Below are 72,089 nucleotides of genomic sequence, written 5' to 3' on the forward strand. Positions count from 1 at the left end.
AGCATACTATTTGCTCCTTCTCGTTATTTTTCTTCCCTATTTTTTTCTCTTGCCCTTCTTGAAACATGTTGTTATCCACGTTAGGAACTGTACGGCCTGGTGGGCAATTTTCCCTGATGAATTGCAGTGATTGACCACAGCAGCTCCTCCAGTACAGAAGAGAAACTGAAACAGAAAATAATCCCATTTTCCTTGTATGGCACGGTCACGTTCTGTGTGATCTGTGTAACGCAAGCATGGATGATCTCCATTTCACTGCTTCTGTAGGTCAAGCCTATGAGTCACTGATACTCTTCCACCCTTCCCCTCAAAGAAACAAACCAATAGTAATTTCACTTTGTGAAAGGTCAGGCAGATAAAGAAGTGTTTCCAAAGCGGGGAACACAAATTATTCACAACCTGCGGTTGAAATTGGTGGATAATTTCCCTTCAAAATGTAGAAAGAAGTTGCAGAAATATGCAAACCATTTTATTCAGGTTCTGAAAAGTTTAGTTTTGGATATACCAAACAGTCCCACCACACCATTCAGTAACCTTACTTTAAAATTACTTATGAATTTGTGCTTTTTGTGTAAAAAAAAAAAAGTAAAAATGTTAAAAACATTGTATTGATTTATTTCAAGCTATCTATAAATTTAGGCTGACACTGATGTAGGGGTTCTCATACTTAAGTTTTTCCTAACTTTGAATACATGTATTTTTTACATTAGACATAATTCTTAAGATTCCTGAGCATGAGACAGCATTCTCCATAAGAGAAATGCTAAACAATTATCCATTTGCAAAATGCGGGTCTGGACTGCAGGCCTCTGCTCCAGTGGGTATCTCTTCCTTGTTGACTGGATTCTGCCCTCACCCTGGAGCCTTTTTTGGGGGCTTGATCCAAAATGCTGGCACTAGTAGAAATCTGTTCAAAAAGTTTTGAACTTGACCTTTTCCTTTGTGAGCGGTCATTTTCTCTGTTAGCATTTTCCCTCATTGTGTTTAGTGTTCCAGGAAGTACAGGCCACTCAAAATCCACAGGTTGTCACATCCTCTAATAAATCTGGTAGCTTTATGCCTTGTTAGCCGGACTAACGTTTGGAGTGGGGAAGCGGGGACTTTTTGCTTTTTAAAAATAATTATTATTTAAACATTGTACTCTGATGTACCTTTAATTTGTAGGAGCGTGAACAGTTTTCAAGAGTGTGAACATGACTGCATCAGTGTTGCTTTTGATTTAAATGAGACCAGGAATAGGTCTGTCTAGGCTAGACAAAGTGTGGACCTCATGTTTCCTAAAAGCAGTACAGTATTTATTTTAATTACTAGGTAGGATTTATTTCACAAAAGGGTGAGCATCTCCATTCTAATGATGAATCATTTTCTGTAATGATTGTGAATGACTCATACTTTCCATGGTATATAATTTCTGTGTTGACACACTGGATGTACAGCAAAAAACCTCACTCACCCAGTCAGCCTAGGATACTCGCATCAGAGTACCCTTTAAAGCACAAGTCTGCAGCACATATAAAACAACAGAAGAAAACAAAATCTTAATATCCCTACTTTGAGGTTCTGGTTCCTTTAGCTTCATATTACATGAGTGATATTTTCTTTCCTTCATAGAAAGACTGTTCTGTCATTAAATTCTGTTCTGTCATTAAACAAAATGCTTGAAATCTCCCAATTTAAAATTCTATGCTTTTGTATTATATCCAGCATCTTATTGGGTAGATTTGTTTTTAAAAGGAGATCTAACAGACACTGTGAATTGTCATGTCCTTACAAGATGTAAGTGGTACTTATCCAAACCTTCATGGAAAATGACAACGTATTTACCCTACTTACCAAAAGCTAATCCTGAGCTGGCAAGTAAAAGCTGTTGCTTTACTTAAGAGTAACCAACCATTTTGGAAGACGTCAGTGCACGTTCATATACTCATAATTCCAGCAGAAATGGAGGCACTGCTGGTGTCATCACTAGGAATCCTTCATTGAATGAAAGGTGTAACACCTTGTTTGTAGCTAAGTGTTGGGGAAGATACCCTTATGAGCAGTTAGCCATTTGATCTAGTGTTTTCAACAAGGGCAGAATGAACTTTGTTTAAACTCTCATCTCATACAAACAGTACATAATCGTATAAAAATGTATTTGAACTTTATTTATTATGGACATCAGAGAAAAATAACAAACTGTAATACGATCCCTTTCAAAATTTGTTTGGACTGCAAAATCTGGACTACATAGCTTTTGCATTTGTGTAAATATTTGGTTACGGGGTCGCTTTAATACAGACAGAGCTGCGGACATAACAAAGGAGATGGTACCAATACAGCTTACCCCTTTACAAGAATAAACCCTAGCAACAGCAACACATTTGTGTCCGTTAATGGTTTTGCTATCGCAGTGTATAGTAGTAATAAATGCACAGCAATAAATTCATCGAACACACTCAATTACGGAGAATAAACCTCATCAAGCCTGCTTCATCTTCTGATAAACGCAACTGCTGGTTTTGCTGTACGTGGTGTACAAACCGTGTTCTTCTGGAATCGGCTGGGGCTGCCATTTTGGGCGTCACGCAGCTGCGTCACGCTACAGAAGAAAGTCTCATTGTACCGTTGGTGTACAAACGGCCTTATCTGCCTTTTGTGGTGTTCGCCCGCTTCCTGCCATTCCAGAGCTTTCAGTCCACAGCCGTATGCTCCGCACAAGGGAAGCACAAGGCATGGCAGCGGCGTTGCCATGGGGACTGATGAAGACGGGTCCCGTTGGCGCTCACAGCAATGGCAAGGGACGGACCTACCGACGGGTCCGGTGCCCGGCGCTCATGGCGGCGACGGCAGCCCGCCCCACCGCGCCCTGCCCTGCCCTTCCCGCCCCGGGCCTCGCTTCGGCTGCCACCGACACCGCTCACCCGCTGGCGCGGCGGGGCAGGCCCGGGCGCCGGTGAGCCCTGCCTGCGGCCGCCGCCGCCGCGTGAGGCGCGGAGAGCCCCTCGCCGAGGGGCGCGGGCACGTGCTGCCGCGCCGGGGGCGGCCACCGGCCCCAAAGGGCTCCGCGCCGGCCCCGCGACCCGGGAGCAGCGGGACAGAGGGCGGGCGGGGGGAGGCGGCAGGTGCCGCTGCCAGGGGCGGGCGGCGCGGAGCTGCCGCTTGGGGGGGGGTGGGGGGGGCGCTGGGGTGGTGCCGGCCGGAAGTGACGGGGCGGGGCCGGACTGATTCACCTGCTGGGCGGCGCGCGCGGGGCGGGGGAGGCGCCCGCCGGGAGTCGCGGGGACGGAGCCGCCGGTGCCGGGTGCCCGCCGCTCCCGCCGCGCCATGGAGCCGCCGGCGCCGCCGCTGCTGCCGCTGCTGGCTGTGTCCCTCGTGCTGCTGTGCTCCGCAGGTGGGCGCCGGGCGCAGGTGGAGGGCGGGGGGGGGCGGCGGCGGCTCTGTCGGGGTGCGAAAAAGGGCGGTGGGGACGGGGGTGGGGTGGGGGGGCCGCCCCCCCCCTCGGTGACCGGGGGGCACCTGCCCCGCCACACCTCCGCCCGTGCGGCCGCCCCTGTGTCTGTGAGGCGGGGAGGCGGCCGGGCGGGGGTCTCCGTCTCCGCCAGCCCCTCTCTCGGGCAGGCGTCGCCGCCCGGTCCCTGCCCGGCTGCGGCCGGGTAGCGGCGCCCGAGGCGCGGTGCGCGGGCGGGCGCTGGCGGCGGGGCCGACCGGGGCTTTGTTCGCCGCCCGCCGGCGGGGCGGGCAGCACCGCTGCTGCAGCTTGTCTCTTCTCTCCTCCTCCCCCCCCCCCACCCCCCCGCCCGCTTCCCTCCCTCCCGGGCAGCCCTCGGCGTGGCTGGGAGCGGCCCGCCCCGCGGCGGGCTCCGCGTGTCCCGTCTGGCGTGCCCTTGTCCTTGGGCGCCGGGGCCCGTGCACTGTCCCGCCTCTGGCAGCGCCCGCTCCCCGGGACGGTGGCCGGGGAGGCTGCCGCTGCGGGCGTGCGGCTGGGCGAGGGCCACGCGTGGAAACCGAAGTGGAAAGAGCAAACCGAAAATCGGATTTAAACCCCAACTCTGCGCGTGTAATAACTCCTTGACATCTGGATCCGGCGTCAGGGTTGGCCCTTGTTCGGAGAGGGGGGAAGGGCCCGGGTGGCTTCCAGGGAGCCCTCGCAACCCGGTGGTCCCCGAGTCGATGGCCGTGACTGAGCTCTGAGGAGAAGATGGGAAAGAATGTGAGGGCGGGGGGAAAGGAGGTGAATTAAATGGATCTAAACTCGTTTGGTTTTCTTGCTGAGAGAAGACAAAGAAGTAGATAATCTCAAACAACAACAACAAAAAAAACCCCACAAAAACAAACCAAATGTGCCTGGTCTACTAAAAAATAGGCAAATGTTTTTTGTCTCAAACGTTAGGTGTTAGTAGGTTCCTGTAATGAACTCAGTTGGAGTGCTGCCATGTTAACGTTCCCTAAATGTATCTTTAAAAAAAAAAGTAAGTTTCCACTAAAGTTGACCCAAACTTTTGTGAAACTACAAAAGATGACAAAACACCTGTGGAGGTTCAGGTTCACAGTAACATGTGTAGCAGTGGTGTCAGGAGGCCAGTTTTTGTTTCCTGTTGAAATGTTAATGCCTTTGTTGATGTCACTGCTGTTTTGGGAAATTACTCATGGGATCAAAATTCTGTGCCTGCAATGGAAAGATGATGAACTCTGATCTCCTGCATGAAAGGATATCGGTAGTTCTGCATTAACTCTACTTCTCTAAGCAAAGTTAGGAACAGGGTAGATGCTGTGTAAGAACTATGAGTTACTAGTATTTAATTGACAGGGTTAGCGATTGATATTGAAACACTTCATGTAGCTAAAGCTGCAAAAAAAGCTTGTTGTGAGTAGAATGAAATGTCCTGTGAATGAGCTGGATCATTACTAAGATATCAAAGGCTATGATCCTATAAAGCTGGGAGTATTTAATATACAAGGAAATGTAAAGCCAGAACAAAATTTTACACTTTAGCTCTACTGAAGTATACAGGTGTCCTCAGACTTCACTGTGAAATTGGATGACTTTGTAAATAAGGTAACATATTTGTGTTTTGGTTAGAAATGTCTTTGCAGGGTTATTTGGATGACCATACCCTGAAAGTCACATACGTTTCACAGTCCTCTGGAGGAAATAATTTAATAATCTATATAACCTAGGAGTTGATACATCCTCTGAGCTTGCTTGTGTTTTTTCCTGGATCAGATTGAGTTAACGTTTCTGGGTCCGCATTCCAGATAGACATTACTTCCTTCACTGAGGGAACAGCTATCAGTAAGTTGCTGTTCTCCATATGGACCAAACTTACAGGAAGCTAATTTTTGTGCTGTTGGAAGTGGAGGATTGTCTAGGTGCTGAAGCCTTTACTTGGATTTGTGATACTGGAATAATTTGTCATGTTATTTTAAGGCTTGCACTATGTGCAATTTTCACAGCTTTTTTTTTTTTTCCCCCCTGTAAGTCTCATTTTCCTGTTTCACTATTACTAAAAGTAGAGGATTCAAAATAACTGATTTTGTATAAACAGGGAGACTTATCTTGACTTACAAAATACACCTTCAGCAGGCAATGGGTCTATACCATTATGTGTTGAAATAGGAGAGTGCTTGGATTGAAGCTGTTTCTGAACCCTGCTCAGGGGTTTAATCCCTCTGTTAAGGTCAATTTCACAGTCATAAGTAACTGAATTGGGAACTTCCCTTTCCCTTGCAGGAAGGGAAGGGTTCATCCTTGAGCATTTCAGGGTGTTAGGGGAGAACAATTCTTTTCTGCTCTATCTTTGTAATTAGTAACTAATTCTAGAGACTGACTCGGTATTACATGGCTGTGCAACAGATAAATAACTTGTGGCAGTCTCTCCTTGAATTGGTGCTTCTGGGAGATGACCACAAAACAGGCTGGTGTAGTGAAATTCAGGCTTCTGCTGTCTTGAAGACTTCTGGTATGAATTTATGTTTGGATGGCTATTTCTGCACTCATAACAGATCTTCTAATTGTACTAATTCTTCTCTATCTAAAAATGCACTTCAAGTCTGTGGTGAGGAAGAACTTGATGGCCATTTGAAGGGTCTGTTGGTATGTATTGTAGTTGCCTATGATCAGTCATTTTAAGTAGTTGGGGATTCCCAGAATGCTCAAATTCTGTTTAACTTAAACGAACGTTGTGTAGCTGTTGTCAACAAGTCCTGGACTAGGGTAATGGAAACGATATACCTCTTCAGATCTTGAAACATTTTATTGAGATAACTGATATTAAACTGTTTTCCAAAGGGCGATACAGAATTCTGGTTTGAAGAGGAAAGCTCAGTCATGATGTTAAGTGCTGGCAGATCATTTTATTAAGTCTTATGGATGTGTAAAGTGGTGTGTGGGTTTTTTTGATTAATTCTAAGCTTTCCAGAATGTGTGGCCATCTGAAGAGCTAATAGAAAGAAAGTCTATTGTTTCTCATTGTCAGTGGCACTGAGCACATGTTTGCCTATGCTGTGACTTCAGGAGGACTGTGTACATATTGGTAACCATTTCCTGGATATACAGTGTTGGGGAAATCATCTCATCCCGTTTGGAGCAAATTCGAGTTCGAGTAGGGTTTCAGAAGACTGAGAATAAATACAGGTGCCTAACTTGTGATCCGGATTTAACAAATAAGATGGTGACCTACAGCTGTTAAACTCTTAAAAATGTGTAATGGCAGAACTTAAATTTTCAATAACTATGAGATGTTAGACAGATTAGTATCTATCTTTGTATAGGTATAACAAGTGATTACATATGTGGTGATCCATTTAGCCATCAGAAGATAAGTTACACAAAGTAATAATGGTGTGCACATAAATACTCAAATTAAGCATTAGAGTTTGAGTAGAGTTTTAAGGTAAATAACTAGGCAGGAATTTCTTTAGTCCGTAGGGATATCTTTTATTGCTGCTTTTGTCGTGGTGTTTCTTTATTTTTTACAATAGTAGTGGGTAATTTTGTACTACATTGAAATTCTGCAATGTGTGATGCTTTATTAATAGAATATTAAGTTTTTAAATAAAAAATAAAGTTCAGGTAAGCTTTGAGAAAAGCCCTATCATTAAACTTGCAAAAGTATTTCCAGTAACACGCATGCAGGAGCAGAACCTAGTGCAGACATGGTAAGTCAGCATTTGGAGGCTAGTACACTTCGTCCAGTAATAAGGAACTTAAACCTGTTCATGTTTTTATGCATGCAACAGGATCTTACAGAAGCTAAAGTTAGAAATTTGACTACCACAGGAGTTAAATGATCATTCCTGTCCCAGTCTCTTAATTGCTAAACCTGGTAAGTTTCATCTGTTGGGGAGTAATTGTAACAAGTTGCAGAGTTCAAGTTCTTTGTAAGTGTCCACTGACATGAAAAGTTACCTGAAGTTCAGGGCTCCTTTCCTAGGTTACCTGGATCTTAGTGTTTCAAGAAGTATGAAAAACTTTAACCAGAGATGACTCAATCAACTAGTTACTGCTGTGACACTGTGAGATTTGAATTAGTAATTTTGCTTTAGCTAGTCTGTGTTTATCAGAAGGTATTTTATGCATTCAGAATGCTACTGCAGAGATTATTATAGCTTGTAATTTTGGTCTTCTCTGACTTCCACCCCCCCACCCCCCCCCCCCCTTGCTTTCCCTGTGTTGCATCAAATTTCAGCAGCCTGCCTGTTTTCACATCCAATGCTTGTCATAGCCTCTTTGAAAACCAAGTCTGCTTAATATAGAGATGAAACTACCCATCCTAAATGTATGGTTTAGCTTCTGTTGCTGCTTTACAAAACATACATTTTCATATGGGCACTTGTATGCTTTGCTACTGATTCCATTAGTATTTCAAGAAATTCCTTGTAAATATCTTCGAATCTGCCTCAGTACCAGGGCATTTTAAATCTAATTTGCTACAGTGCCTACAGAGATTTGTACAGACTAGGGAACTTGGTTTTGGAGCCAGTATTGTTTCATTGTACTTCCTAACTAATTTAATTGTTTGTGGCTTGCATATATTCGTAAGCTTTTAATGGCAGGGATTGCAACCTCTGGTTCATTTAATGGAGCTTTTAGATGCTGTGTGAAACATAAAGAGAAATTTCAACAGTTGTGTGGCTCACCAGCTTGTAAGAATGCCCCCCCGCCCCTTGTATCAATTTAGTTGCTCTTTTTTCTTTTTTTTTTTTTTTCCCACCCCCTCCCCTTTCTTTCATTTTAGGGAATTCCTCTTTTTACAAGTTTGCATCTTTCAGGGTCTGGTTATAAGAAAAGCCACTTCAGCCTGTTACCATGGGAGTAAGTGGCAGTGAAGCTATAGTCCCGTGGTAACCTTTTTCAGTAGGAGTTTGAACATAAGCAGCCCCTGCAATCCTGGCTGGTCATTTCCTTTACTGCACTGATTGTGTGAGTGTGCGGTGAATGGGTCTGCGTTGAAGCTTCTTAAAACTTTCATTAATTTTTTTAACTGGTTAGATTGCATTATTTGAAACAAGAATGACTTTTTCCAACAACCTGTCCTGGTACAGGGCAGGAATGAGCGACAGGAAGGATGGCAGAAGAGCATCAGGAGGAAAACCCATTCTGCTTGATCCGTGTTCTCCCATAGGACAGAAATGTCTGTATAACCTTGGCCTGGGGGGAGCTTAGCTGGGGAATCTGACTACACACACCACTAAGTCAAACCATCGGTTGAATGGCTGGATGTTACCTCAAAGATTATTTTTGCATCCCATTTCATGCTGTACCTGGCATTCATTTGGCTCCATGGTGAGCCAGTTCAGGGAGTTACAAAGTCAGACAAATATTAAATTTTTGTAAGGTTAGTTTTCCACCTGTTCCTTTTCCTGATCCAACTCAATGAGATCGAGTCTGAGTTGTAAATCCAACTCAGTGAGATCGAGTCTGAGTTGTAAATCCAACTCAGTGAGATCGAGTCTGAGTTGTAAATCCAACTCAGTGAGATCGAGTCTGAGTTGTAAATCCAACTCAGTGAGATCGAGTCTGAGTTGTAAATCCAACTCAGTGAGATCGAGTCTGAGTTGTAAATCCAACTCAGTGAGATCGAGTCTGAGTTGTAAATCCAACTCAGTGAGATCGAGTCTGAGTTGTAAATCCAACTCAGTGAGATCGAGTCTGAGTTGTAAATCCAACTCAGTGAGATCGAGTCTGAGTTGTAAATCCAACTCAGTGAGATCGAGTCTGAGTTGTAAATCCAACTCAGTGAGATCGAGTCTGAGTTGTAAATCCAACTCAGTGAGATCGAGTCTGAGTTGTAAATCCAACTCAGTGAGATCGAGTCTGAGTTGTAAATCCAACTCAGTGAGATCGAGTCTGAGTTGTAAATCCAACTCAGTGAGATCGAGTCTGAGTTGTAAATCCAACTCAGTGAGATCGAGTCTGAGTTGTAAATCCAACTCAGTGAGATCGAGTCTGAGTTGTAAATCCAACTCAGTGAGATCGAGTCTGAGTTGTAAATCCAACTCAGTGAGATCGAGTCTGAGTTGTAAATCCAACTCAGTGAGATCGAGTCTGAGTTGTAAATCCAACTCAGTGAGATCGAGTCTGAGTTGTAAATCCAACTCAGTGAGATCGAGTCTGAGTTGTAAATCCAACTCAGTGAGATCGAGTCTGAGTTGTAAATCCAACTCAGTGAGATCGAGTCTGAGTTGTAAATCCAACTCAGTGAGATCGAGTCTGAGTTGTAAATCCAACTCAGTGAGATCGAGTCTGAGTTGTAAATCCAACTCAGTGAGATCGAGTCTGAGTTGTAAATCCAACTCAGTGAGATCGAGTCTGAGTTGTAACAAAAGAGAGTCAACTGGAACCTTGGACCCACAGGGCTGGAGTATATTACTCTACTATATATATATTTTTTAAATGTCACCCACTTACTGGATCATATATTCAAAACTTGTGATGTGACAGAGAGGCAAGATTTGGAGCTTTACTGGCTGTGGTCTGGAGCCATCCACCAGTACTGTGATGTCCTTCAGCTACTGTTAAGAAGCATCTGAGGTATTTGATGGTCACAATTTTGGAGTTCCACTTGCTGCTACATTTTTTTCAATAGATATGTTTTTCATGCCCTATAGTGAAAACCTGCACTTAGTATGCTGAAAGATGAGTAATCAACAAGAAATATTTGGTATGCATAGAAGGAAGGATGAGAATTTCATAAATTCACAACTCTAACTTGTGTGGAGTAAGTTTGTATAAGGAATTGAAATTTCATATGTTCACTGGTTCTGTGTTTTCAGTTCCTTTTAGATGTATTAACAGCATAAGCTACAAGGAATGCTTAATCTCAGTTGTTTTAAGGCATGTAAAAATAATGTGTGTGTGTATATATATTTTAAAGCCTCCCTAAATTTTTAAATGACTAGTTAACTTTGTGGCTATTTAGGGTGACTATTCTAATTCTTTGAGCTTATTCCTTTCTGGCTGTTTCTTACATGGGGAAGGGGCATGGAGGGAAGCAAGAGCAGGCACACAGCTACTGCTTTCTGTCATTGTGATGCTTCACTTTTTTATTTAAAAAAAATGACAACAAAACAACCCCAAAACAAAAAACCCAACCCTGAATGAAATAATTTTCAATCTTAATGCAAAACTTGCATGTGGTAAGAAAAAGCATTGCTTGTTCAGTAGCTTGGAAGAGCCACAACCCCTTTACTCAAGTGAAAATAATATGGCTGCTCAGTTAAGTGTTTGATTGTACTTAACTCCCTGATGGATTGACTGACAGATGTGCCTAATACATTCACACTGCAAAAGGGCTGCTTAATTCAGTTTCCTTTTAAATGCCATCAAATTGGTAGGAAAAAACCCAATCATGTGACTTGATTGCTTAGTGACTGTATAAACCTTCAATGTCAGTTTGTAATGGGAAAATAACAGGGCTAAAAGCAAAAACAACCTGTGCAGTTGATGTAGACTTGGTAGAGGAGAAACAGGCTTTTGTGTAAGTCATGTCAGGATTTGGGTTCTGATTTTTTTTTTTCTTTTACTGGAAAAAGTCTTTGTAAGGATTGGCCCTCATTTCATATTACATTTCTTAATACTATTTCTAGATGGTTCCTTAATGGCTCTTAAGTGCAGACTCCAAAGGTACAGTTTCACGTTACTCCTAGCGGTGTTACAGATGTGATGCAGTTACATCTGGTGTAACTTCATGTGTGTGTTGAGGTTGTTGCTACTTCCAGCGATGGTGTTGGGTTTCTTCTTCCCTCCCTTGTCAGAGTAGCATCATGCAGCTGCTGTGAGAGTCCATTCATTCTGATACTCCAAAAAAAGTTTTCTTCTGTACGTTGTTTTCCTACTGGGTGATTTCACCAATTCAAACCACATTGTGGCTGCGCAGTGCCGCTTGCTCTGAGAGCCGGCAGCAGTGTGGCAGGTGTAGGTGTAATGTGGAATTGCTCTCTGTGGGTAGGGCTCCTTGACAGTGCAAGCAAACTCTTGTCCAGGCAAGGTCAGCCTCACAGCTTTTCTGTCTCTGGCTTTGTGCTCCTGCCACATACCTTGTGTGGGGGGAACATGCGTCTGGAGAACCCCACCAGGAGAGAAAAAGCAAAACTTCCCATGCAGAGTCAGTTTTTAGGGAAGTCAGCTCTTCATTCTGGCTTTCTGCCTTTTTGTATAAAGTGTTGTACTGGCGTAAAGGGAGGTGACGGGATCAAACCTGAGGACAAGAAGGCAGGACCTCAGCGAGTCCAAAGTATTCTAGTTGTCATTCCCTTAATACTGCAGGTTGAATTAGGTCATGCCGGATCATTTAAATGTGACCAAGCATTAAAACTCAGAACTTGGTGATGTTCTGTAGATGTTGGGCTAAACAGTACTGCTGTGTTTAAAATTAATCTTAATCCCAATTTGTGTTACAATATCCTCTCCCCCTTTCTGTTGACCTCCTCCAAAAGCATATCCTTTTCTTCAGTAATGAGATACAAATGCTCCCTCTCTCAACTTGATAAGCACTAAGGTCATCAACTGCTGCAGTTGCTAGGATACTCGGCTGGTGACTTTGGGTTTAGCAACAAAAAAGCTTCAAGAATGTGCTGAACAAGTAAGGAGCACAAGGACAGTTGTAAAAGGAAGGTATGTTGGGTAGAATCTGAAGGCAAAGGAGATGTCAGGGAAAAAGCGAAAGTAGAGGGGGGAAAAGTAAAAGATCAATAAAGCTTTAGCCCATGATTTTTAGGTTTTCTTAGTTGCCTAACTCTTCTGGTTGATCTCAGTGAATTGCAGTTGGGAATGAAATTAACCTCATGCTCTGTATTTGCAGTGGTATTTGCAGTGTTGGGGTCATTTATGGTTCTGTTTATATGAGTCTTAAAGTTCAGAAATTTTTTATTAGATTGAGAGGATGAGTAACTTCTAACTCAATTGTACAGTATGTTTTAAACTGGGGCATGGGTATGCAACACTACATGAATTAAAGCTAGGTATTTGACGCTGTCTGAGAACATCCAGACTGAAAGAGCATTTTTTTTTTTTCCCCTCTTTGAAGAAGTATGCTTAACCTGTTTCCTATTTAGGTTTTTTTCTTCTTGTGTGATTTGACAGAGGATATGTGGATTCAGGTAAACTCTGGTAGATACTCAATAACTTAATGGTTATTGTTGAATTGATGTTATTTTGTCATATTTTTCAGACTAGACCAATGCAGGATTGCTTCAGCATTGGCTTCTGATCAAAGCAGATCACCTTAAGATTGTGTTTGTGGTATTCTGAAGGGTAATAGGTCTTTTTGAGCTGTTCTGCAGAAACTGTGAGCTTAGAGTGGCAAAACTTCCATTTTTGGAACTGATCAGACTTCAAAATGATGTTTCTTCTGTGAGTCTGGGGATAAGACAATAAAAAGGAATATAAAACTTTGTTAAAGAGGACTCCACTACAGTGGAAGCAGATGAAAAATGAAGAGTCAGAAATAGGCAAGGAGAAAGTAGATCCATGATCTGAAGAAGTAATGTCACACTGGTTACTTTAAGGGTAAATTTAACTGGGCAAAGTCTCCCAGTTGTATGTGCTTCAGAAAACTGGTGCTTCCCCCTCCATTTGCTCAGAGGAAGTGAAACCACTGTTTTGAGACCCAGCAGCAGCAACAGAGTTGACTATCCAGGTGGTAGAACTTTTCCAGACTTATTCTGACATGCATTTTTTTCCCTGTATTTTTCTTTAAGTGGTCCTGCTGTTTCATCAGCCTTCTCTTTGTAGCTTATGGTAGAACCTTTCTCCAAGCACATAAGTCTTTCAGCTGTACCACCTGTGGAAAAAGTGTCCTGAAAACCAGACCAGAGCTCTGGGAGTTTGGTCACTCAGCTTCATTGTGCTATTGGTAAGGCAGCAGAAATGAAATGTGAAAGAGAGGAAATTAAATCTTGTCTTGTTGTGGTTTAAGCCCAAAGGGCAACTGAGCACCATGCAGCCACTTGCTCACTCCTCCTCCCCAGTAGAATGGAGAAGAGAAAATACAACAAAAGGCTTGGGGATCAAGACAGCGACAGGGAGGGATGACTCACCAATTATGGTCATGGGCAAAAGACAGGCTTGTTTCGGGAAGAAAACGAATATAAATTTAGTTTGAACACCATTACCAGTTAATTTACCAATCAAATCAGAGTAGAACAGTGAGAAATACAACCACATCTTAAAAACACCTTCCCCCCACCCCTCCCTTCTTCCTGGGCTCAGCTTTGCTCCTGATTCCTCTACCTACTCCCTCCCAGTGGTGCAGGGGATGGGGGTTGCTGTCAGTTCATCACCTGTTATTTCTACTGCTCCTTCCTCCTCAGGGGAGGACTCCTCACACTCTTCCTCTGCTCCAGCGTAGGGTCCCTCCCACAGGAGACAGTCCTCCACGAACTTCTCCAGTGTGAGTCCTTCCCACAGGCTGCAGCTCTTCATGAATTACCCAGCGTGGGTCCCTGCTGCAGGCTACAGTCCTTCAAGAACAGACGGCTCCAGCACGGGCTTCCCTCAGAGTCCCGGCCTTCTTTGGGTGCAGCCACCTGCTCTGGCGTGAAGTCCTCCACGGGCTGCAGGTGGGCATCTGCTCCACTGGAGACCTCTGTGGGCTGCAGGGGCACAGCCTGCCCTCTCACCACGGGCTGCAGGGGGACCTGTGTTCCGGTGCACCTCTCCCTCCTCCTCCTCCTTTCTTCCAGTGACCTCAGTGTTTGCATAGGTATTTCCCTCACAGCTCCTCCTCTTCTCAGGTTCCCCTTAAATATGTTATCACAGAGGCTTGGTCTTGGCCAGAGGTGGGTCTGACTTGGAGACAGGGGGGAAGGTTGGGGCAGCTTCTATCAGCTTCTCACAGGAGCCACCTGTGTAGCCCCTCCCCTGCTACCAAAACCCTGCCATACAAACTCAACACATGCCTCTACTAACACTAGGTGCCCGTATAAAACTCAAGTTCTTTTCTCCAGGAATTGCGTTGTGGATTTAGTTTCCTGAATTATGTTTAGTCTGGGACTAAATGAACTAGGAAGGAGGAGACTGAAGAAAGGACTGGGAGCCAATCTCTTGTTTACTTTCTTTGGGTCCATAAGCTGTCTTTTCTGCATAGTAGAAGGGCTTCAGTAAGATCTGTGACTCTCACTAGCTTAGAGAGCACTATGCTGGGAGGTATGAAATGCAGGTGTGAACATCTTTCGTATGAATGTTAAATCTCTGTCTTCAGGGATTAATCAGTGTTCTGCCTAGAGGATTTAGACTAGTATAGAGGTGCAAGTTTTTATTTTCTCTCTAACCTTTTTAGATTGGGCTTTTTTGAGGTTTAAGTAGAGGGATATGTAGTATGTTAATGTCAGTAGTTTTGGAAATGTTAGATTTAGAAGTGCTTGATGCTTTTGCTAAGATGGGTTGTTTTTTTTTTACTACTTACTGTGAACTGTGCTTTTCTGTGAAATTTGTATTGCAGCATTGTATGATAACCACAGTTAGTATCAAGCATAGGAAAAATGTGTCTGTGGAGCATATAAAACATTAACTGTTTAACCCTTTTGATACTAGCAGGACAGTACTTTGTTAGGAAAAGCTTTGCAATTTGCCTTTATCAGCAGTGGATTATCCTAAACATCTGAATTCTCTGTAGAGTTCTACAGACTAAATACCAAACCTGCTCTTTGGATACATATCCACTATAGATTCAAGTGCAGTAATGCTGTGCTATTTTTTCTTTTCTTGTTTTGTTCACTGCTGCATGGTTATCTAGCTTTTGGTAGTTCATTGTCACTTGCTTGCTTATTCCTTTCCCTCATCTCTCTTTATTACCTGAGGTGAGGTTGCTGTGATGCCTGACTAAATTAATAGGACGTGTATTGAGCTAATATGTATTTTGGATTATGTCCTGAAACATTTAATGAGAATATCTGTGTACTTTGGCTGTAAAAGAGAATTTTTGAGTTTTATTCTCATGTCAAAAGTTCCCAGATCTGTTGAATCTACTTTCTAAAGGGGAGACAACTAATTTTTTTATCCTTCTATTAAACTTCTCCTTTTCTTCTTTATTGCCATTGTTCCTTTAATGTTTTCTAAGTTAAAGAAGGCTCTTTAGTAACCTTTCTTTGTGTTGCTCCATGTCATGTGTTCCATGGAAAACCAGTGAAGTTGAGAAAATAAGTATGACTAGAGCTGATTGAAAAACTGGAATTGACTTTTTTTCCCTTCACTTTCTGTCCCCCTAAGCTGCTTAGCCTGAACTTCTGAAGCCTGATATAACTTCTGCAGAAACTGAAGTGGGGTTAACTGTGCCTTAATCTGCGTTAGACCTCATCAGGACCAGGGATATGATGTTTCCAGGATCTTTTGTGGCATGGTGATACTTGCCAGAAGTTTATGGGTTTATGCGATGTGGAAAGTTGGATGCACCGAAGTTTCATAGCATTTCATAGCGGTTTTGGCCCAAGTTCTTGAAAGCTGTGACTGTAATGGGGCCTTGCTTTTGCTGTTGGAGGTAAGATGCTGGTAACTGTGAGAACCCATATCTGAAGCTAGGCTTTTTTGGCCTTTGGGGGTCTCACTGGTAAAGCTAGGATTCGGTTTGTGGTGCAGTTATGATAAACTGTGGCAAAACAGCATAAGGACACTGCAGCTTGGGCTGTCTTGACTGTGCTGATGTGACTCAGCTCCTGGGTGCTGCAAAAATCACTAAAATGAGTAATGCCAAATATTCTTTCTCCTCTATTTTTGCAAAGGCAGCTTTTAATTCAGTTACTTCGTTAGCAGCACCCTACCTTGCAGAGGCTTGTTTTGGCATTACTTGAGGATACTGAAGTTTTGTGTAGTGAGGAAGCAGAAGATTGTGAGATGCTGGCTTTTTGTGGAGATTTCAGCCATGAAGGAAACTTATGTTTGTCTTTTGATTGTGCCAGTAAACACTGGGAAGTCTCCCTCTGTTCTCCAGGGCCTTATTTTAGAAATGTGGTTTTGAAATAAGGCATTTTAGAACTTCTCTCTGAGTGGAGATGGGAAAGGGGAGAGTTGGGGAACTTTGATTTATAATATGGTTAGAGCTAGCTGAAAAAAAATTAGGACATTAACTGTGGATGAGAGGCGTACGCAGAAGCAAAATGGGGATGGTGGGGAGTCAGTTCTTGAGACTGAAGTTTGTCACTGAAAAGATTTGATGACAGGTACATCTAAAATCTGTATTTGAAAGAAGAGTTTAAGCTGAAACTAATTTTTTTTTTAAGCTGAAGTTAATTTTATAGCTCGTATCTCTCAAAGCACTAACATGCATTTCTGGTTGTCATTGTTATTTACTTCTTAAGGTGTCATTCTGTGAGGAATAGCATTTATGTGTTTACAGCCATTCCTTGTTTACAAGCAGGTATTGGCAGACAAGAGGGTTTCTGGAGAGCCTGCTAATAAAGTTGAAGTACTGTGCAAATGCAGGTTGCAGAGGGATCGCGTACGGCTTGAAGTACAGCACCGTCTCTGAATTCAACTCCTACCCCATGTAGAAGCAGTCTGTGCTGCTTTCCAGTTGTGCTCCTTAGTGGCTGCCATTTCAGACATGGGTTTGAACCTGGTGGGAGTCCTGCCTTCGTGGAGTGTCTCCCCTACTCCTGCCCCTCGGTGTATGTCAGCTGCCATACTTTCTGCTGTTCCAGCTGAGTGTGTTCCTGCCCTGTGTATTACCCAGTTAGGGATACATCACACTTCTGTAATATAGCCCTATCTGATGCCAGAAATATTCACGCCAAGTTTAAATTTACACTTAAATTTGTGTAAGCCAGCAATCTAGAATTTCAGTGTATCCTGAATTTGTAACTTTTTAAATTTAAATAAAAAGATACTAAATGCGTAGTTAATCTAATGAAAATTTGCTTTCTGTCATTTATTAGTATAGATCACAGCTCTGCTAGGATTTGTGTTCAGATGAAGAAAGCTGTATTTTAATTTTTTTGTCTGCTTTCTGTGTTGAAGATTCTTATAATTCTTATGATTCTTAAAACAGTTTCCATCAAATTCTATCAAACATTTAATTTTCCCTAGATTATTCTTAAAAAAATATTAATCATGTAGTTCGCTCGAGTGTGTTCCACTTCAGTGGTATTTGAAGGTATGTCCAGATATTCATAAGGAAATACAGTTTCTCTAAAGATGGTATACTGGTTTTCACCCCTTCAGAAATCATGCAAAAAGCTTGTTCGGTCATGCAGATATAGTTTGCAATGCTCTTTAAAGTTTCCCAGAGAAAGAGTATTTTATTCCACATTAAGAAACTTAAATCTGAATACTCAGAATCCAAAATGTGTATTGACCTCTTACCTTCTTCTGATATAAACTTTTATAAGAGATAATACTTACTATTCTGCATTGAGGAATGGTACTTGTCTCTTCTCACCCAGTCACAAAGGTTCGTTCTTCTATTTGCCACAAAGTATATGGCATGTATTCTCCTTGCAGAATATCTGGAGAACAATATATATCCATTTGGACCAATTGCACTTATATGTTGATTGTTTTCAGTTGTTTTTTGAGAATCTGTTGCATGGTTCTGAGTCTAATCTTTGAAGTGACCTGTTTGCTGCAATTAAAAATTAGATATTTTAATACTAAGCATCTTTGAATAAGCGGCATAACTGACTTGAGGAATGCCTCATCTTTCTGGTGTGTTAAAACAAGTCTGAAAAAGGTCTGAAATTTTGTCCATGAAACCCTGCTAATCAAAACAAATACAGATCTTCGCTCAGCTTGATAAAATGTCTGCCTGTCATGTACTAGCAGTTAGATGCCACAGTTGATCCACTCATGTTTTGAGGAGCATTCTAGGGGAGCGAAAAGAAATTGAATCTTCCAGATATGAGTGGAAACTGAAGGAGGTGAGGCTTGGGAAAGCTTGAAGAAGATGTCATCTTGTCACTATGCATCGGCTTCATGCAGATCTTTAATGCAGTTACAGAATTGTGTGTGTTGGACATGACCTCAGTCATCCAACTTTCTGCTCCAAGCAGAGTCAACACTGGTTTGGTCTTACCTGTCAGCTGCCACTAAATCACATGTCCTGTTTTCCTTTTTGATTCTTTACTGCTCATGTACTAATAGAAGCTTTTCATGTTGCACTGAAGTCCCTTGTGGCTTTCAGTTTTGGTTGTGTACCTTGACTTTAGCAAGGCCTTTGACACCGTTTCCCACAGCATTCTCCTGGCGAAACTGGCTGCTCGCGGCTTGGATGGGCACATGCTTTGCTGGGTAAAAAACTGGCTGGATGGCCGGGCCCAGAGAGTTGTGGTGAACGGAGATAAATCCGGTTGGCGGCCGGTCACGAATGGTGTCCCCCAGGGCTCAGTTTTGGGGCCACTCCTGTTTAATGTCCTTATTGATGACCTAGATGAGGGGATCGAGTGCACCCTCAGTAAGTTTGCAGATGACACCAAGTTGGGTGGGAGTGTTGATCTGCTCGAGGGTAGGGAGGCTCTGCAGAGAGATCTGGACAGGCTGGAGCGATGGGCTAAGGCCAACTGTAGGAGTTTCAATAAGGCCAAATGCCAGGTTCTGCACTTTGGCCGCAACAACCCCCAACAGCGCTACAGGCTTGGGGAGGAGTGGCTGGAGAGCTGCCAGTCAGAGAGGGACCTGGGGGTGTTGATTGATAGTCAGCTGAGCATGAGCCAGCGGTGTGCCCAGGTAGCCAAGAAGGCCAGTGGTATCCTGGCCTGTATCAGAAATAGCGTGGCCAGCAGGGACAGGGAAGTGATCTTACCCCTGTACTCAGCACTGGTGAGGCTGCATCTCAATTACTAGATTCAGTTTTGGGCCCCTCACTACAAAAAGGACATTGAATTACTCGAGCGTATCCAGAGAAGGGCAACGAAGCTGGTGCAGGGTCTGGAGCACATGTCGTACGAGGAGCGGCTGAGGGAACTGGGGTTGTTTAGTCTGGAGAAGAGGAGGCTGAGGGGAGACCTCATCGCCCTCTACAACTACCTGAAAGGAGGTTGCAGAGAGCTGGGGATGAGTCTCTTTAACCAAGTAATAAGCAATAGGACAAGAAGTAATGGCCTCCAGTTGCACCAGGGAAGGTTTAGACTGGATATTAGGAAGTGTTTCTTTACAGAAGGGGTTGTTAGGCGTTGGAATGGGCTGCCCAGGGAGGTGGTGGAGTCCCCATCCCTGGAGGTGTTTAAGAGTCGGGTTGACATAGCGCTTAGGGATATGGTGTAGTTGGGAACTGTTAATGTTGGGTTGATGGTTGGACTGGATGATCTTCAAGGTCTTTTCCGACCTAGACGATTCTGTGTTTTGACTTCCCTAGCAGGTACACTGCAGGCCTGGGCAATATTTCTGTATTCTTCCCTTTGTAGAGTGTTCCTGCTTTCTCCTCCTTAGGTCGACCTGCTGATTGATCTGCTTATTTTCCCAGGTGTTGGGATGTACTTTTCATGTGGTTAGAAGCAGTTATCCTTAAATACCCGTCAGCTTTCTTGAGCTCTTTTGCCTGTCAGAACTGGGTCCCACAGAATTCTACCTACTGAATAGGTCAGCCTGCCCTTCCAGTGGTGTGAGCTGTCCCACATGTGTCTCAGTTACTCTGGTGTCATATTTCTGTTTACAGGCACTTGAGGTCATTCCCCTTTCAACATGTTTTATCCTTGCCAAGGTATCTTCCTTCCATCAACCTGACCCATGTCCTTAACATGTCTAAATCTCTGTTTCCCTCCCTTAACTGCAAAATTCTATTGCCATTCCCTGATAGACATCTCATTTAAAGTGATTGTCACCAGATTTGATGAGGATGTTCCTAACCCACTTTGTCAAGTGGATCCCACCTCTAATTTGGCAGTCCTCATTTCTCAGGAGTACTTGTGGCCTTAAAAATTAAAACACTGCCTGCAGTGCCAGTCCTGCAGCAAGTTGCTAACTTGGCAGAATGTGTCGGAGGACCCTTGGCAATCTCTCTAATGTGTTGAATCTGGCCAAACCACCTTCACCAGCATATCTGGCAGCAGATGTGTGTGTCTCCTCTGCAGAAGGGAATCTCCAACAAGTATCACCTGCCACTCCCTCGTATTGATAATGCTTAGTTCAAACCCAGCTAGCTCTGCATCCTACCTTAATTGAGATGCTTGCTGCTTCTGCCTGTCATTCTAATGTTGACAAAAAAAAGTGGAAAATAGTTTCATATGCTTGTATTCTTAGTGTAAGAGACTGTGGAACGCTAGTATAATAAAAATGAGGTGTTGGGAGATGTGCAGGAAGAAAGGAATTGAGATTTATGAAAAATCTCTGAGATTTAGAAGGCTCAGACCAATGTTTGGGTACCTCTCATATCAGCTAACGTGTGCTGCAAACTTCATATGCAGGAATGATTGTTGAGGGCTATCCTGAGGTTCACATGTTTCCATCTTCCTTTGACATGTTTGTGCAGTCAGTGTGCATGAACATACTACTCGTACTTTAAATTTTTGTAACAATCTTCTATGTGGGATAAATTTCTGGTAAGTCACTTTAGGCTCTTGGGTTCTGCTTTTATTTGACTTATGGTTACTGTGTTGTTTCATATGTTTTGGATTAGAGAAATGAGTGCTGTAGTAGAAGCTGAGACTGAACTGTTTGCAATTTGTGGCTTTTAAAGCACTTTAAGCAAGCTGCCATGTGATAGGCAGGAGTGTTGGAGCCTAGTTTCCTAGGAGCGTGTCTCTGAAATGTGGTACTTCCAGCTTTTAGCGTGATTTTTCTTCCTTATTCCCAGTGAGAACCCTCTCTGTGTTCTGCCATCTGAATGAGAAACAGTTTGTGTAATGTCCACTTGGAAATTATACTTGCGTGGAGTTGCCTGGCAATGAAGAGGCAAGAGATAGTGGAAGAATCTAATGCTTCTTAGCTATGTCAGAACAAATTAATAACTTCAGGGACTTCTGGTTGCACTGGACTGTTACTTCTGCTTTTGTATTTGTATAAAATTGTCAGAGATGAGCAAGTAATGGTGCAAGAGGGAGAGAAATAAAACATTGATTGTATAAGTCCTGTTTGTTTAGAAAATTATAGTCTAAAAATTATATGAGTACTCATCTGTCCAGTTTTTCTGCCATGTTGTGTGTTTCAGCAGGTATCAACTAAAAATCAGAGGTTTTATACTTTTCAGTAGTACAGATGTGTCGTAGCATCTCCAAAGTTACCCACTACCCCATGTGAAGAGGCAGATGTCATTGTGTTTCTCTTACCTGAATTACTGAGCATTTTGTGAAATCCTCAGCAGGTCCTCTTGCGGGGAGGGGAAAGCAAATGTGTGTTCTGTGGTCATCTGTTGTGGAACTTCAAACGGCAAAGTCACTGTTATTGGAGATGCTGTCAGGAAGCAGAAGTACTGCTTCAGTGATTAACTCTTACTTCAGAATGAAAGCTTTTAATTTCCCAGGTTATAGATTTGAGGCTTTTAAGGAAGTAATGTCGTAATGTATTTCATCATCACTCACTAAACTGTACTTGACATCCCATTTCACTTATTTAATATAGCAAATGAAAATACAGAAATGCAATTTGGAGATGAACTTGAGAATATTGTATTACAGTTCCCTAATGAGACAGTTGGGGAGGGGGGAACAAGAGTATGGAAGTCACTGAAAAACGGGTTAGGAATTTGCGTTCTTTGCTGCTATGCTTTATGGAAATACAAATGTACTCTGAATGTACCCATTTCTAGAGATGATGGCTGGTAGTAATATTGTCTTTGTTTATGCAAAGCTGACCAAACTGAAGGATTGCACTAATATATTTCATTAGTCAAATGACCTTTTTAAGAGGTTTAGAATGGGTAGTTTTACTCTTGAAAGTCTGAAAGGATCCTTTAGAAAGGGGTAGCATCTGTGGCAAGTCAACTGGTATTCATGGAGATCAGTATCATTTTGGAAATAGTATTAATTCAACCTAGTAGCAGAGAATGAGTTGCTCAGATATGTTTACTGGGTTCATAAAAGGTGATACAAACCTGTTAGAATTATCTTTGAAAATATGTACATGGGTTGGTAAGAAACATTGCACCTAAATCTCTGTCATAACTCAAATTGATGTTTCCTGGGTGTGGGTGGTGCTGTTTTGTTTTTTTTGTTTTCCTGGAATGAAGGTAATGCCATGCCAAGTAATACCATGAATGGTAGGAAACAAAATAGTCCTACCTAATTTGTAACTGTATGTTTGTAATTAACAATTGTGAAGGTTTTTTCTTGGAGGCTTTTGTCTGGAATTTAGTATATCGGGTGCTTTCTCTTTCTAATTTTTTTTAAAAAAATGTTAAAGATCCTTGTGTTTTGACATCAGGAGGAGAATCCAAAGATTTGATGCAGAGCAAAATTTTAGTGATAGAAGGATAGCTGTTGCAGTCTGATGTACTGCAGAAATGCACACAGCTTCTCTACTACATGGAGAAGTGCAAGTTAGATAATAATTTGAGCTAGCACAGAAGTGCAAGTTAAAGCATAAATGCATTATTTATAGTAATTTTAAATTTTATTTCATCTGAGGCTGTGATTCTATAGATGAACCAAAAGATCTATTTTCTTCACACTGGCCACTCTTGAATTTGTTGTGACAGTGGTAACACCTGTGTGACTGTCTGGCTATGATGGGCAACAACCTGCACACATAAAATGACTGTGAAAATCTGAGCTTGCTACCCAGCAATGTGGACAAAACAGTGGATGTATAAATGTCAAACCTGGTTCCATAATGAGCAAAGGGAGCTTTCCACTTCCTGACTTCGATGTATGGGTCTATACGTTTGATGAGGGAAACCTATGTTTGTTTTAAAATAGGGGGAATCTTGCTTCAGGCCTTTTGAGTAAGTCTGTTTGTGTCACTATATAGATTCTCTTTCAGGGCTGAACTGAGGAAAACTTGTTTGGAAACATGTTTTGCTTAGAGGCACACAGATAAGGATTACACAGCCTTTTCTGAGGAGTAAGACAAGCAGAAAGGGTGACAAATCTAAAAAACTAATTGAGATTTTTGGAAAGGATTCATTTGTCCACTCCCTGTAGATAGAGCCCTTATACCTCAAGGCAGAGTAACTTAACGTGATCTAACCCAGGACTTCACAACAGTTCCGTCCATCCTGGCAGACTTCATCTGTTCCCTGCTTTCATTTTACAGTGAGGGAGTAGTGGTAAGGTAAGGTCATTATCTAATAACTTGAAAAACCTGCTGCTGAAAATTTCTGGTTTAGCTTCATATGGGACTTGAATTGTACAAAAAAATTATATGGTTTGAAAGATGTAACTGCCTGTTAGATATGATTCCACATGAACAGTACATGACTTTGCATTGTGTTCAGTGACATACTGCACAGGATCTCTTAAGTGGTGACAAGTCTGACTAATGGCATGATTTCTATATGGGAAAAATATATGATGGATTTGGATATATGCTAATATAGAACACATACAAGGAAAACTGCATGTGAAGTGATTATAAAACGCAAAAATATATTTTTATAGGTCTAACAAGAAGCCTGAGTATAACTTCAGCTGAAAAATCATTTGAAACAGCACAAGGAGAGAAAGTTACATTGCCATGTACTTTTGTACTCTCAGAAGAAGATGAAGGCCCACTAGATATTGAGTGGGTATTGATACCAGCAGATAATCAAAAGAAGGAACAAATAGTAAGTAGAGATTTTTTTTCTTTTTTTGACAGTATTAATTCAGTTGTTTGAGTAGGTCAACGTAAGAACTTTGTTACTGGCTTTTTAAACTTCCACCTTTTCAGGTTGGGATGCTTGTGATCTTAAATTATTTTGAAGCACCAGTCGTATGAAATATAGTGGAAGTTTTTGAATAGCAGATTAAATATGAAATATCAAGAAATTTTTCACCATAAAACTTGTCTTCTAAAGAAGAACTCTCAAATACACTTCATTTCCAGCAAACAAACTATGCCTTTGTACCTGCAGTATTCTCCTGATTGAAAACTGATTTATGAGGATTTAACTTTAAATATGTTAACTCTTTTAGTTATTAACTCTTCCCTTTTTTTGGAAGCCTTAGCAATAAGATGACTGCTTTTAGTAGACAGGTTTTACATAATGAAATTAGAGCAATTTGGAACAGTTTTCTTTCAGTTAGAAGTCAGTGTTGACATATTGCTACTTGGGCAGGTGTTTGATTGGAGTATTCATTAGAGTACTGTATGTGGTGATATTTGGAAGATGAGCTATTTGTCTCATACTTCTGGGACTATTTGAAACAGTAGAAAGAAACTGTCAAGAATCTGAAGATACTAAATTATTTTGAATGTTTACATGCCAAATGGATTTCTGAATCATATTTCTTTTTTATAGATAATTATGTATGCTGTAGACAGGATTTATAATCATTATTATGCTGCTATGACTGGGCGGATGCAGTTTACTAATCCTGATCCCAGATCTGGTGATGGTTCATTGGATATCCTGAATTTAAAGTCAGCAGACACTGGCACATACCAGTGCAAAGTGAAGAAGGCTCCTGGAGTTCAAAGCCAAAAAATACAGTTGACTGTACATGGTAAGATAATGATTTTCTTGAGTTTTCAGTGACATTTTTATGTGTTTATTCGATCCTATCTTTGATGTCTAAAACGAAAACTTCCGTTGGGCAAAGTCATACTGAATCTATGGTGATGCATCCATTATTGAAGCTTTGGGAGGGGCGGACATAATTACATTCTGGGGGATGAAAGGAATAATATTCAGAACAATGAGCATTTTTAAAAATTCTACACCTGGCTTGTATTTCATAGAAAATCTTTCCACGCATAGAAGAAATGGTTTGTTGCACAAGCTTTGTCTTTAACAAACTGGACTGACCTACTAGAACACAAGTAGTAAGCATTTTGATTGTGACTGTTATTAATTCAATGATACTTTGTTTATTAGTAAAGCCAGCAAGAACTAAATGTTCCATTGAAGGATCACAGGAGATTGGAAAAGATGTCACCTTGAAATGTGCATCACAAGAAGGATCCCCACTTTTGTCTTATGACTGGAGGAGAGTATCTGGCACACAGGAACTTCCTGCCACTTCCGTGCTGAGTACTGTCAAACTTTACTTATTACTCTGAAATATTTAAGAAAGACTGCATTCGTATTTTTGGCTTATCTTCACTTTTGAGCATCTCATGCTTAGTATAGAGTAGTCAGGACAAATGTTACTTCTGCCCTCTCACTGGGTAATAAAACTGACTTTGAAACAAGTTGGTTTTTATTTTTTTTAATTCATACTGGGAAATGTTTCAAGCTTTGAGTTGGGATTCTTACTATTATTCAGCAGAATCATGCTCATCTGTGCCTGAGTGTTGTGAGTTCTCTTGCTTGCTGATGTTGGCTGCTTTTGTGCTCAAGTGGACAGTAGGGAAGACTCGGAACAGAATCTAGGCTAGTGATTAGAGCTGCCTTCAGGGAAATGGAGAAAAAAGCTTGAATTTTATTAGAGATTGAACTGAGGTATTCAATTCCTGATCAAGTGACAGAACTTCTTGCTTAAAAAGGGGTACATGTCTTTAGAAGAAAAGTTGTCGAGAGTAACGGAGAAGAGAAGACTTACCCTCTTACAAGAGCAGACATACAGAAGAGAGTTTTATGTATTCTGAATTTTGATGGATTCCAAATAATTATAGTGGTCGTATTGCATTTTTATTGTGAGAATTTCATTGTGGAAGGTTAATTTGTGAGTTTTGTCTTTGTGAAAGTTATTCTGGAATATTTTTTGGAATCATCTTTGTAGTTATGAAAACCTTAAACCTTGAGATGGTGAGTTTTTCTTGCAGATGAAGCAGTTTAAGACTGCTTACAAATAGAGATATTTTAACTCAGGCTGTGTAGGACACAGAGGACAAAGTAGTAGCATGTGTCTAAGAGTAGCCAAAGTGGATGTCTAGGGGAGAGAAAATAAGTTGTGTGATTCTTCCTAATAGGCGTCTCCTATCCTCCCTTAATTTATATCTCAGGAAACTCAATTGTGGCTTCAGTTTAACTGATTTAAAACAAACAAAAACTGACTTCTGTGAACTTCTTCAGTTCCCTTTAAGCTCTGTAGTCTATTAGAATCTGTAATATCTTAGAACACGGTTCTCTAAACATCAGCTACATATGAAGAACCTCATACTGTTCGTCATTTCGAACTTGCCTCCTGGTAGTGCTGTTTGAAGTCTCTTATTTCTTGTTTTGACAGTGAACAGTTGATCACTTCATGGCCTTCTCTCGACCGCTCAAGAACTTAAGCTTCTGTTATTATCCCCCTTCTTACTCCACATCCCAAATTTGTCTTATGGTAACAAAAATATCAGTTGGCAATATCAGTGCTGGGCAAGAATGAGTGAGAAATTATGCAAAAGTGGCATGTAACTCGATAAAACAATGTTTGTTTTGGGCTTGTGAATGTAGGTTTGGGGACACTGAACATGTTCTCAAGAATCTAGACACTACCAAACTTCTTCAGCAGGAATAGCTAAGTATTTGTGTGGTGCTTTGTTCCTGTGATGTAGTCTCTTGCTGTGCTGATGGCAAATCGATGGGCAATTAAAGCATGTGAGCCAATTGGAGTTCATATAGTAGAATCAAAGGTAGCTGTTCATGGCTTTGAAAGCCCTGGGGAAATACTCTGATTTTTTCACTGATTGTGTCCTACTCTGTCAGCATAGCTAGACTTAAGTGGTCCCCCATTGGAGTGCAGTGTTCAGGTTAGATCCACCTCATGTCGAGACGTGGGTTCTGCAGACATCTGAGCTGGTTGTGTAGAATCGGTTTAGACAGAAAGAAGAGAAGGAAGTACTTCCGGAATGCAGTTAATCTTTTGTATCTTAGAATTCTATGTTAGGATGAGAGAACTGGTAATTTTAAGCATCTGTTCCTATCCGTTGACAAAGCAATTAGTCTGTTGGCTTAATATTAAAGTTAAAAGCTGTGGAATAAATTTCTAACAAGGTAAAAGACTTTTACAAGTAATAGTGTGTTGCAGCATGGTAGAATTTTGGTTTTATTTGGGTATTTTTAATACAGCATTTTTTTAGTTAAGATTTCATCTATGTGCTGGATTAATCATTCTGTAGTATTGAATATGGAATTAAACTTTGGAGAATGATAAACCATTACCTTTTGTTGTTTGTAGATAAAAATACAGGCGAACTTCTCTTGAAAAATGCCTCTCAAGACTATTCTGGTACATACAATTGTGTTGCCTCGAACAGAGTTGGCACAGATGAATGTTCTGTTGAGCTGAATGTCACCCCTCGTAAGTGTTTGCTGTGTAACGGTCTCATAGTGGTTTGTGTATTAAAACTGAATAATCTTGTTTTTCTAAATTCCTAGAAGGTTTAAAAAACCCAACCCTGTTGTGTAACTGATGGTTGCCCCTTCAAGTCTTTACTTCCCAAAATGTTGCTTTTTATGCAGAAAGCTGTAGCTCTTATTACTGTTTTAAATGCTTGTGATTGAAGCATACCCTCTATGATTCAGTGATATACTATTAACCGGGATCACGTGGAAACATATTGTTTTTAATATTAAGAGAAAAGAAGTTGGTTATATAAATTTGACACTTAACAAACAGTATTATTATTTATCTATTCTAGCTATAAATACAGCTGGTATAATTGCTGGAGCTATTGTAGGAACTCTCCTGGGTCTTTGTATACTGGCTTTTCTTGTCTTCTGTTGCTGTAAGAAGCATAGAGAGAAGAAGTATGAGAAAGAAGTACATCATGATATCAGGTAACAACATATCTCTAGTTTCTGAGCAGTATTATTTGAAGATTAACTTTTAAATGTGTATTTCTGCAAGTAAGATACTTAACAGTTAAGATTTCTGTCTTAATCTGGAAATCTTATTAACATACTAACAGCTTGTCAGAACTTTGTGTTGAATATGGCGTAGGTAGTTATGTCTAATTTTGGTAAAGATTTTAAAGGCAATGAATACTTGAAATTTTTTAAACTTAATGTAATATGTGAGCCTCTTTTGTCTACTATGTCAGAATAAAGAAACAAAATGAAAATTTGTTTTGAAACTCCCACATAGTAATAGTGACTGGACTCTTGTTCTGCAACTGGGGTTTTTTTTTGTTTATTTCAGAGAAGATGTTCCACCTCCAAAAAGTCGCAGTTCAACAGCACGCAGCTACATAGGCAGCAATCGTTCTTCTCTGGGTTCAATGTCTCCCTCAAATATGGAAGGATATACCAAAACTCCGTATAGCCAAGTCCCAAGTGAAGACTTTGAACGTACTCCTGGTCAAAACCCACCCTTTGCACCTTCAAAGGTAGCTGCACCTAATTTAAGTAGAATGGGAGCTGTTCCTGTGATGATTCCAGCACAAAGCAAAGATGGCTCCATAGTATAAAATATTATTAATTTAAATGCTGTTTTTTAAGTGTTCATTGTAAGTATTAGAGAAAACTACTGTGTTCCATCCCTCATTTAAGCAATGGCATGCAATTTCCTTGAAGAAAATGAACAATTTAGTTTGAAAAGCCACCAATTCTCACTTTTAATTTTAAACTTGACAGTTGAACTATTTGCTAAAAGCATTGAAGTTCCTAACTAAATATTGGACACTGAAGGTATTTGGACCTCTGGTAGGTTGCTGAAGAGAGACTGTCAGCTAATGTGCAGTTCTGAATATGTTACAGTGAGACACAAGTGAGAAGTAACAAAAGCATTTCACGTGTAGACCATGAAGTTTCTCAGAGTTCCTGAAACTTTATCCTCAATTTTGGAATAACAGAAATATTTGAACTTGGCCACTGTCTGATATAGTTGCAGGGGGCTGAAATACTGAGGATGACTTTGAATTCTGTACAAACTGAGTATTTATGCAGTTCTTTGACCTGGTAATGTTTGTTTTGGAGCACTATTGAGCTCTTGTTTCAGGGACTACCACTTATTTGGTTCAATTAATTTAATTAATCTATTCTGAATTTAAAATTTCAGTGAGTGGAAACATGACAGGAGACTTTGCAAGCTCTTTGAAACATGAATTTTTCTGTAATAACAAGATCTAGTAGTGTCAGATAACTTCATACTTATCTTATGCAAGAGGTCCTATCAGGTTGTTGGTAGTGGTGTCTATGCTTTAAAATCTATAGATCAACTGTTACTGTCACAGTAAGAATGAACATGTATATCTTTATACAGGTTTTAAGTTAATTGTACCTTGCATTTTCCAAAGCCTGTTTAGATTCTAAGGAAGCGCTCTTACTTTTTCCAAACCGATTACCTAGAAGCTCCATGGGGTTTTAATGAAAGCTGTTAAGTAATTGGTATTTGATATCTGTCCTCTTGCGCTAATGTCATTGTGGAAACATCTTTTCCATATACGTGTAAGCAGTAGTTAGCCTTTACTTAAGATGCTAATATCTTTGTGTGAATTTGCAAGGAGTGTAAAGCTCATTTCTTCTTGCCACTTCCAATAGCCCAAAATATCATGAACAGACTTTAGACTTTTAAGAGTAAGAGTTTCATGCAGTCAGAATCTGAGAGGAAAGAATTGTTGATACAAATCTCCTGTTTCAAGATTCAAAAAACCCTTTTTCCCAGTTTTGTAAACTTAAGGCATTAGAGAAAGGACAGAACAATTCCTTATCTTACTTTCACACATACTTAAGGACTTTTGATATCGTCTGATGACTGATACCTGTGGAAGCTGGATTTAAAGCTTAGTGCAGTTTGAATCTTTGTGTAATTTTTTTTTCTTCCTTCCTATTTTCTACTTCTTCATCCTGTGCTTGGGGGGATGGGAGGAGGGGAGTCCCATCAGTTTATTCTAGCTATAGATGTTAAACTGCAAGGTATTTTGGAAAACTCTAAAGGCGTATAGTACGTGGCACTGCTGTTGATGAAGGAAATATCTGAATAGCCTGTTGAAAAATGTTAGGATTATTTGTATGTAGCAACAGTGTGAGAGACAACATTTCCCCAAAGTTCTAGGTTTAGTGTCTGCTTTTTTGTAGCTGCTTATAGATCTGTGATAAATTCTTTGGCTTACTACTAAATGCTTGTCCTATATGTAGTTAGGTGCACAATTTTTGGCTGGCACTATTAATGTAAAGAACATACCCTTCATACTGAATTTAGAAACTTGAATGGCTATTAAGTGTTCTAGACTTACAGTTTTACATATTTTGGGACTTTTTTAGATTGTAAACTGATACTGTTAGAGATCAGATTTTTTTATCTTTCATGTGTGCCTTGTCAATAAACTCTGCCTGATTGTAACTTCTGTTTTTATGAAATTTCTGGTGCCTAAACTTACTGTTCAAACAGGTGCTTAGATGATGGTACAGTTCTGAAAACATGACACTGTGATCTGATTTCTTGATTCTTATGTACTATTTATACCTCTTCATGCCTATTTTTGGATGTGACTTCGGTGTCTCTCTCTGTATTGTTCTGTATTTCAAAATGTCAGCTACTCCTTCAATTGCTAATTATGATCTAAGTGTTGATATTACTGAAAACTGTTCAGTTGTACCAATGAGATGGATGATTGACTTGTGTGGTAAATAATAGGTTTAGTTAACTGTGCCAAACATATGCTTATGAAGAGCAATAGATGAGAAGACATCTTCTTGCATCCAATTATTGTGATAGAAGAGACTTCCTAGATTTTAATCATACACTGATTGTTTACCTTGAAACTAAGGCCTTCCTTAATTAAAAGGGTATAGTTATTATAAATACAAGTTGAATTCAAAACTAAACTGAATCACAGACTGAGATAGCTATAAACCTAAGCAACCAGGCAACAAACCTACTGAATTTGGTTCTTAGTCACCTGTGGACATATGTGAGATTAGATGTGGTTTGTGGGTTTTGTTCGTGTTTTTTGGGTTTTTTTTGTTTGTTTGTTTGGCCTGAGACCCTGTACTTAGTCAGGTAAGCCCTAGGACACTCAAGAACAGAAACCTATTCACTAAAGCATACAGAGCAGAGTTTACACATGCTTAATGCTCTCTCAGCTAATACAAAATAATAAATGGACAGAAGGATGGCATGACATGCCCTCAGACCCTAGCTGTTGGGCTTAGCAGCCTTGACAGTGTCTGTCTATTTATGTAATTGCATGGAAAATAAAAGAAATAGAATCTGACATAGTCCTTATCTGAAATAAAGAACCTCTGACTTGGGGTGAACTTTGCCTCAAGTTGCTATCATCATGCCTTTTTAAATGGATACAACACTACTATGAAAACATAATACTGCTATTATAAATTATTTCTTTTTTCAATAGATTGTTCACTTACACCGGGTTTATGATTCTCAAAAGCAGCTACTATAGTTTAGCAATGATTTCTAGCTGTGTAGGAGATGAACTGGTTAAACACGTGAGGTGTCCCATCTTACAGATAACTCTAACAGAACTCTTTTAGGAAGTAATGGCAGCTGATATACCAGTTAGAAGGTGGCATTTTTAATGTCTCATTTTATTAAAAAAAAAAAGGGGGGGGGGGGGGGTGGTACCATTATGTAAATACTCTTAAGTGAACTCAAAAAACCTCTAGTTCATGTCCTGACTGTAAACTTGCCTGTTGAGGACTACTATATATATATAGAAGAAAACCCTCAATTTTAGCATGGTGTGAATAAAGTGTTAGACTTGTAATACTGTAGAGGTTACGTAACACTTGTCCATACATTACAGGTGTTTTCATAAACTTTCTGAAATAGATATTTAAAGGTATTTGTGTGAAACTTCCTTACCTAAAAATGAATACTTCTTCCAAAACTGTGTAGTGCACAGAAATGCCTTGTTGGAGGGGTAAAACATGACTTTTGAAAGAAATGTACAATGCATACATCTTTATCAACTCTGATAGTCGCATTCATATTAGGTGTATGCTTCCTGCTTAATAGTACAAGTAAGACTTCTTAATTGCAAGTTTTTTCTGTAATGCTGAATATTGTATATTACTGGTTTCCATGATAAGTTTTTGGTTTTGTTCTTAGTAGTGTATATTCTGGATCACTTTAGATTTTTGTTCCAGTTGACATAATACTATTTGTGACACTTAAACCTTGTTTTATACACTTGATAGGTGCTTTATGGGACACTTTGGTTATCAGTCCTCTAGCATTGAGGCACAGCTCAATTGAAATTGGAGCAATAATATTTCCTGGAATCCAAAATGTTATGTTACACTTCTCATGCACAAAGCATGGACTTGAATATTGATACAAATTTCAGTTTGAGGTTTTATATTCACGCTTTTGGGGGAATGGTATTTTAAAACACAAGTATTGTGAGTGAATTTGTAAAAACAAAGTCCAAAATTTTAAAATGCTGTAGTTCCATGACAGACTTGTGTACTTTTTGAAATAAAACTGTTGGAGAAAACAGTAGTCTGTCTTTATTTTAAAGCAGCACTTGTATATGGCTTCAGCTTTCTCTTTATGTAATTGGAAGTGAACTAATAAATATGGCTGTGTATACCACGCTGGCATTAATAATTGTATTTCTTGCTTTTCCCCCCCGTTAATTTCTAAGAGAAGTAAAACTTTAGGTATTTTAAAACATGCACTTATTTGTGGTTTCAAATTGTAGATACACAGATGTAGCGATCAATTTCAAAAACATGCCGGAGTGATCTCAACAGTTATTCTGAAACATGAGGCTGGAAAGGAACTTTAGATTAAATTTCATCCCTCAATATTTTAGGTAGAACCAAAAATTCCTGAAGCTGATAAATTCTTGTCTTTTAAAATTCAAACAAGGAGGTTTACAGCACTCAAAGCATGTTGATAAAATGCTTGGGTTTATATTGTCAGTTAAAGTGCATATTTTTGATTCAAATGGAGGTGACTTGGGATACGCCCCACCCCTTGGCCTTGCAAACCAACTGATTACTGTCCTTGTAATTTTACCTAAGATTAATGCAATTTCTTCAGTGTCATCCTGGGCATGTACTTGGTTTTAGGAAACAAAGTCTGGCATGGGCTCTGCATTAATGGCTTGCGTTGTGCTTATATCAGTGGAAGCCTGATTAGCTTACATTTGTTCATGTTTTATGCCTATATTTGTATTTTATAATGTATGCCAATCTTCATATGTTAATGTGTACTTGTGCCATGCTAGATGTTGCAGTCATTTCTTTGTGTATATATTAAAAGACTGTTTGATACATGTGTGCACAAGCATATGAAGTTAAATGGAGTACTGGTGGAACACCCTTTAGGAATTTTTTTCTATTTCAAATTAAATACAGAAGGAAAGCTAATAAAAATGAAGGTTCTGATTTGTCTCTTATTTCTAGAGCTCTAAGAAACCTTTCTACACCCTTTTAATCTTAATGTCATGACTTAAGTTCAAGACTTTCATCCTTTCCTGAGGTGGTAGTTTTGTCACAAATGTCACTTGCATGCCTCAGCTGCCCCAGGTCTTTTATTTGGAGATGAGATGATTGTGAATCAAAGAAGCTGGGTACCTCCAGCTTGTCTCTGGGAATTCCAGCAAAGCAGCTAGAGCTTTCCTGAGAGTGTCCTGAAAGAATAGAGGGCACTCATCATGTGATAGTTCTACAAAATCTTTGCGGTTCTAATGAACGTGTTAGACAATACCTTGGATAAAGTTTCTCAAAAGGTCTGTCTTCCTGCTTTTTTTCTCTGAACTATGTACTTTGAGCTTATTATTTCAAATTCAATTCTTAGTTGGAGAAGCTTGGGTTTGTTCAAGCTCTATGATAATGCTGATAGGCAATTAATTATTAGACTGTTTTAGAAAACAGTTAATGACAGCGACTCAGCCTTGCTTTCTTGTGTGTAAAATCCATAAAACAAAATTAAAAGAGCTTGTGAAGAAAATAGCTGATCAAGGAACAAAAGCAAGAGTAGAGTGAAAGAAGCTATGAATGTTGTCTACCTGTCCAGGTCTCAGCTTATTCTAAAATTACCTTTTACTTGTGGGATGACTGTAGGTGATCACTCAGAACATGAAGACTTGCATCTTAATCTAAAAATAATGTGTGTACTTGAGTTACAATGATTCTGTTGCTTTTTTAACTTGCTTTAGGCTTTTTGCAGGATGGTACAGGCTCAGCTCTCAGGAGAAGAATATGAACCTTTAATTTTATAAAATAACCACTCTGGCAGAAAGCTGGCCTGGAAGATTGCGTTGTCCCTGATTCTGACTTCCATTCAAAGTCAAGTTTCTGAAAATAGGGATCCTTTAAGGATCCTTTGATTTTCACATTGTAATCAGTGTTAGTGTCACCCTCATAAGTTAGAGTTTTGAAGACTTCAGCATTCAGTTGTTGAGTACTGGTCAGGTTGCTTTGAATATGCAAAGTCAATAGTATTTAGTGGCAGTAGCTTGCTAGCTGCATCTTGTTTTTTAGTGGATTAGCACAGTCACTGAAACTTCCTTTGGTCAGTGCTATCTAAAAAAAACAGATGAAGGAAAATTCTACCATATTATTCAGGAAGCATTAAGAAAGTTGTGCAACTCATACAGGAATCTTGTATGATGCCAGGGTTGCTAGATGACGGGAAGGGGGAGTAGCTTTATAAAGAAGTTGAGTGTGTTGGTTACACAACTTGATTATGTAACAACTTTAAAACATGGCACTATTAGAATAGACGTTAACATGTGAAAGCACATCATTTTACCTTCAGTAATCTAATTTTTTCTTGAGGGGGAAAAAACCTCTGGAGGCAGTATGTCCGCTGGGAAGCACAGAAAGCTGTGTGATGCTATGACAGTCGTCCCACTTCTCAGGGCTGGATGCTGTGGTTCTGTGAGCTGCAGGCAGGCAGGATGAAAGTTGAGTGCTGTACCTGAAGGGCATTGGACTCTCTTTCTGGAGTATTTTTCCTAGTTGCAAAATGGGGAGAGGAAAGCAGCAAGTCTGATCAGTTTGTAGGGAGTTTTGTAGGGGGGATCTGAATTCTGGAAGCACAAATGAACTGTCGAACTTCTTGAAGCCTTTCCCTGCTCTGGTTTCCAGCAGCATCTGATTTAGGGGTTTTCAGACAGTCTGTAGAACCTTTTTGCATTTAGAGCAATAGCCAGTGCCCATAGCCAGTGTATCTTCATTACTTAAACTGCAGAGTCTTGTACTCTTCCTACCATGCATAATTTCTGCATGTGATGTTTTTTGGCTATATTATTACTAACAATACTGTATGAAGAAACACTCAGAAGGGGAACTGTAGACTAGAGTCTCTGGCACACCCCAGACAGGGCAAACGGTCACAGCACAGCTTCTTGGTGCTCTGGTAGCAACTCATTCAGAGTGTGGTATCAAGGAATAGTAAATCAGATGACAAAGAGCTGTAAAAGTAATTTAGTACCATTAGTATAATAGCCTCCAATTATGTCAATTTTTCAATTTATGTTCTGTGTGAATAGGAAAGAAACTTGAGATTTTGTTTCTTCTGGCCAGTTACTTCTGTACAAGTGAAGTAACACACTTTCATAGCTTATGATTTGGCCTGCTCTGTGATTTGTAAGTTAAACTATTATCCCATACAGGAATCGGAATCTCCCTATTTTGTATCACTTGGTAATATTTTACTTGTGAAACAGCAGTTAAGATTAGTCAAATTTCATGGAAGTTAGCATGCAGCAGAGCATCTGTCTCGGTGTTCAAGGTCTCTGATTGCAAGCATCATCATCAGCAACTCACAGATGACTCACTAGTCATCTGAAAGGATAGTGTTTCTAAGAAACATTTGCCAAAGTCAAAACGCTTGCTCTGTGCCTTACTTAACTGTAGGAGATCAACTTAAGATTTCCATTTACCAGTAGAATAGCTCAGATGGGAGGGAAGCTTGATACCCTTAGACCAGAAATAAAGGCAACTGGTGGTAATACGTAAAAGTATTGAATTGCTTGTGACTGCTGATGAAGATGCCAACTCTGGGGCACAGCTGGTGGTTTGTGGAACATGTCAAAAGGCTTATGTTTTGGCTGCTAGCACTGAACTTCTTATCTGGATAAATAAAATGCCCTTCCATGTCACTTCCAATCCTGTAACTGTCAAGACCAGCAACAGTTCATCTCTGCTGTAAGGGCTGTAAAATACAAAATAAAGCTTGCAATTATTCTGTTTTAATATATTCCCTGTTTCTTGTTGGTATACAAGAAAAATTACAACTTACTAAAAGGACACAGTTTCAAATGAACTGTTTGGTCTTGCCCTGATTTCATCATTGTATTCTCTAATTCAATATGAAATTGCTTAGGAATTGCAGTATCTTTCTCTCACTTCAGACTTCAGTTGTGGTTTGAGTGACCTCTTTACGTAACCTGTTTAATTACCTTGTATCCCTATTCAAGATGGGAAAACTCACTGTGTTTAAAACACAGAACTTCAAAAAAAAAAAAAAAAAATGCTGTGGTCTCCCATACGGTCTCCAGCCCACTTGGAAAAAAACATTTTATGGCTAAATATGAGTGCTTTGTATTGAAACAAAGTAATAAATCTTGTGTTTGGGAATACTGAACTCTCTCTTGTGGCTGACACTCAGGCACCCTGCATCCCATCCTCTCTGCAGCTAAACGTGACCCTACGGCTCTGTGATGGTTTGCAGTGACTTGCTAAGAAATGTTATGTTTTCCAACGGAAAGCAAAATAACCTTCTTAGGTGCCAGGAAGTTATTTTATTATTCTTTACTCAGGAAAATAATTTAGGTAAGAAAAGGGTTATTGTAATCTACATCAGTAAAGATGTTTTTCTGTATAAGCTCTGACAAAAAGCTGTAAACTGTGCAGAGATCATTAAAGGAAATGTACAGCTGAGATATGACTGTAATTTTTGATAGGTTTTAACGGTTGTGGTGAGAAACACTATATTACCTTTACACACGCTATTGCTAGGCTAGAAATATATACTTCTGCATCCCTTTTATTTACCAAAAAAAAAGTGTAACTGAAGGATGGTTGACTAGTATGAACCAGAGTTTAGAGTTAGTCTGTTTTCCTCAGACTGAAGTTAAGGTCACCAACAATGTTTCTTCATTCGCATCTTATTCAAGAAAAAAATTCCTCAGACACATTGTAATTTTATCTGTTGGTTTTCTTTTAGGAGTAAGACAATGAAAATTGTGATTCTTGTGCAGATAACATACAGTTCTGATCATGCTAGACTTGCATACTTGAAAGGCATCAAAGTTCTAAACAGCAATTACATGTTTTTAAAATCAAGGTTATGTTTCTACTTGAAGTATTTTAGGTGTATTATTTAAATATATGTATATCAATGTGATTTTTTTTTTTTTTTTTTTTTAATAGTGCATGAACTGGGTGGGCAGGCAGGAATCTCAGACAAACCGCTAAAATCCTTTATTCCTAGATGAAAGAGCTGGAAGAAGTGTTAAAGCCTGTATGCTCAACAGTCCTTTTTGTTGCCTAAATTAGCATAATTTCCCTGCCCCTGGTGTTACCTGGGTAAGCTAGGATTTTAATCAGCACTCTGAGTGGGGTATCCAACTGACAGTGAAAATTGGGTCATTATATTACACGTGAGAATTTTATTCTGACAACATCCCATGTCTGTGCCAACTGAATTAACTAGTTAACTTGCTGCTGGCTTTACGGTTCGTACATGGAGGGGAAATTACTGAATGCGCAAGGAAGCTTAGGACATCCTTAATGCTCAGCGTGGCTAACAGAAGCTCACTCTCCTGCAGTAATAACAATAATAAAAGAATCCCAAGGCAAGGGCATCTGATTAACAAAGTGAAGGATTAGGGTTGATGTCCTGGCTCTGTCATGACTTAGCTATGTGACTTTTTTTTTATGTTGATATCTTCTTATTCCTTGGCTTCTACATCTGTTAGAATGGAGGTAGTTCTGTTGACTTTAGAGACTTTTGGAACTAGAATTTCCCATCGCACTGTTTATTTTTCAAACGCTATCCTTGATGAGTCTTCTCAGTCTTCATCAGAGCTGCCCCTCTAGTGCTTATTTTCACTTCTTTCATAGTCACAGATGATTTTAAAATATGTTTAAAGATAGTTATCTTGGTCAGAACATCTGTGGTTGTCTCTGTCCTCTGCTGTTTGCTGTTGCTTAATTCTGTCCTGACAATAGTCACTCTTCCAGTACTTCTAGTGCTACCTGGGTATTCCAAGTTGTAGTAAAAATAATAGTAGGGCAGATCTCATTAGACAGCTTCTTGAGGGTGAAAGATCCCCCAAGGCCCATTGCTGATGCAAGGGGAAACGTGTTTCCTCTGGAGGCTTTGTCAGAGATCCCAGCTTGGATGCCTGCTTGACATCACCTTGGAAGGAGGTGGCTTCTCTCTTTCCACTCCACAGCACATAGGAGAGAGTATTTGCCTGAGCTGGTGCCCCTTTTCACGCAAGCTGGATCACTTGACACTCCCTCACCACCCTTTTCCCTGCTGCTCACTTACTAGTGTATTGGAAAGTATTCTCAGGATAAGGTAGATCATCCTATTTATTTTGCAAATACAGAATCAAGATGTGTTGAGTACTTCATCAACACTGATGTTGGAGGTATCTAGCGAGGGATACTTACACTGCCAGGCTGAGGTACATAGGGAGATGTAAAGATCCTTCTTGTCATCATTGCATTGGCCCTGTCAGCAACAAATTGCTCTTTGTGTTTGGCTTTTTATACAACTTTCTTCTGCCTCCAGCTTCCCACTTATATTGGTGGCTGACCTTCTTTCTATTATATACCACCTTTTTATTTCCGATTGCTGGATTTATTTCACCACTGAAGCAGGATGGATTTTTAGACAGTTTTTTCTGAGTATAGTGTGTTGCTATTGAACATGGTTTTGTGGGGGGTCATTCCTTTTACTGATGTTTTCTGTCATAGTTTTTGTTCCTAACCAATTTCACTCCTTTGTCTCTGGTTTAGGAATTAGGCAATTTAAACTAAATACACCATATATCGTATTTTAGACTGGCCCTTGTTTTTCCAGTTTAAATGTAGTAAGGTTATGAGTGCAAGTACCTGGGCAGACAGCAGTTTCTCATTAATTGATACTTTTCCTTACAAAATCCAAAAGAGTTACCACACCTTGTTCATAAGTTACAACACTGGTGGGTGGATTTTTTTATTTTATTTTTATTTTTTATCTAGCTGCATGCTAGGGTTCACTTGCCAGACTGCATTTTTCTTTACTTCCTTTTTTTGGTAGGGATTTGCTTAGATGAGAAGCAAAGAAGAAGAAAATCAAGACTGAAAGTATCAGGACAGTGCAGGCAAAGGAGAACAGATTATGTTGAATTTGTTCCCTTTTTCCCTTCTAGCTCATTTAAGCATCTGATTTTTAAAAACTTTTGCTTTTCCAAACAACTCGGGGATCAAAAGCTCTCACCCCATCCCAGCTAGTCTCTGTGTGCCATATAGCAGACTTCTTTCTTCATAAGCAGGGTATGTTAATTGTCTCTTGACTCATTCATGAAAGGGAGTGAACAGGACATGCGTGATGGAGAGCCCTTGTTACGTGAGCCCCTACTCGCACGCCTGCCTTATCCTTGGGAGTAGCTGGTTTTATAAGTGTTTTGGTGTGCAAGAGCTCTCTTTCTTTGAGCTTTTCCAATAGAGTGAGATAGGATGAATTGTGTGGGGAGCAGCTTAATCTTTATTTAGAAGGCATACACTTAATAATTATTACCTAGTTACCTGTTCAAGAGCTACTAGTGCAAGAGGTGAGAAATAGGAGTGTTGTGTTAGCTGTGGTGCAAAGACAGGAATACAGACAGAAAGGACACCTTGCCTCAGTGTTCAGTGCCAATTAATATGCTCTTAATACTCCTTATAAGTATGCAAACAATAGCCAGAGTGAAGCTGTAAAACAGATTCTCTTGCTAGATAATAGCTTTTAATAGAAAGAGGCAAATGTCGTGATTTAATGCCAAGCAGTTGAGTTATGCTTCCAAGCAAGGTTTAGTGAAGGTACTCAGTTATGTTTACTGTCATGTGCAACAGGAAGTTTATTTGATGTGTAATTCTAATTGCAATGTGACAGTTTGCGAGGAAGAAAGATGTTACAGAGGTAGCCTGAGCCAGTTTTTTTTAATTACTGGTCTTACAGAGAAACTATTGTGGCATTGAGGCATGTTTTAAAAATTGGTGAGGATGGGTATAATAATATAAAACCCTGTAATAAGCTGAAATGGTGGAGTAAGAAAATGAGATGCTTCCAATAAGTGCAATGTAGCCATACACATTTGTGGATTATTAATTAGAAAGAGTTGTTTTCTGTTAGAATATCATGTTTGGAAAATTAATGTTGGTGACTACCAGCAGAGTTTGAGTACAGGCAGCATACAGAAAAGGCAGTTTTGCAGCATGGAGTGGTAGCAAAAATGCTTAGTTACCATTTTTCTTGAAATATCAGTCTTGGAATATTAAGGCAAAGAATACAAAGCTGATAAAAAACTGTAACAAAGAATTATTTTTTACTATCCTTGTGCAAAAGAGTATCCCCAGAAAAAGTCAACAACAGTAGTCAAGGAACTAGAACTGACTTCTAAGGAAACAGTGAAACAACCAAGTATGCAGATTGGGATGAGCCACTGGATTCTTTGAGAAAACTGAGTGTTTATAGCAGTACACCACAAAAATATGTGGTTCTTTGATAATTCAAGTTACTGGTATGAAACTGAGGTGAGAGACATCTAAGCAGACTTTGACAGATACTTTAAGAATTGATGGCAGTAGGTATGTGCTGGGAAATCCACGAAGATTTTCAAATAACCTAAGTGAAGATACTGAAAATTTGCTACTAAGTTAAGCTTACAGTCATCTGAAGTCCACTGATAAATGGAGTCAATTTGCTACACCACTGCACTGTTTTTCTGCAAGACACTGGTATAAACTCTAATCTTAATGACCATAACTTGGGTGATGATTAGAATCGTGCATTTAATTACTGTATGTTACAGTATCTAGCCTCTTGTTAATATAGATTAATGATATTCTTTCTTTTTATAGTATGACATCGCACACAAGATTGGTGACATAACAGTGGTATAAACATGAAGAAACAGGCATCATTTTTTGCATGACTTTCAAGTATGGTGACACTGAAGTACATTATGAAATGAAGTGCTGGGTTTTTACTTGATCTCACTTTAGATTCAAGATTGTTAAGTAGGCTGTATTCGGTTTTGTAAGTACCAAATTTTTTTCTTTTACGTATTTTTAATGCAAAGTTTACAAAGTGACTACCAACATTTTTCTTGCTAGTTCTATACTTTGAAAAACATGCACAATCACTCCTCTCTGCCCCCCCACCATGGAGATTCAAAAAATTGTGACGTTAACAAAATCAACTCAGGTGGTAGAAATATAGCCTTAAGCAGTGGGGCATTGAAAGAGATTGTAATCTGATACAGAGTAGTTTTGTTTTTTCCTACTTTTCTGGTCCACTGATTTGATAGGAAGTGTATCATCTATTTAATGCTGTAGTGATACCGATGAGGTCTTACAACCGTGTGTGTGAAATGCGCTGTATTATAAAATTGTGTATATTTTATAACACTTAATAAAATGTACTTGAACGTTAGAGTTAACACATGCTTCAGCATAATCTGTTAATGCAGGCGTTGTGGTAATTCATGTCTGTACAGTGCCTCATTCCTTCTGCTCCCCAGTTTACCCTGCAGGAGACCAGAGGGAAGAAGAGCACACTCTTTAAACCAGGCTAGTTACCGGGTCCTTGTTGCCTCCTGCAGCATGGAGACTTTGGGTATTGATTTCATAATGAAAATATTAATCTACCTAACCATGTAAGGATGAAACCACTGTAGACTGATGCCAGGGATGGGAGCTTAGTAATTAATTCTCGGAGTCTGGTACCCTGTGGGTACTTGGGCATTTTTGATAACTTGTTATCTGTCACAGTTCACATAAATCAGAGCACGCTGAAGGACACCTTAGCATTTAAGAAGTAACAGGGAGCATATGCAAACTTAAACCTGTCTTTGATCAACTACATCCTTGTGTGCTCTTGAGAAATACTGGGTGTATGTGCATGTGCTGGTTTTTTACTATTGTAAATATGTAGATCGTAATTTAAACCTTAACCCAATGATATCTGTTATGCTGTGGTCTGAAGGCAACCGTATAATCTATTGGTGAAACTGGTGGTTATAATGCTGAAAAAATAAGTTACTTATTAAATTATTTTTGCTTCTGTTTTTCAGAGGAGCGCAGCTAATTCTAGAATAAACTCAAATTCAGATGCTTTTGTCCAAAAGATCCATATAATTGGTTTTGTCACTGCCCATGAAAAAACGAGTAAAACTGTCTAAGAAAATAGTAGTATCTTCATGAGAAAAATGAAAGAGGGGAGGGTTTCTAAATGTCACAGGTTTAAGTAGCCAATTAAAAAAAATCGTTCCAGATCTAATTTAAGTTCAATATTACAATTACAGAAAAGATACTTTGCCTTTAAGAATCACTTGTTTTTATGCCAAAACATTACATTCCTCATTCTCTCCTTTGACTCCATGTTGCCTAAACTTGTCTGTGAGTGAATCTGGCAAGTAATTAATCGGGGTAAAATTCCATTGGGATCAGTATGAAAGTTGCCTGATCAAGAAGCAGCAACTGCCTGTTTAGTGTATGTTATGGATATAACTAAACTTTTTTGCACCAGTGTGCTCCATATAAGACGAATAAGTGTCTTCCCCCCTCCCCCTCCCAATGATCACCATCATCTAAGTGCCTAATTGATGGTGTTTTAGGAAGGGAGGAGAAAGGCAGGAATTACTTTACAAGCTTATAGTTTTGTTTAAAAACTGACTTTTGAAAAAGAATTCTTTTTTGCAGAAAAATCTGGAAAACTTGATGCACCAAAGTATGTTCTTGAAGGAATAAGTGAAAAACTAGTTTTTGTACTCAAATTCCTACCTAAATTAATTTCTAATATGTATATATTTTAAGTAAAGAAGTAGTATGTAACAAATGCTGTTATTGAAGTTAAATGTGTGTCTGTTTTGCAAAGAAATTTGCATTTAATTGTTCTTCAAGAAACTAGTAACTGCATGGCTACTTTGTCATCTAATAAGTTGCTTGGCTAATCCACATGTTCTTACCAGATGTCCAGATACCAATACCGAGTCTTTTGAAAGGTACTGTGTTGGGTATTTAGTCCAGAATTCTACCCCAGTGAGGTCACCAATAGGAGTTAACTTTATGTTGTTGTGGCCTAAGCAGGGTACAAGTTTGAAAGCTTGTCTGAGGCCACACAGAAAGTCTGAAGATTGAGTCTGTCTCTTGCTCTGCTTTTTGCCATCTTTCTCAGGCTTGGAAGATACAATAATGAAGCCTGGAGGTCATGCCTGTATAGTTCATTGTGAACGGGTGGCTGTTTAGGACTGATTGTTCATGTCAGGAGACATTTTTATTTGATTGTAGATGAATTTTTCAACCGTTTATCCTTTGTATCTAAGACACAGAATAGCTTGGTCATGCATGGTCAGTGGGTGGAAAACACCCTCTCTCTTGTGCCAATACTATTACATGAGAAGTAGTGCATTTCACATACCTCAACTTCTTGCCAAGGCTTGATTTTCACAGGAAAGTTCAAGCAGGTGCTTGTTTGGTAACTGTGCTCTTGCCCACACCCAACAATATCTCATCTGATGTTTTATATGCAAGCTAACTCGCCTGGACCTGGCGAGTCAGACAAAGCCTGAACGTTGCCTATACTCAGTAGCCTGCATCTTTGCTGCAAAACAGATAAACTATCTTGCAGTGCTTTCCCACCATCCATGCATAATATCTTGTTCTATCAAGCTGGATTTGTTAGATTGAGCTGATACTTTACTCCATTTAGTTCAGACCACTTCAGTTTCATTTCTCCAAAAGCCATTATAATTGCAGTTGTCTGAAGAGCAGCACTGTGTTCATTCTCATGCTTACCAGCATGATCTTCATGGTTACCAAGCCTTACAGTCATGTAGACCTTTAGGTTTGATGTAGGCTTTGGAAATTGTATGTTGCAAGCTGTTACTGAGCTTGGTTTTGTGGGTTCAGACTGCCTTGGTGGTGTCTCGCACGCTGTCTAGGGTTTAGGGCGAGCCAGGTGGTTCACCAGATGAACTTTCCCATGGTCTAGGGGCTCATTTGGATTCAAACTTTGCCCTACAGGCCATATGGCTGCAACAGTTTCAGAAACAACAAAATCTATGCCAGTGCAAGGCAATTTCACATTGCTACAGCTGTATCCGTGCCTGAATTTATATCATTGTAGGTATTTGCATAAAATTAAGAAACCTCAAACCATGACTCTGGCACACGCGTTTTGAATGACAGAGTTCAGCACGCTACAGAAAGAATTGGCCCATCCTGTCTGGCTCTTGGCTTTTCTTTCCTGACCTTGGGCTACCTCCTATCTTGTCAGCATAAGCATTGGTGCAGCTGCCATGAGCCACATCAGAGACATGATATAGTTTAAAATTACTTACATATGGTATAGTTTAGTTTTAACTCAGGTGTGTTCATCATTTCAGTTCAGTAGGTGGCTGCACCAGTATTTGTGCTGACAACAGGGGAAGGAGGCAGCGTGAAAGTGGAAACAAAATCAAAGTACAAGAAAAAGGCAGAAAACTGCTTTCAGCAGCAGTGCTAAAAGGGCTCAAGGCACTTGAGTGCCCTGCTCTGAGCAGGGGGTTGGACCGGGGAAACTCTAGAGGTGCTTTCCAACTTCAGCTCTTCTGTGATCCTGTGAAAAAGATGCACTTACCCAAATTCTCTCTGCATCAAAAAATGGTGATCCTCAGCTGCCACGTGAAGTTGAAGGTACTGGAAGGCTTACAGACACACCTCAGCTTTTGACAGAGATGTTTCCAGGCACCTTTAGCCTCCTATCCTGCTCAGAAACCCTTTAGTCTGAATAGGATGCACAGCTTGCATTGTGTTGCGTGTGCATCCCGTTGATGACCACATGCATGAACCTTCCATACGTATCCAGAGCATCCTGCTCCAGTCAGTGTTGGGACAAAGCACACTGGCAGCAGCTGCCACTTTTAATACTTAAAGGAGATGGTAGTTGATAACGCTGATGTTGTCTTCATGAGCTTGCAAAAATGTATCCAATTATTTTATATGACTCAGAAGTAATTCTGAGTCTCTCCCTAAGGTGTCTTGTGAAACATTCACTGGGCAAATCACCTTTGGCTTCAGTGGCCGTGCAGATGGGTCACTGGCACTGCAATTCTTTTTGCAAGCTCCAGGACTCCTGTGTTACAAAATAGAGATGGATCAAATCCAAATGAAGAGGAATAGCTTACTTCAATCTCAACTCCAGTAACACATGGAAGGGAAAGAGGGAAACCATTACTTAAAAGCAAACCCCAGCATCTTTCACTACAATTGGATGCCATGTTCAAAGATTGCTTGCTGAAATCTGCCTACCCAAGGCCCAGCTCACTGAATTTTAACATGACTGTTAGCATAATGTAGCTATGACTTTAGTGTGGTTCATTCCAGTTCATTTGTATTCCTCATATGACTTGCATTGTTTACAGGAAAATGGGATATGTTAAAAATCTCAAGTAATTTATTTTGAATTGCTTGCTTATATAATATAGTGCAGTCTGCATTAATGTTCAGGAAGCAGCTAGACATGAGCAGGAGCCTGAGCTGATACTGAATATGAAAAATATTTACAATGCACTGTATGTACTGTGTTCTTTATAAGTAATTCCCCAGTTACAAAGTAAATGGCATTAATTACAAGTATAGCAACATAAGCCATGAAAGTTTTGTCTGACAAAAAAATAATAATGGCATTACTGCCTTCTGCATTAACACTGGGTCATGCTGCATTTTACCATCTCTGAGTGTCTACTTTGCCAATGTCTGTTCTCTGTCCTCCATGATTGAGGCATCATTAATGCAACAAGAATTTGCTGTCCTTACAGAAAAGTCATGTTCCCTTCACATATGTTTTTCTCAGCTTTGAACCTTTTTCCATTCAGTCCTCTTATCAGAAAACAAACTTTTCCAAAGGCCCTGATAGTCCTACTCCTGAGGTTAACAGAAAAGAAGGTGGTAATTTTAATAAATCTCACATTGTGCACTAACATGGAAATGAAGAGCATGCAAGCCTTGCAGGACTCCTCAAAGGAAGCTATATAGGAGTTGCTGAAACTGGGAAAGAGTACTAACACACCAAAGTCTGTCCTGTGACAGACAGAAAAGTTTCATACTTTCAGATCCAAATTTTGATATATTTTTTTGTCATTTAAATTGGGAACTAGACACTTCTGTGATTGGAGTGCGTAGAATAAGCTAGGCTAGTTTCAAACCTTAGAGCAAAATTTTACTAGACTGAGTGTCTTCAACCATTGCCAGTCATCATCACCATGTATGCAAAGCCTTGGTCCATAGCAATCGTACCCTGGATTAGCTGCGAGTCCACCATCCCAAACCACAGACCCGATGCCCTGTAGCTAGCAGTGCTGCTACTATCCCAGGCGGTTTTGGTCCCAGAGGTGAGGGTGCAACGGCTTGAGAGCTCTTGGGCAGGGAAACTGGGGCTGAAGTGGGGGACTTATTTTCTCTGCCCTTCTGCCTCTCCCTCAAAATAAAATCCTGACCTTTTATAAGAAGTTTGAGTTTCTGGGCAGTTCCTAGCCCTTGATCTCTCGCCCTGGACTATGAGCCGCAGAATGCTGGGGAGATGGCACAGTTACTTTCCTAGGATATAGCAGGTGTCTTACCTTTTGCTTGAATTTTATTTTTTTTTCCTTCCTGGCTTTTTTCTTCTTTTCTTAAAGCGAGAGAAGTCTTCTGTCATCTCTCAGTGTTGTATTTCAATGACCAGTGTTTGACTGTCCAAAGACTGTTTATCATTCTAGGGCCTCTGCTTTGGCTTCAGTGCAATAAGCTAATGAGGATGGATTAAATTAGCTTGGGTAAGCTTTTGCTGGAGTAAATTTGGTGTGTGTGTACAATTTCTACTGTGCCAGCAGAACTATCTGACAGCAAAAAGAGCTGGTGGGTAGGTAATATCTCCAGCTGCTCCATCTAGATACAGAAGAGGAGATGCTGTCAGGAGGCACTTGCATAGAGCAAAGGGGTGGTAAGCAACGGGTCTGACTTGATGTCATGATACAAATTCTAATGACTTGCACAGAATCTCTGCAGAGCTGCTATGGGTCTAGTTTATATGGTAGTAAGCCGTGGAAACGCTAACATACAAAAATCCGTATTTGTAGTACTAAGAGCCACGCATACTTTTCTACATAGCCGATCATAAGAGAAAATTACAATAAGTTATTCTTCATTTATAAAAGTTGTGAGACACATAAGAAAGAAACTTCTTAATTCTTTTAGTAAGGTTTTATTAGTTTATTTGATGATGAATATGGTTTTTTTAACATATGCTTGCAATGGCAGTCCCCTAATTTCTGAATCCCATTGTGTGCCAAGCAGCTCATAGTCCAGGGCTTGATCACAACCTAGTGGCTTGATTGTACCACTGGCAGATACCTAGACGCTCTGTGATCTGTCATCGAAGATACTTGGGGTCAGGGACTCAGAGGTGAGCTGAGCACCTTGTTTGAGAATGCAGCAGTTGTACTGCTGGGGACTAAGGGACCACGTATGCAACTAACACCCTCTATCTTTCTGATGCAATACAGCCCCTTATGAACAGCCTATGTCCCTGGCCGCACATACTCTTAAACCCACGCTACCGAGAGCACTGTCAGACCAAAGCTTCCTTCTTGTCTCCTGTAGCACATTATTGTTTGTGTAAAAAGCAAAGTGGTCATCCGCAAGGAATCAGTGTGGGACTGGGAGGTTGATGGCTCCCCCCCCGCCCACAGCCTGGGGTGTGGGTATACTTCTAAGCAAAAGAGAAATGAGCTTGAGCACTGGATCTCTGATTGCCTAGGGTGGGGAGGAAGCTCACTCCCTAGTGCTATTTGGGATGCTCCAGTTGGTGTCTTCAAGATAACTCTGCTATCAAAAGGAATCAAGGTGGACAAGCTGTAGTCCAGGGACTGGACCTTTGCCCTCACTTTCTTTAGCAGTACACGCATAAGCTTGGGGCCTGACAGTCTCATCTTCCTTCAGGCTTGTTGATCGTGAGTTTTCTGGGGGTGCCAGGCGCGGCAGGAAGGCAGCAGCAGGTGGGTGTGCTGGGCTCCTGTGCCACCCACGGCCGCCGGAGGGGACACCGGTGGATCCCGATGGCATGGGCCAGAGGGTTTGGAATGCCCTCTGGTGGCAGAATCTCCTGTCAAAGTCTGCTTATTCACCTTTCCCAGACTCCCTGGCTACCGCTGTGGTGGATGGATTGAAAACTCATGTTTTGCTTTTTTTCTTTTAGTAGCAGGGAAGTGGCTCACACAGCATGGAGCTCCAGGGGACCAAGGGGAACGCGTGGGCTCTCAGAGCCACTTTCCCTGACTCCTAGGACTAGCTCCACTGATCCCCTTTAGTTGGAGAGTAAGCCCAACTGTTATTTGACCTAAAATAATGCTATAACTATTCATAAAATGCATTGTACACAAGTAAATTGTCCTATTCTATTACACTAAAAAGCTGTATTTTGGCATGTCAGTGGGTTGCCTGAAGCAAGGAAATGTATGGAAGAAGATCAATGTTATATTGTATGCTGATATTGGTGGCGGCTTCTCTTCCGTTGCGTCCCCTGAATGTACTGGGTTGGCACTGCGCTTTCATGCGGAACAATAAGGATTATGTTTGTCCTGCTGTGAGATGATTCATGAATGGGGAATGTGCATATTCAGAAAGAGTGAGATTTCAAGAGTCCATCACTGAAGAGAGGATGTGATAAGAATCAATAATAATAATCATCACAGCTGAGCAGGGAAAAATTTAGTTAAGAAAAGGAATTTAAACTGAAGTTGAAATCTTAAGCAGTTATGATTGCTTGTCTGACCATTTCTATTAAAGTTGCTGTTCTTCAGTCTTTTTTTTAAATGTCTTTAAGATATACAATTTATTCTTTGATTTTAGGCAATATATACATTTTAATGTATATTTACATTAGATATTTTATTTTATATATATGTGCATATATAATATGCATTCCCTGAGGTGGTTTTCTAATTTTATTATATGATTTTGCTTTAGTACAATGTCAACACTTACATAATACTAGAATAGGGCTGGATATTTAAAGTTAATATAACAGTAACTAGATGTCAAACTGTTACTTGCCTTATCTAAAAATGTCTAAGATATGAGCTAATATTTAGCAAAATAAGTGTTTCCCAACTTTGATATTATTCATGCTTTCCCAGAGATGTTAATATAACCCTGTAATTAGCATGAATTGTATCCAGCAATGAGCACTGTAGGAAATGCATTTTATGTTTGTTCTGTGTTTTTAAGGCACAGTGGAAATTCATAGGATATAACAAGCCATATGTTTGAGTATGGCTGATTTTCTTTCTGTACAATTAATTTATTCTGAAGGGAAAGGGAACATCGTGCTTAACATATTTTGTAATAGAAAGCCTTCCCTGAAAGATTTTCATTTGGATATAAGTGCCTAATTTCCAAATAGCATGTTATATTAATCTTAAACAGACACTTTCAGAAAATCTGCATTTGAACTCTCTCCTCTGGAAAAATAAAAAAAAAAAAAAGAGAGAAAAAAACCCCACCCAGTATGCAAACCTAAAGCTAGAAAGAGTTACTCTACTCAGATTTCAGCTCTTGTCTTCATTGTGAACAACAAGGCATGACAACATGGTTCTGGTTTACAAGTCCTGAAAAATAAGATTTACAAAGCAAAACCACAAATAAGACTGCAGTTGTCTTTAGCCTGTCAGTTTGACTTCTGTCTAAGCAGATGGAAGGCAAGCACTCATGCCACTGGAAGACTGCTTGGAAACCTACATGAAGCTTGTTCACGCCTCTCATTTCGGTTCCCACTGGCCAGGTAGCCTCACCAGAGAGGCCCCTTCTTCCAGCCACTGCAGATCCCTTGATGTGACTGTTGGTCATGAGTGCTGCGCCAGTAAGAACTGGTACATAGCACCAAAGGAAAAGCATGGCAAAAAAGCATCGTCATCTTCCTCACTGCCAACAGCTGCATGGCAGAGCCTCCTCAGCCTCCTGGACCCTGTTGCTGCTCTCCCTGCTGGCCACTTTCCCTTTCGCCTCTTTACCTTCCTGTTGCTGTCCTTTTTTTTAATTTTCCGTGTCAAGTAACTTTCATGATTGGAATCAATGTATGCCATAATTTATTGATGCTGCTAATGAAGCTCTGAACTTGTGCAGCAAGTACCCATTTAATTTCTTTTTGATTTCTGCTGGGGCACAATTTGTGGACAGGGTAGGCATTGAATCAAAGTGAGATGGGGCTAGAAAAGAACAGCACTTTTTGCTGAGCTCCATGATGCTTTTTTTTTTTTTTTTTCCATTTAATTTGATCGAGTAGAATTGAAAAACAAAGAAAGCCAAATCCAAACCACTGTTGCTCAGGCAACAAGACGTAGCTAAGATTGAAAACTACAGCTTCATTAAAAGCGATGCAAAGGACATACTGAGGTTGCCTGTGGAAATCTGTGTTGATCACATTCTGAGATCTAACCTGGGTGCATTATGAAAACATCAATTTCAGTCAGTTTCACTACAGAAGCAGCAAATCTTGCAATGGGAAGTTGGTTTGCATTTGGTTATATGCATTTGAATGCTGCTGCTATTTGGAAGTTACTATAGGGAATATCCATTGAATCTGCAATGTATTTTGGCAGACACACAAGAGAGAAATGTGGTTAATAGCCTCTTGCCAATATTCAGTTCTGGATATATTGTACAGCCATCTAAGAAATCTGATGGGCTTCATAAAATTAGCCTGAAGCTAATTAGGAATGTCAGTGTTTTTTGAATGACTTAGTATTGCTGCTGTACATCATCCAGAAGCCTAAATGGGGACCAGCACCCCGTGTATTCACTAGATACGGCAATGTGTTATAGCCATGAACTAAAAACATTCTGAAATCTGCAAATATTTCTGTCCTTTTATCTCCTCTGTACTTCTCTGTTCTCAGTTTGTAATCCTGATTTATTTTATGGATTTAGTTAATGTTAACTTAATCTACATAAGTGAAAAGAAGACATGGCAAAACTTTCTTCCTTAATGATTAATTTTGATGCTATACATGCTTGATTATGAAATGGCACATACGAATATGACGAAAGTGCTAGATTCTGCAGTTTTATTGTATCTCATGATATTTGATATTTTTTTCCGCTTTAGTCTCTAACTGCTGGAATTATTTAATGAAAGGGCAATTCATTGGGGATAATATTTGATTAAGAATATAAAACAAATATAAAAAGGTAAAAAAACCCCACAACATTTTATATACCCCCCACACATATTCACATGTACAATATTGTTACCCTTTATTATGTAGTTAATAGGAAAGTAGTACGCCTGAAACCTGCTAATGTTCTTTTAGATGCTAATTTGGTTAAAATTAAAAACATGCTTACCCTTATCACTAGCAAATAATGTGCAATTGCTATTCTTATGGTAGGGTTGAGTCTAAATCTTCCAGCCCATACTGGCCTCGCTGTGTTAGACACTACTGGTGAACAGTAAGAAACTTGTCCTACCACACAGACCTTTGAGTCTAAATAGTAGAGACAGCCAAATGCTGAGAGATGAAGGGGTAGGCAGATGGTTTTCTTTATTTTACAGAGGGGGTACCAAGCCAGAGATTGGTTAAGTGAGATACCACAGATCGAAAAGGTGCCCTGCAACAGAAAGATAACCCCAAACCAGGTTTCCTGTATCAAAGTCCATTGCATTCACCAAGTCAGCATTCTTCCAGCAACAACAGCTGTAGGAGCAAAAGAAGAAAGTATACCCAGGCATTGGTTGAACTGACTGACAGAATTGTGAGTCATTAGGTAAAAAGAGGAAATTGGAAACTGGAGGATAGGATTATGGAAAAGCTAAAAGCAAAGCGCTTAACCTACGAACATTCACTTCATATATATTTGAGGTATGACTGCCAAAATAAGATGTTTATTATAGGTTTATTTCCAGTAGGAGACTTTATAAAAATGTGTGGATCTTATTTTTTTCAGCTTTATTTCATCAGCTGTTGGAAAGACTGTGCTGTCTCTCAGTTTCCTGAGATCAAAGCGTAGGCAGTGAAAAATAAAGTAATCTGCCACTTTGGAATAATTTGCAGCAGCAGGCATTCCCAGTGCAAATCAGAGTGCAAATCAGATGGTGAATTGGTGATCACAAAAGAGGATTACTTTGGATTAGTTGTCCAGTGAAGCAGACACTTTGTATAATGGAGCAGACAGCTCCAACGTGAGCCAATTCATTGCTTGTTTTGTGGTTAATTTTTTTTTTTTTACAAAGAACATTATTTTATCAAACGGATTTTCATACACTAATTAACAGTATTTTGACAGTGTTTGTGTCTAGAATACAGATTATGTGACATACTACTAAGCAACTGAAGAGTAATGGCCAGACTTTCAGGAGAGGGAGGAGGTGTGGTAGGAAGCAGTCTAAGCTGCATTTTGGTGCACAGCAGTTGTATGTAGGTTTAAAGGCTGGTTTGAAGGTTCTGTCTTGATTGTCCATTGCAACTTACGGCTTGATGTGTGAGACAGGGAGAAGACAACGTTATCTTGCCAGGGTTCAGTCCCACATGTTTCTTTCATGTTTTAGTGATGCTTGAAGAAGAGCTTTATTACCATTTTACTGATAGTGGATGTTGCTAAATTAATCTGCCTTTCAGTTTAGCAGGACTGTCGTGATATAAGTAACAAGGTGTCTAGAAACACTATCCATATATAAACAACAATGTCCTGTTTCTGTAGTTTAATGTTTTACTCCATCAAGCCTGTAGCTGTGAGGTCATTCACACAATAAATCGGTGGGCTGCCTCCCTGTTGACCTAGGTTCTGGCCATTTATTAATAGAGATAAAACCATTATTGGCTGCATTTCCCACCTCACAATGTTGGCTTGCTGGCTTAAGCAACACCATTTATGCAGAACCAGTCTCTGGGAGGGCTGTAAAGGGATTGGAAGAGAAGTGAAGGACAAGAACTCACTGGACACCATGCACTAAAAGGAGGGAAATTGTGCATATCTTGTGTATGAAGTGGTATCTGTTTCAGTATGCCAGGAAGGCAGTCTTTGAAGGAAAGCTTAAATTTGCTGGGCAGTATAAAATCCCTGGGGAAGAAGAGCAGAAGTAGCCAGCTGTTACTGTGACGATGGAAATAAACATGTGCTGAAGCTCTAGATCCGTGCAGCTTTAGATTAAGGCAAGTCCAGATCCAGCAGCACCATTGTCTCCTCCGTTTAAACAGTAACAGCTCCAGACCATAGTCCTGGCTGTACCTTCACCCTCTCGGTACACCAGGGAGAGGTGTGAGCAAGCTAAAACTTTAGAATTCACCCATGAAGAGTGAATTTGCACCATTGTTTCTGTGTTCAGAGCAAGTCTGAACAAATGCTGGGAAGCTCGGTCCCTGCTCCAGATAAAGGTCAGCCAGTTGCTTCTGATTCAATCCCAAACTCATCATTCTGTCAGAGGTTTCCTCCCCCGTATCATCAGCTTGATCTCTCCTTTGGACTCAGCAGGCTAGAATTAAGTGAGGAGAAGATCTCAATCACTCTTGAAGCTTCTTTTGAAATAGGCAAAAGGGTTGTTTCCCCGGTGCCTACTGTCCTAGGTGAGACACCAGTTTCAGCAATGAACAAAGTAATATGAAAACTGACAGGGAGACTTACACCTCTAAACTGCTGCGATGGAATGAGGTCAAGTTTGGCAAAATGCGTTACATCAGCTGGAGGAATCCTCCTTTAAAATAAGACTCTTGCTGGCCACACCATATATATATATATTCTACCTTGCCTGTTCAAAACCTCTACTGAAAGCCTCTTTATCCACTGTGGCTGTGACAAAGATGTTCAGGTATGTTTCTGCAATATGCAGAATAAATACATTTTGTCTTTTATGTCTATTTGTAACGCAGCTCTGTGTTCTCATTCATCTACAGCGTGCTGCTACTGGAACATACCAATGATCTTCTGCCATAAAGCAAACATCAGAATCTATCTTTTTAATACAAGAAATACACAGAAATGCGGGGTTGCAAGAATTGATAGAGGGGCTATGATGGAGGACCCAAGCTCCTTGGTTGCTTTAGTTGTAAACCCACCTGTATTTAGAACACATTGTTACTAAACATTAATGACAAACTTTAGAAGACTAACAAATAAGACTTAGCAGATTTCCCTCTTGTGACAGATTGGCAACCTGTAGATGCCTACATGACAGAGAAAGAGATGACAGCAGATTGTTATAAGATATATTTGCCTGTCTTAAAATTTCTCCAAGGCATGACAAGGTGCTAAAGGCACCTGAACCTTGACATGTGCAATCATTTGTTATAATAATAAAAGTAAATAAATTTGCTTGTAAAATCTTCCTGTCCCTGCAAATCATTCCAAGCTGCCTGGGTACCAGCATAACCAAGTAGCTCAACAAAGGTTTCATGTGTACATGTGAACAGTTCTACTGAAGTCACATGTCTGAAGTTCTACATGTGATTTTCCCAAGCATGTGTTAGTTCATTAATACAGAAAAAAAAATCAAATCTCTGTATACATACATATATGTATATATATACACACATACATATCTCTCTCTGTACAAAAGACACTGATGTATATAACGACCTATTAGCAATTAGATGAAATTTTGAGCATTACCCAGTTGTATTTGACTCCAACCTCTCCTAGCTGCCTTAGATGTGTGCACCAGAAGGTGTGAATAGGTCGCTGAAATGAGAAGGCAATTCTGTGAAATCCATTGTGCACACAATATGATGAATGACAAACCTGTAGTGAATACAGATAAATACCTAATAAGGAGACAGCCATAATATGCCTATTTGTGTGACATCTGATTTTTTCCACTGTTCAAACATAACTGGGCTGTAGTTGACAGACAAGTGAATATTATATGCATGCAAAGGAACAACACAGTCTGTGGCTTAGCTTTTGACTTAGAGACCAAAGGATTCCTTGGTATCGTGTATTTTTGATCTTGTAGATGATGTGTTCATTGGGATTTTTTTGTGTAGAACATAGTCCCAAAAGGAAGATGCATAATGATAATATGTGAAAAGATAGGAAGACATATTGTCTTATACTTTATTGCTAGCTTCACTAACACTTTCCTTATTAAACATAAGTGTGCTAATGTGAACTGAACTCAGAGAAATCACAGCAAATTATACAAGCTATGGCTATCTCTGCCCCTTTTCTTTCCTAGGGCGTTAACTTACTTATAGTTATGTTTCCACATTGGAAGTGGCAAATTAATATAGAGTGATAGCTGCTCAGCAGTCAGGGGTAAGTATAGAAATTGGATTTGAAAGTAAGTATGTTTTCTGCTCCAAGCTTTCTGCTGTGGCTGGAAATGCAACCAGCTTATATTTTGCTGTGGTAAGAAATCGTACCTGTAAGAATAAGTAAATCATTAGAATCCAGGGCAGTTTCTGTTTCCTGAGCTCCTGGATGTCTTTTGGCTTAATATGTATGAAGCAGTCATAAACGTCAATACATGGGAATTTTCTGACCTCACAGATTACATCTCGTTTCCAGTTCACTGTCTATACGCTATCATATCGCAAGTATATGCTGCTCTGTTCAAACAGGACATTGCCCTACGTTTTGTTTCCTACAGTGCTGTCACTAGTATACCTTGGGGTTAGACAGATGATGGAGTGACAGCACTTGGCTGCTCAACGTGCTTGAAAGGGGAGGAAAAGAAAAATGCAATGGCTGAAATCTACCACCAGAGAGCGCTTTTGTTTTACTAACAATAAGTAAAAACACATTGCACAAAGCAGTACCTCATCTCTCGTCTCGGAAGTTTTTATAAGTATTATATTATCCTCTTTAGGTATCAGGAGGAGAGTAGAGAATTGAAATTTACAGCACCGATAGGAAACAAACGCTCTGAATACACATACTTTTAATTGCACAGTTGGTCCTGTGACAACTATCAGGACAGCTTGGAAAATGGTAAAACTGATGTCAGCTGGGGGTAAAGCTGGTATGAACTGAATGATTCATACCTACAAAGGTCCTGATCTGATACTGCTTCCTTTGATTTTAGCTTGGTGTCCCAGTATGGTCAAGAGAGTGAGGGGCATTATGTGAAAGGTGGAACTGCCCTTGGAGTTGAGCTGGCTGAGTGAGGACCTACGCTGCACGTCTCTCCTTTGCCATCAAATCTCAGGGATAATCTTGCCCCGTGAATATAGCTTTTGGTTTCCACCACTGATATACGACACAATAGCAAAATATTTCTTAAATGTATGCGATCACATCTTCCTTCGGATTTGAAATACTCTTTTTATCACTCTGGATTTCTTAAGTAGAAAACCAGCTTTCATGCAATGGACACAACTTTACAGAAATTTTTGTTTCACTTTTCATTTATCTGCTTGGTAGAGCTTGGAATATATGTTACCTGATGTCTCATATTGTTTGTGGCAAAGACACCAGCATTGGCTCAGGAAGAACAGCAGGTGGGTTGAAGCTCTGAAGCTATTTCTGGGAAGTGTCATGACATGGTTACAGGCTTCTTGGCTTCTTTCCTGGGCATTCAGTGTTGCAAAGAGGATACTGGGCAAATGTGTGTTCCCAGTGTGTTCCAGTATCTCCACTGATCTTGTGGTTACAGATGAAGCGTCCCCCTCTCTTCCCTCCCCACCTCTAATATCCCTTCTCCAGTTTTATTGCAAAAGTGTATTTGCAGTTTTAAAGGTGAATAGATACCATCTTCATGTAAGCCTCCTGAGTTCTGTGTGCAAATGGATGGAAACCTTCACTGAAGCAATGATGTCCTTTGTTCTCATAGGAAGATGATTGTTATCATTCAGTTCTTTCACTTAACTGGCTCTTACTGGTCCTTCCCACATTCAGGGCTGCTGGGGAATAGGCATGTTCAGGCCTGTAAAGAAACACTTCTCACTGCAGGTAGAATAACTGCAGCTGCCTCTATACTCTTCCAGAAACCAGCTGGTCCTAGGAATGCCTGACCTAGGAATTTCTTAGTGTCTTTTAAATAGTCCTCATTGCAGAGCCCCACTGTACTCAACATTGTGGGGTTTGGGTTTTTTTTTTTTCAGAAACAGATCTAACAGCATATTAAATAGCAGCCAAAGTAACACACATCCTCTAAGTGAGCCAAACACATGACAAAAGTCCACACAATCTAATCATACGTACATGTGGGCATCCAGGAAGCCCTGAAGAAAAAGATCATGCTACATGTCACATGGATTATTCTGACTGGTTGCATCAAGCCAAGTTAATTATAGGTTGTCTTTAATGCTGTGTTGTGAGTTTTTATTTTGTGTGTCTGTGTCACTAAATAAATAACACTGACAGCCAACAACTTTTGTGAAATACTAAAAAAAAAAAAAAAAAAAAGCTATTAATTTTGGCTTTGGATTCCTGTAAACAAAGCTTCAAACTTCAGTGGTTCCTTCTAGGAATGGGTGACTGTGCTCAAGTATCCTACTACAGAAGCAGCCTCTAATTTGCTTTGTTTACTTGAAAAAAACATTGTGGCAGTAGATGTATTTCAATGTAGTTTTCAAAAATTTATTTTAACAGAAATGGGCTTCCTAAATTTATTCCCCCCTAATTTTCACACCAGAGTGAGCTCTTTATTCATGAGTGTTGCACTGTTTTCTTGCCATGAATTCTGTGGTATTCCAGCCCTTGACATCAACAAGGACAGACACATTGCTGCACCACTTGATTGACCAGATGTGTAATCAAGGCTGATCATATAAAAAAACTCATCAGCTCCAAGTGAGGTTTTAGACTTGTTACAGTTCAAGACTGTGCTTTAGAGAAAAGGTGAAAAGTTGTCTTAAATAATACAGGATTTGACCCTGCAGGGTATTAAACACCTTTGATAGTATGTAAAATTCTCCTCTTAACCACTTTCATCATTCAGAGTTAATGATAAAGAGATCTTCACTCCTGTTATCAATCTGTCTGTGCAGTCTTCTGCAGTCTTTCTGATCATTTCATGAAGGGCTCAGCGTATCAGCAAAGCACAAGTCTCTCCTTCACTCATGCCACTGAGTTTGCAGATGAGAAAGCACGCGCCCTTGCTAGGAAAATTTCCAGGATGTCCTTGGACTTGTCAACACATGACTGTATTCAGAAGATCTGGGCACACAGCTCAAGGCATGCAGGTGCTGACCTTTCCTGAGGACACCTGGTATGTAAGGGTATGAAATAGAACATTTGTTTAATATCTTCATCAATGCTTCATATCTTTATCAATGATCTGGACAGGGGGATTGAGTGCACCCTCAGAAAGTTTGCAGATGACACCAAGCTGGGCAGGAGTGTTGATTTGCTGGAGGGCAGGAAGGCTCTACAGAGGGATCCAGACAGGCTGGATCGATGGGCTGAGGCCAACTGCATGAGGTTCAACAAGGCCAAGTGCTGGGTCCTGCACTTGGGTCACAACAACCCCACACAATGCTATGGGCTTGGGGAAGAGTGGCTGGAAAGCTGCCTGGTAGAAAAGGACTTGGAAGTGTTGGTTGACAGCTGGCTGAACATGAGCCAGCAGTGTGCCCAGGTGGACAAGAAGGCCAATAGCATCCTGGCTTGTATCAGAAATAGCGTGGCCAGCAGGGACAGGGAAGTGATCTTACCCCTGTACTCAGCACTGGTGAGGCCGCACCTCGATTACTGTGTTCAGTTTTGGGCCCCTCACTACAAAAAGGACATTGAATTACTCAAGCGTGTCCAGAGAAGAGCAACAAAGCTGGTGAAGGGTCTGGAGCACAAATCTTATGAGGAGAGGCTGAGGGAACTGGGGTTGTTTAGCCTGGAGAAGAGGAGGCTGAAGGGAGACCTCATCGCCTTCTACAACTACCTGAAAGGAGGTTGCAGAGAGCTGGGGATGAGTCTCTTTTCCCAAGTAACAAGCGATAGGACAAGAGGGAATGGCCTCAAGTTGTTCTAGGGGAGGTTTAGATGGATTTCTTCACCAAAAGGGCTGTCAAGCATTGGAACAGGCTGCCCATGGAAGTGGTTGAGTCACCATCCCTGGAGGTATTTAAAAGACATGTAGATGTGACACTTACGGACATAGTTTAGTGGTGGACTTGCCCATGTTAGTTTTATGGTTGGACTCGATGATCTTAGAGGTCCTTTCCAACCCAAATGATTCTTTGATTTTATTATTTCAAAACTGCAGCAGACTGACTGTCTAGTTATGTCTGTGGATGCAGTTCAGCGCATTTGCAAGCATGGTGTAGTTGCTCTACAACCTACTCCTGTACATGAAGGGTAAGGTGCGATACCAGAGCGGGGTATTGTCCAGGGCATGGACTCCCTCTGCCCAGCAGTGCATGCTCCCAGGGCCAGCCACGCGATGCTGCCCTTTGAAGCAGCGTTGACTCAACCGTTTCTCAGACCACACTGTGAATCAGCTCAGGGAACTGATTTGGTTGAAAAATAAGCCAGCAAAACACAGGGCCACAGGGAGCTGTACCTGCTCACCTGAAAAAGCAGAAGAGGCTGCATGAGGAAGGAGATGTGGAGAAACCTGGGAAGGCACAAAGCCAGTGAATGCACACCGACCCGCTAGTTAAAACATGCCTTGTCGCAAACAGCATTATACCTCTTTGTCTTCCTTTATGTAGAGTAAGCAGGGTGTGAGCTGGCAGCACGCACCTCCTCAGCCTGCCTCATGTCCGGGCAGGCACGGACCATTGGCCAGCAGCTGCACCAACACATCAACACACCCCTGTTGCCTTGTTTCCTGCCCAACCTTCCACCACCCTGCCCAGGCTTGGGTGCTCCTCTGTGAGCCAGCGGGACCACAACAAAGGCTGCAGCTGCTTTTCTGCCTCTTTAATGAGCAGCTCCCAGAAGAGACTGGCAAAGGCCAGGGCTGGCTTGGTGGCGGCAGTGGGGAGACGGGGTGCTGAAGGAGGGGAGATGGAGCAGCAGAGAGGCCTTTGTTTGGCTCAGCTGGCCAGGAAAGCACTGTGCCAGCACAAGGTAGCCTGCTTCAAAAGCTGCTGCACCTGGAGGCTCTCAGTTTGCCAAGAGAGCAGGGTATCAGTGGAGTTGCATCCTTGCTGGCTGACGGCTTCTGGCCCTGGGTGAGAAAGCATCAGATAGTGAGGAAGAAAAGCCTTGAAAACAACAGGGACTTTAGTTCTCAGGACGTCTTTTCAATTACACTGTCATCCCGCAGTGTGCCTAATCTGTCTTGATAGATTTCAACACATCTTTTCACTGCAAATGACTCCTCCATCCTTTCCAACTGTACCTTTGCAGCATTTACAAAGGGAAAGCGACACACCAGACAAGCTGCTCTGCACTGCTTTCATAAATGCCAGTGCCAGACTGAGAGTTTACACTGGATTTTTGAAGCAGGGGACTGAAAAATTACTTTTCTTCCTCTTGATCAGTGTTTTAGCCCAGGGCTTCCAATTTCAGTGTGTTGCTTAGCACAAGACATACCACGAGGTAAAAACTGGCTCCAAAGAGCAGCAGTTCAGAATGGAAGTGACATAGTCTTGTGATACAAAATTGACTCATATCAGAGAGAAAATAACAGGATTTTTTACAGCTGATTTCATGCAACAGTTGTGGTGGGAAGAGAAGAAGGTTATCATGACATTCAAACTAAAGAGCAACACAAGCAGTTTTACCTCTCTAAGGCAGCAAAAAATCCATCCTGTTATGGGTGACCATGCTTCCTGAGAACTCGTCCGGCAAGACTGCTTTAAACTATGGACAAATGAAAGCAGTTTCCAGTGGGTCTCAGGAAATTTTGAATTTACCAGAGCGAGGAGCATACTACACAAAACATCTTCCGTTTGTGTTTTGGGCTCTGTGTTTTCTAAATAAGCCAGAAGAACCCTGCAATCCATTTCAGAGCCATAGTGAATAGCGGCACTAGTGCACAGCACATAGCCGTACATGCTCTCAGACACAAACAGATTAAGCTTTGCAATTGAATTCAGTATTGCCACATCCTGTAGTTGAAGAAACAAGCACAGATAGGTTACTGGTAATGTTTTTGCATATGGTCATCCCCAAAAAATTCAGTAACACAGCTAGAAAGAGAGCCCATAGTCGAAGACAGCTTCACAGCCTTGCTCTGACCAGTGAGCCAAAGGACAATGAAAGGTAGTGCAACCGTGACAGGAGGTGACAGTGAAAACCCTGAGTGTGTCCTCAGCCTCCTGGTAGTCTGACAAAGGTCAGTAGTCACAAAGGGAGTGGCTTTATTACTTTGAAGGAGCTTCAGCATGAGAGTCCACTGCTGGGTTCCCTAGCACAAGAGATGTACAGGAGAGAGTCAAGTGAAGTGCCACAAAGGTGATTAAGGGACTGGAGCATCTGTCCTACAAGAAGAGGCTGAGAGAACTGGGACTGTCCAGTCTAGAGCAGAAAAGGCTCAAGAGGATCTGATCCATGTGTATATACCATAGAATCATAGAATCATTTTAGGTGGAAAAGATCCCTTAAGATCCTCAAGTCCAACCATTAACCTAACACTGCCAAGTCCACCACAACACCTGATAGGGGACTAAAGAAGAGGGAGCCAGGCTCTTGTCAGTGGTGCCCAGTGACAAGACAATGGGGAGGCGATGAGCACAAACTGAAATATAGGATATTTAATTTAAGGTGAGAAAACACTTTTCTTCTGTAATAGTGTTTGACTTCTGGAAGAGGATACCCAGAAAGGCTGCAGAGTCTCCATCCCTGGAGATATTCAAAACCAGCTGGACACAGCCCTGAGCAACCTGTTCTGGCTGATCCTGCTCTGGACAGGGCTTGGACCAGGTGCTCTCCTGAGGTGCCATCCTGCCTCAGCCGGTCCGTGATGGTGCACGTCTCTGTGTGTGTGTGTGTGTGTGCATGTGTGCATGCAAGAGAGCAACAGTGAGTGCGAGGGATGCTCAGCGGCCCACAGTCGGTGCATGCCACTCATTTCCAGGTTATAATTTAGCTCATGATTGCTGGGCGAGGCACAAGCCCAGTTTGGGAATGTGAGCTCTGTCAGAACATCATGAATTTGCCCTTCCCACGAGTGTAAACAAAGATGTTAGCATGATAAGTGTTTCTGGATACATCTGATCTTCCATCTGAATATGATGCAAAAAGGGAATGCGTTTGGTTTTTTCCTGTTTTAGTTCAACATTTTGAGAAGTGTCTTACAAACAGTGCTAAGGCACTGTAAAAAACACAGCACGCGCAGCTAAGTTTGCAAAATGAAGTGTTCTGGTTTGCCATGTTAGAGTTAAAGCTAGCAGCACAGCATAGTGTGTTCCTTTGCGCTTAGTCATGATAAGACAGTCAGTCTTTGCTCAGACCATCACATATTTTTTTTTCTGTGCTTTCCTCCTCCTCCCCCTCATTCCCACAATAGATGGGACTCACTGAATGAACAACCAGAGTCTTTTAACCTTATTCAGCGTTTGACCAGTCTATGTGCTCAGGTACTGAGAAACAACATGGACTACTTGGGGGTCCGGGGTGTGCCAGCAGGCTCTGTTCGCCCTGAACAGCTTCCAACCCCTTTTTGAGGTAATTCCCATCAGCAGCACCCCCCTCAGCCCCAGTCCAATGCCCATCCCCCTAGGCTGCTCAGGGTAAGGGTTTTGGCAGCATGTGTCTCTCGGCACTTGGTGCCCCCATGGCACTAGGCTGCAGCCCGGGGAAGCCGGACCCATCTGCTGGGTCTTCGGGAGGGCTGGTGCCCAGGGCCCCCATCCGTACAGAGCGGTGCCGGCTGGTGGTATGCAAGTGCATCTGGGATGGAAGTACAATGAGCTGATGACAGTTTTGGGGGGCTTTACCAGAGCTGTAAGAAGCAGCTGTTGGTCCCAGCCCATCTCCAGCACCGTCAGGTCCTTGCAGCCTCCTCAGCTTTGCAGGGGAACTGCTCAGCTCAGCTGGTCTCTGACTCACTTTCTTTCAACTTAAGACAGGTTAATTTTAACACCATGAATTATGATGGCTGTTTTTTCTGTTGTGGGACATCTATGAATGGGATGTGAACAGATGTCCCTCACCTGCCCCATTGGTGGCCAAAGGCCTGTGTGGGCAGAAGGTCCCTTCACCTCACCAGACCCAGCACTGAGCCGGCAGGAGGTGGAGCTGACCTATGTAGCCACTTAAACCCCAAAGCACACCTTGCTTGGGTCCAGGCAGGACCCTGCCAGCCACATTCAAAGTGGTAACCTCACAGGCGGCAGTCACAGCACAAGGGGTTTCTCAGAGGTGTGTAGGTTGGTCAGCTTTGGGCACAGACCCACAGAGGCAGGAGAAGGTGTCCTTCCAGCAAAGGCTTGGTGCCAGGAATGGTTCTGTGTCCTCACGCCAATACACAAATGCACAGGAGCTCATCAGAGCTACAGCTACTGGCGTTTGGTGGTAAGAAAGGACAGCGTCTGGAGCAGACACCTCGTGTTGAGGAGAGTACACCAACAGGGTGATGTTTAGCAGCCAAACTAGCAATTAAGGCAGCATGTTACGATCATATGAGTCTGAAAACTGTAATGCTAGGCAATGCTATTTCTCCTGCTTGTATCAGCTATGTAAAACGTGTATTTTTTTTCAAGAGATAATATGCAGCTACAAACAAGTTTTTAAGAAAAATTTGTCTTGCCCCAGTCACACATTAAAAAAGGTCTGTGATCAGCAAACAAAACTGAAATGTTCACAAAGCCCTATAGAAAACGGCACTGCATGTTGAAGAATTGATGCATCGAAGTTGAAGGTTAACATAAAGAATATAAACGATGATTAAGCTGTGTGCTTTTAGCAGGGTGAAAAGCTGCATTTCACATTTAGCTATGCCGCGTCTAGGATCTGCCTCTCTGATAACAACATGAAGAATATCAAAGCTAAATTGGCAAAGCCTTGAGCTGATCTTCAATGTGAAGTAACATCCCCACGGTGACTTCCTTAGCAGGGTCTGCTCGTGCCTTGTGGAAGATGACGCTGAACTGGTCGCCTTGCTGCCACTGCTGGAACTGTTTTAAAGTGCCTCGGCCAGATAAAACAACAAATATACTTGTGATTGAGATTCAAGACACAGAGGTATTTTATTTACACATAAACGCTAACTATTACTGAGTATAAATTATCTGCTTTTAGAAGAATATTTTTGTCATCTGATTTTTCCTGTGTGGAAAACCTCATCTGCTATATGACGTGGAGCATAAGAAAATGAGTACAAAACTAGAGCTAGCAAAGAGATTACATTAACCACGATGCATCACCGAACACTAAAATGTTGAATCTAAATATCAGGCACTTAATTTGGTCAATGCAGTTAATAAACAGATTTGTTATGGTTGAATAGGTTGGGGCAAAAATAAGGAAACGGGTGAAAGCATCTGGCTACTAGTTTTATCTTTCTGGCACTGAAGGACACCGTTGCATTACTGGCAGCAATAGCTGGTCTGCTTTTCCTGTTGAATCAATGCCTTTGACTCATATGCCACAACTCAAATTCTTCTTTAAGTGCTGTGTTATCTTAACGAGTACAAAAATAAGTGCAAGCCAACGACCTTGGCCAGTTGTCACATGGAAAGAAAACAAGTGCAATTGTTCAGGAGCAACAGGGCGGGTTTGTCTCCGTGGCTGAGCTGAAGGGCTTCCGTCAGCTCTGTTGTGGTGCGCTGCAGCGCCCGGGCTCTGAGCATTGCTGGGTCACTCTCACCCAGCAGAAAAACAAGCCCTCAGTACAAGCTGTTCTTCTTCGTCTCCAGCCCTCTCCCAGGCAAGCCCCAGGACGGGCGGTGGGTGCTGTGAGACAGCAGGACCACAATGCTACTGTCAGCCCCAATCTGCTGGGTGGAGAGGGTGAAGAGAGCCAGCACCATGCCGGCTGCTCACAAACCCAACTCTTGGGGTCCAGATGGAGCTACCTCAAGCGAGGCAGAGTTACAGCTTAATTTGGGAGGGGTGGGGGCTTCCTCCCATTCCTCCTCCTCTCACTTATATCATGGTGAAGTGTTAGTGGAGCCAGATACAAAGGTAGCTGATGTTGACAGGGGCTCACTTAAGGCCAGCCTGTCTCCTGGGGATGTACGCTGAGTGCCTCCTCTGAGGTTATGATCACCTGTTAGTTACCGTAGTGAGAAATCTTATTAATAATTTTTTAAAAAGCTAAGCAAAAGAGAAAAAAGGTCTTGCATTTTCCTTCCCTTTGCCTGTCAATATATAGCACCACAGTACCTTCAGAAATTAATCTCCTTTCGTTCTCAAGAGTTGATTACGCAGAGAAAATACAGTTTTGAGAACTGCGCAGTTTGGATAGAACTGTTGTAAGGGAATGCTTTGTAAGTACATACAGTAATAAAAATAAGTGCTCATTTGATGCTGGGAAAAAAATACATGGGATGATTTCCGACTAATGGAGACGAGTTTGACCTGCCTGCTGGTTAGTGGTGGGGGTGAGTGTATCTTTCCCACAACTGGATTTAGCACTTTTTAAAGCTTTAAAGCTTTTTTCTCCATGACACCCCCAGCCCCCAACCCCCCCCCCACCCCAATAGCTATGATTCTACAAAAAGATGATTTTTTTTAAAGCCTGTTTTTGAAGGGAGAAGGAACTTCTATAATTTCTTTTTTGGCAGTGGGGAAGAGAAAAAAGAGACATAGCAGCAGCCACAGCAGAGCTATTATTTGGCTGTTGGTGTGCTCCAGCTACTCTGCCTGGAAAGAGAAGTATGTAAGAAATGTCTTGCTGTGTCAGAGCAATGGCTCATTTACCCTGGTAGCATGCCTCTGGCAAAAGGAGAGGCTGTTTAGCGAGTTCACGGGAGTCTGGCCTCCCACAGCCATCCGCTCCTCTCCCACTACCCCAGCATCCGCAGCTGTGGTACTCACAGGTGCCAGCGGGCACAGCCCTGCACATTGCCTTTTGCTGCACATTGCTGGTGGCAGTTAATTATCAAAAGATTGTTACAAATTATCTTATGTTTGGGTGATGGAGCTTTTGGACAAAGAATACAGTCCAGCTTGTTTTGAATGGCAGCTGCATCAGCGTTATGGAGGATGCTGTTGCTTATCAAACTCTTTGAAGACTGTAGTGTGCCGAGAGAGGAGAAATATTGCATGTTCCAAAGTTAATTGCAGATTCACACTGTATTATTCCTTCACCTATCTCCACAGTGAAGGACCATCTATCCTTAAATACAGTCACCTGTACAAAAGCCTCGTTCAAGATTAACCACACAAAGAATTTAAAGCAGTAGCACTTCAAACAAACCTCTAGTTGGACAGGAGCACTATTTTTCAAAAGTGCAGCCTACATAAACATCTATTCAGGATCACTTTTTAAAACCATCTGGGAAAGAAGTCCCTTATTGTTTATTTCAATGCACATCTCTGACCAGAATAATTTGCAGTCTATGATCTTTTCATTTTGAAGTCTGGCTGTCTTGGATTTTGAATTCTAATTAATATATCTACTGGAAGCCATAAACTGCTACCTCTCCTCCCCCAATCCCCTTAAAATTGACTTCTGCTGAAGCTATTTTTTAGCTTCAGCAGATTAGCAAAAATCATAGAAAAGGTGAAAACTGTGGAACTATTTTTCGATAATTTCATCTTTCTTTAGGCGGATTAAGGAAGTCTTATCATTTAAAGCCAGCATTTGGCTTCACAGAGTACTTATTTTTTCTGCTATATCAGGAAGAAAAAACATTTTAAGGAGGAATTACTGGAACTGTTCTGCTCAGGAACCTGTACCAAACTGGTGTTATTAAAAAAAAGAAGTTAGGCTACCCTCAGTTAATAAACCCAATCTTTAGCTATGTTTCTTTACTTCGGGGATACAGTGATTCATGCTTAACCTACACTGCTATATATACTTTATGTGTACATGCTATATACAGAGGTATCATGTATCCTTAGCGGAAGTCAATGAAGGCAGCTATGTGCTTGAGTGACCACAGAACCAACACACTGACTCACATGTATTCAAATTACATGGAAAAGCACAATGAATGTTTAGACACTTTCAAGTAAGAGGCAGAAAAAATTCTGCCATGTTCTTATTTTAGATATATATGAATGTATCTCATCAATTTTATGAATATAGCCACATAGAGCACCATGCAACTTAGACTGCAAAGGCTACCTCTATCCAAGAACCTATTTCTGCTTAGTGTCTCAGCATTGCAATCTACTTTTTCTGGGTTGTTTTGCATCAGATTTATTAACCCCTCTTCTCATTAACCTCATTTCTTGTGTGTGATGTCAGTAATTTTAAAAAGAAAAGCTTGCAGCTAAATGTACATCCTGGTAAGCTTCTCTGCCATTCCACACAATTGGTCCAGTGTCCCCATACATAAGTTTAACAGTGACACTGCTGCTGCTGTCAAGTGAAACACCACTAGTTCATTTAATGCCTCCCTCTGAGGGCATGACGATCTATAGATCCAATGTGTTCTGAAAACACAACAGCACGGAGTTGTCCCATTAACCCAGCAGGAGCTGCTCTGCTGCCACCTCAACCCACAGCAAGAAATCAATCGGAAACCCGGTGTGTTGATCTCGGCTTGCAGGAACACCACAGGATTGCATTACCAGCACTGGAGCATCTCAAGAAGTCAACAGAGTTGCAGTGGTGGAGAAATGAAGCCCCTTTGCCCACAGCCTTGTGACTCCTCCTTATTCCTAAGCACCTGGAAAAGCTTTTCTTGTGGTTGGGGAATTCCCAAACACAGATGCATGCACCGCTCTCCCTCTGCCAACGCTTTGGTGTGATCCTGTCTTGCAGACTTCTTTCTTTTCTCGTAAGTGGACCACCTGTGGAGGGCTTCATAAAATCTCCTTGAGCCACATCATCTTCTAAAGATTTTGAGATTTTTAAGCTTTCTAATGAATGTCTATCAAGTCTGGGCAAAATTAGCAGATTCTTAAGTTACTGGGGTAGAGTCAGAGAACAGGACAGGCACATAGAACTGCATAAGCCTTCACTTGTTAAGTATTAGGTGATTAAGGATCACACACATTTTTCATCAGTGCTAAGTAATATCTTTCAAAAAATAACATATTTTGAACATTTTCTTTAGTATGTAGGTAGGCCCTTTTTCAACTCATGATCAGCTGCACTTCATTAAAAGGTAGCATGTTGCCTGACCTGATCCCACCTCATGCTCTTCCATTAGACAAAGACTAGATATATGAAGGAATATTGCCTTTTTTGTCCCCCTTTTTAATATAAAAAGAGTTGAAGCTTACCCACAAAACTTCTAAAGATTAGAAATGCAAAACCGGTGTGCCTATTATTAATTCTTTCTGCTAGCACAGGGGCAGATAGATACATTGTTGCAAATGAAATATTAAGAATTTTTTCTTTTTCTTTTAGGTGTGCCAGTGGCAATCTGGTGTACGTTTAATGATAACTTAAAATTTTACAGTTAGAATGTTTTTGTCTCCTTTTGTGCACAAACAAAACTTTCTTAACTTCCTAAGTGATCACCTTCACTGCAAATTTATGACCTGTATGTAGCAGTCAGGATTTTTTCCCCCTGGAATACCTGACCTGTAGCATTGATACCCATATGTAGCATCAAGGACATTTGCTGCATGCTTATATCAGGTTCAGCCAGCATTTTAACAATATACCTGCATCTACCTAGAGACTGTATTTGCCACACAAATGCAGACATCTTTTACTGCTGGAGTCATTGTATTTGGCCATCCATAGCCATGCACAGAGGTTCTGCCAGTGAGATACGTACAAGCACAAAGCAAGGATTTACTGCTTCCCTCACACAAAGGTCAGCAGGGCTTACCGAGCTACTTGGCTAAGCACCAGTGTGCTGACACCCTGGTAAGATGCTGAGCAGGCAGGCATCGGTCAGGGAAGGGTGCTGGGGATGGGGGAGCCGCAGACCTTAGGGATTGCTGAACTGCACTCAGGCACCAAATCCACCGATGCTGTCACCACTGATGACCTGACTGCCAGCTGCAGGCTTGACCCCCTTCAGTTCTTCCCGATTTCCTACCCTTTCATGTTTATGCTTTACTTTTGAATCCGTGAGCTACCAATAATCTGCTCTGTCAACAATCCTACTTCAGCCTGTGTTTCTAACCCTCCTCTTTCTCACGGCACTGTCTCACAAGGCAGCACAATTTCCAAAACCCAAGCTGGGGGGGCCCGGGGAAAGCCGGCAGCCAAATGGCGAGGGGGTGAGCGGGGAAGGTGCCGTCAGGTTACCAAGAGTGCAAGCTGACTGTTGGAAGGGCAGAGAGGAAATTTTCAGGTATTACAAGTACTGAGAAGTTAACTATGATCTTTTTGTTGTTTATGCTAACAGAAGAACGATGGCATTTCTCGGGCTTTTCATGGTGACTCAGGAGCAAAGACCACAGTGAGTAGAGGGGGACGCTAGTGCAGGCAAGGACCAGGAGGTGTCTGACATGGCTACCTCAGGAAGGGCCTATGGAAAAGAACTAACTACATAACTACACCTTCAACTGTAAAATTAATTTGTTCTCAGTAATTCAGGAAAACAGTCCTTGTAAAAAAACATTCAAGCAGATGGTAGATAAACAAGTGATTGCAAGACATTTCCTGCAGGTTTCAGGACTTTATGGAAATGGGAACTGCATGGAATACAAATTAAATGGAGGCAAAAAGCCCAATAAAGTTCTGCCTTTCATTTAACTGTGGGATCCACTATTGACTTGCATTATTATTACACTACGAAACAACAGTAATTTAGTAGCATCTTTGTTTTTTCTACTCTACTGCAGAATTTAATCTGCCTCAAGAGCTACAGCCACTGGCATTACTACTTTCCCCCTTCATTCCAACACACCATCTTAACAATATCCTTATGAAATAATTTCTTAAAAACTTGAAGCCAAGAGATGCTAACACGTTTAATCATTGCAAACCAAAGGTGAATAGAGGGCTGCTTCACACAACACAGTAAAAAAAGGAGTTTAAAAGATTTACTTGTATTTTATGAATTTACACCTTTTCTTTCTTTAGTCAGAAGCATCATGAATTTTGAGATGTTTTAGAACTACAGATATTGTGTGAGTTTTCTTAACATATGTGCCAACTAATAGCTTCAATGCTATTCCTACAGACACAGTTTCCTTAATGTTGTTTCAGTTATACATGGCTAATTTTATATCCAGTAAAAAACAAGAAACATTTATTCTTAAAACCAAAAATCCTGGGGAAAAATTAGTAAACAATCTGCCAATCTGATAAAGAAATTAACAGATTGCTTTATTAAATTTCCCTAAAAATTAAATCTCAGTATTTAAATATTTAAATCTCATAACTGCAGAACAAATTTAACTGCCCGTGCAATCTATTACATATTTGCCACATGGAATTAGCATTTCCAATTTTGACATAAAGAGTTGCACTATCTAGAAAGCGTTATCTGGCAGAAATATTTCTAATAAAACCAACCAACCAACCAAAAAAAAAAAAATCAGTTCTGTTCCTAGGGTCTGATTAATTGAAAAGCAGCAACAAGCCCCAAGCCCCCTACCCACTTTCTGGAAATGACTTGTTGGCATGGAAACCAATGCATACATTATTATTTGGGGGTGCTAAGAGAATACCCCATCCCAACATGAGATCCCAAGTTAGGAAAAATGGAGAGCAACATTTTTATAATAGTTACCAAGTTGCTGCTAAAAAAGAAAGAATATGCATGGAAATAACAGATCAAGCTCTTAAATGGATCTAATTTTGTTGTATGCTCTTTTATACTCATACAAATCTCATTTTGATCAAGCAAGACTCCTCCTTGTGAATTTAATTAGTCTAATCCAGATTCAGATGCAGCTGTGTTCTCACTGTTGGGGTCTCCAGGCACAGCAATACAAATTAACAAAAGGTTTCAGGATTCAGTTTAGGTGAATGTTTTTATTGGTAATATGTTCCTTTGTTAAAAAAAAAAAATCCATTTCTGCCCTTTACCACTAGCAATTGCAAAAACAACTAACCCAAAACTGTAGCAATTCTGCCTGTGTTTTCAGAGAGCATTTCATTAAGATCCTTCTGTTTAAGTATGCCAGTTTCTGGCCAGTTCTTGTTACCATCTTAAATAAGCACTAGCTTATAATGCAAATGAAAACCGGTAAGCTTTAAGCCATTAGACTCTCAAAGCGGATTTTATTTATAGGTGTTCATAGCTCAAATATCACTTTTGCAAATGCAAGCCTTTCCCCCTCTGCCTTGTTAAAGCTTGTTCGCTACTTACTCAAAATACATGCATCTCATATCTCTATGAACTCTAAGAATCAACATTTCACATATACTGAAACAACTCAAATTTAATGCAAGATTTACACCAGACAGATTTCCCAGTGAAAGCAATGAGGAAAGAAATCCCATGCGTGTGACAGTATGAGCATTGTCTTATATCACATTATTTTAAACCAAGTACACAGCCATGCCTATCTTCTTGAACTCCTCTGGGCTACAGAGATGTGCAGTAGCAACTCCAGTTCAGAGCTGTCAGACAGCCGGGATACATGCTGACCCCTTCTGCATCTCAAATTTAAGAAAATAAAGCTAGATAGTTAAGATTTTCTTTTAAGCACATATGCTAGGTGTATGCTTTCTTTCCCCCTGAC

The 72,089-nt window shown here is 40.8% G+C and overlaps 1 protein-coding gene across 2 annotated transcripts; it reads left to right on the top strand.

Annotated features, from left to right (window-relative positions):
* The first annotated feature begins 3,224 nt into the window (after window positions 1-3,224).
* Window positions 3,225-41,974, top strand: CXADR (CXADR cell adhesion molecule). Of its 2 annotated transcripts, XM_074858113.1 has the most exons (8): window positions 3,226-3,373; window positions 23,944-24,110; window positions 24,786-24,990; window positions 25,362-25,517; window positions 27,592-27,714; window positions 28,055-28,193; window positions 28,555-28,741; window positions 41,394-41,974. In XM_074858113.1, exons 1-8 carry the CDS (start codon window positions 3,307-3,309, stop codon window positions 41,433-41,435), a joined length of 1,086 nt encoding a protein of 361 aa, XP_074714214.1. In that variant the 5' UTR covers window positions 3,226-3,306; the 3' UTR covers window positions 41,436-41,974. The 2 variants fall into 2 exon arrangements, with proteins under 2 accessions (XP_074714213.1, XP_074714214.1); XM_074858112.1 differs by lacking the exon at window positions 41,394-41,974 and having other exon boundaries at window positions 3,225-3,373; window positions 28,555-32,913.
* Window positions 41,975-72,089: the final 30,115 nt, after the last annotated feature.

The sequence above is a fragment of the Strix uralensis genome, chromosome 2, assembly GCF_047716275.1.
Source record: "Strix uralensis isolate ZFMK-TIS-50842 chromosome 2, bStrUra1, whole genome shotgun sequence".
NCBI lineage: Eukaryota > Metazoa > Chordata > Aves > Strigiformes > Strigidae > Strix > Strix uralensis.

What these genes read in the sequence shown, in the direction of transcription:
- CXADR (XM_074858112.1), top strand. Translation starts at nt 3,307, where the DNA reads ATGGAGCCGCCGGCGCCGCCGCTGCTGCCGCTGCTGGCTGTGTCCCTC. An exon ending in ATCAAAAGAAGGAACAAATA is followed by an intron (nt 24,111 to 24,785) that starts GTAAGTAGAGAT and finishes TCTTTTTTATAG; the next exon opens with ATAATTATGTATGCTGTAGA. An exon ending in TCCTGCCACTTCCGTGCTGA is followed by an intron (nt 25,518 to 27,591) that starts GTACTGTCAAAC and finishes TGTTGTTTGTAG; the next exon opens with ATAAAAATACAGGCGAACTT.